At 38.9% G+C, this 72,089-nt stretch overlaps 3 pseudogenes; 1 reads left to right on the top strand and 2 right to left on the bottom strand.

The window, feature by feature from the left end:
* Positions 1-17,323: 17,323 nt before the first annotated feature.
* Positions 17,324-17,690, bottom strand: LOC130034259 (60S ribosomal protein L31-like; annotated as a pseudogene).
* Positions 17,691-27,322: 9,632 nt separating this feature from the next.
* Positions 27,323-30,243, top strand: LOC130034225 (polyadenylate-binding protein 1-like; annotated as a pseudogene).
* Positions 30,244-36,438: 6,195 nt separating this feature from the next.
* Positions 36,439-37,106, bottom strand: LOC130034246 (peroxiredoxin-1-like; annotated as a pseudogene).
* Positions 37,107-72,089: the final 34,983 nt, after the last annotated feature.

The following is a 72,089-nucleotide window of genomic DNA, read 5'->3' as shown; positions in this document are numbered from 1 at the left end:
GTTCCACATTACTCTTCTCATATAGAAAATTATGAAAGAAATGGGTTCAGGTGAATTTTGGCTCAAGCAATTTTTTTTCTCTTACATAGAGGGGTAACCCATGAAAGATGTTATTCACTCCTTTCTAGTTGGGAACTCATTTTGAAGCACAGAAAATAGTAAGATCACTTATCCCTCTCTGTGTGTTTTATTATGAAATTTTGCATGTGGGAAATAATAGCCCTAACAGAAATATCCAAGGTTGGGATATGTCCTTGAGTAAAACAGTTTAGGTCTTAGAGCACAAAGGATTTACAAACATGCACCTGGAAAAGAATGGAATAGATAATTGCAAGCAAAAGTGAGATCAGGAAAAATAGCCTGCTTTTTGGCTATTTGAAATTTCTCATCCTGTTTTTCATGTAACTATTGAATGTTGATGTGCTTATAAACTGTACTTAAGGTCTCTGTCAACTGAAACAATGGTTCATGTATTGGGAGCCTGGGGTGAAGGGAGATTGTATTGAATAAATGGCCTGCCTCTGAGATCACTGAAGGATGTCCAGGCAATCCTAAAGCTTGACCAGTCTGTGAATGCTTGTTTGTCTCCTTGTGTTTATTTGTCTCATTCTCTGAGACTTACCCCCCACTTGAAGAGGTAAAAATTGCCAATCCAATTGACATTAGACTGTTGAAGAAGTGCCATGCCTGCTGTTTTATAACCTGGGTCTCATGTTTCCATTAACATTTTAAAACTCCAGCCCCAGGTATAATTTTCAGTTGAAATGAGGAATAAAGTCAGTGAAGATTTGTTTTGGTACAAGCTATTTTAGCCTGCCTGTTTTTTCCCCCTTTGAATTCCTTTCTTTATTGTAGTAAGCTTCCTTGAAATGCCTTAAAGGTACTGTTCAGGGGATTGGACTGTTTGATCTCTTCCCTTTTAAGGTGGTAAGCACAAGATAAGAGAAAGGGTTGTGATTGAATGTCCTGCCCTAGAGCTTAATCTTAACTAGCAGTCTTTGTATAAGGGCACCTTCAAAATTGCATGGGCTACAAACTCAATCTTCCTCCTTCCCACCCCTTTTCCCTCTAGTAACAGCAATATTATCCCACAATATCACTCCAAGTCATTAACCTGAAGAACATGACTGCCAATATGCATCACCTGGCATGCAAATGTATATTTATTTTAACATACTTACAAGCAATGATTTCTCTTCCTTATCTAACAATTCACTTCTGTGTTAGCTAAGTTTATTTAAATAGCCAAAAAGGAGCAAATGTATTTTTCCTAAGTAAACAGTGTGAGTTCATCTCAAGCTAAATACACCTAAGCTTTTGGCCCCTACAAACTTATTTGCTTGAGAATTTTGATTTACATAGTTAATTTACCTCTGTATCTTTTAGATATCCAAAACCTTTGACCCTCACATTATTGCCAGTCCACATCCTTAACTGAATGCATTCTGTTTTGAATCTTCATAATATTCTTAAAACTGCAATTTTCCGTTTTGCAAAAACAAGCAAACAAAATGAACAAAATATTAAAAAAAACATCATTTTTGTATGTACAACACAGTTATCTCTTACTTTTACTTCACTTGTTAATTCATCATTTTTGGTGGCTTCTTTTTTCTCTATCCAACACTTAAATGCTGTTAATTTCCAAATCATTATTCACATTCATTTTCTATCACTCATTTTCTCTCTTGATAGCCCTATTTCTCTGTCTCCAGAGGAACCTGTATCTTGTGTAACACAACATCATTTCTTCTAAGATAAAACTGCATATATCTAAGTACCACAATAGAAGTAAAGTAAAAATAACGAAGTTAAAAAATGTGAAAAGTATTTTTCTCCCAGAAAATAGTAAAATTTAATTTAAAAAGTTAACTTTATTTTTTAATTTAAAAACTAGTATTGATTGAGACTTATTACAGATTCTTCATATTCAACATTCTTGGAAATGAAACCCCTTTCTTTCAGTCAAATCTCTGTAGTGATGATATGCTGACTTTATTTATTTATTTTTAATTTAATCACCATTCAGTTACAAAGTTACTCATGATTGAGTTTCAGGCATGCAATGTTTCAACACTGATCACTTCAAGAGTGTTCATTTCTCTCTATCAATGCCCCAACCCCATTTGCTTCCCACCCTGCTTTAATGAGAAGCACACTTTCAAAAACACATTTTGCAATGTGATTTACAGTTGTGTACCAATACATTTTCATACAAAACACTTCACCACCTTTCAGCACCACCTCCATCTTTCCTCCACCATACACAAAGTACTCTCCCTGTCCTATCCCACAGGGCTCTCAAGTGGCATGTTTCCTATTGAGTACCAGTTCTCATGTTCTTTTCTTCCATTGCCTTTGGGTATACATTACCACCATTATGTTTCTTTATATCCTACATATGATAAAGATCATTCTTTGTTGCTCTTCTTCCCTCTGAGTAACTTCACCTAGTATGATACTCTCCAGGTACCTCCAAGAAAATATAGTGACTTTAAGAAATACACGATGCTAGAGTGATGGTCCAACAAGATGGACCTTGCCCTGCCCCAGTGTTTCATCCCCTGTACTGCATATGGTCCCTTGAATCCTTCCAGGAGTGATCTTGAACAAAGAGACAGGAGTAAGTCCTGAGGACTGCCAGGTGTATCTTCCAAACAAAACAATACAAAACAATTATTGTCATGTCTCAAATTGGAGATCTTCAATGGATTAATATTGTCATCCTAAGTACTTTGTTGTCACTTTATAGTTTCAGCTTCACTGACTACCTCCTCACACCAAATCAATAGCCAAGCTCCAAACATATCTGGAATATCTGCCTATGTTTTTATCTTTATACGGAATGCCGAACTTCTATTCCCCATTCTGTCTAAAATTCATCTTTTAATACACATCAAGGTAGCAACAAAGGGCCAAAGGTTATACAACACACTAGAACTGATTCACACAATTGAGTTGGGGGTGCTGAATAGTAGGGACACTAGGTCTTGTGGGAGTGAAGTAAGTACAATTGTAGTGGTTGTAGTATTAGACTTAAATCACAGAATCTCAATAAATAATATTAAAAATTAAACCAACTTTTAAATTAACTTTTACTTGATTCTTCCAGAGAAAATAAATACTTCTCACATGTTTGTATTTTCATGGCAAGCAGTAACTTTCTTCTATTGTGAAACTTAGATATATTTAGATATACAAAAAATCATATAAATTAGTTATTGGGTATCTAAGAGAAGAATAAGTTATTGAATGCAGAAATAATTTCTTAAATGCGAAGTAGAAAAAGCATGTATTTCATTACTTAATTACCATAGACTGATACTTGATAGTTTTTTCTAGGTTATTTATATAGTTGATGAACAAGAAGATTAGCCTAATTACATGAAGTATGTTTCCATTTCCAAGTCATAGATGATCAATTTTCTATAATTAATGGCACTTACAATCTGTGATTATTTTTTTAAAAGGTTCATCATTTAGAATGTCAAATATTTTCTTTTATCCAAAGTGTAATGAGATATACTTTTCAGTCCAGTCAGAGCTTTTATTAATTTATTTTTCATAAATATTTTGCTCTTTTACTAAGTAATTAACTGACACTTGTAGAATCTTCAGGGCTTATGGTGAAGAGTAGCATTCTCACCTATTTAAAATTGTAAAGCTGATTTCCTGAAGCCCCAGCAGCTATACCCGAGTTCCACCACTGCCACCATGTAAGTTCAGTGCCCAGTTAAATATTTTGGATTTCTGAAGCAACATCTCTCAACTCTACAATACTAACAAACCTGTAGGAGCTCTTACATTCTATCTTACTTATCCAAAGCAGCACACATTTGTTTGGTTTTAACATACTTGCTTCTATTCTCTTATATACGGCCTTAAGTGTCTCCAGAATGAAATACAACAATGTTCACACACTTGCCTCTTACTGTGGTCAGAAGGTGCTGGGTGGTGGGATTGCTATTTGGCTATTATCTGTAATTAACTATTGTGAACTACTTTTATAAAAAATAAAATATATAAAAATTTAAAAAAAGGAAATGCTTCTATATTGGGTGTTCACTACTTGGAGAGATAGAATTCATTTCTCCGCTAGAAACACATACAGATTGGTATTTGAATATTATCTGTAGTGAACTATTGTGAACTACTTTTATGAAAATAAAATATATATAAAATAAAATAGGGGCTGGAGCAATAGTACAGGGGGTAGGGCATTTGCCTTGCATGTGGCTGACCTGGGTTCAATTCCCAGCATCCCATATGGTCCTCCGAGCACTGCCAGGAGTGATTCCTGAGTGCATGAGCCAGGAATGATCCCTGTGCATGGCTGGGTGTAATCCAAAAATAAAAAAAAAAGATCCCAAGACTTTATAATTTTTAATGAATAGTACTGAAAAAACTGGATAGGCTCATGCAAATGAATTGAACCAGACAACTAATAGGCTACACAAAGAATAAAGTAGATTAAAGACTTGGTTGTAATACCCAAAGCCTTAAAATTTATAGAAAACATGGTCAACATTCCTTGACATCAACTTTAGACATGTATTTGGGGAATCAACTCTAATACCAAGAGAGATTATAGCAAAAATAAATAAATGGGGCTAGAATAAAAGGTAAAGCTCTACACATAAAAAAAGAAATTTTTATTAAAGTGAAAAGAAGCATGAAAGAAGGTCACTGTCACTGTCCTCTCATTGTTCACTGATTTGCTCGAGTGGACCCAGTATGTGACAATTATGTGACAATTGTTACTGTGTTTGGCATATTGAATACATCACGGGTAGCTTGCCAGGCTTTGCTGTGAGGGCGAGATACTTTCGGTAGCTTGCCAGGCTCTCTGAGAGGGGCGGAGGAATCAAACTTGGGTTGGCCAGGTTGGCTGCATGCAAGGCAAATGCCCTACCCGCTGTGCTATCTCTCCATCCCATGAAAGAAGGTATTTATGCATTATACGTTAAACAAATAACTAGTATCCAAAATACACAAAGTGCTCAAAATTCAAACACAAAACCCTATTTAAAAATAGGTAGACCACTGACAATCAGATACTACTATAATAACAGCGGTAGGGCATTTGCCTTGCACGCAGCCAACATGGCCGACCTGAGTTCGATTCCTCCGCCCCTCTCGGAGAGCCCGGCAAGCTACTGAGAGGATCTCGCCTGCACAGCAGAGCCTGGCAAGCTCCCCATGGTGTATTCGATATGCCAAACACAGTAACAACAAAGTCTCCAATGGAGACGTTACTGGGCCCGCTCGAGCAAATCGATGATCAACGGGAGGGCCTTTACTTACTTTACTTTTACATGGGTACATTATTAATATTTCAGGAAGAATATTCTTAATGATTTAAAAAGTACTTTCTGAGTTAGAAGACTCTTCTTGAATTTGGTAGATGGCTATTGGTTCCCTCATGATGTAATTGTCACTAATAGTGAAGCAAAGAGTACTATAGGAGTCATGATTGCTGTCTTTTGAAATTCTTGTTTGTTTGCAAGGTTTATCCTTGGCTAGCATTTTGGAACAAGGTAAAGGAAAGTAAGATAAGAAATAACTACATAATGGTAAAAAATCCAGAGTTTGCCTTAAAAAATGTTCAACAGGGCTAGAGCAAGAGTACAGTTGGTAGAGATCTTATGTGACAAACTAGGGTTCAATCTCCAGCACCCCTAAGGTCCCTGAGCCCCTCAGGAGTGATCTTTTAATGCAGTGCTGGAGAAAACCCTGAACACAGGTGGGTGTGGCCCCAAAACTAAAAATGAAAAGAAAAATGTTCAAATATTTTTGTGATATAATTATACATAAAAAACATAATTGTATATTGAGTTACCTCAGTGTGTCTTAGTTCATTTTATCACTATTTTCATTGACATTTTGGGCTTATACTTTACTTTAAAATGTGTTCAATATGTTCACCCATACTGTGAATCTTCATGTGTGTGACGCTAAGGCTCAGAACTAGGTCATCACACACACAAGATGTATTCAATCACTGACCTACACCCCTGGCTCTAAATAACTAGCCTTTTGAATTTTAGGACCATCCGGCCAATTAACTAACTGTACCAAAGATTGAACCCGGGCCACAAATATGTGAGGTCTGCCATTTTTGTCAGTATATTTATATGCTTGCACTATCTGTATCACAGTTCATTGATGCTTTACATATTTCATTTTGGTTTAATTTTTGTCACAGTAGCTTATAATACTGTTACTGATAAGATTTCATGCATAAAAAAATACAGCACCACATCCTCTTCCAGAATTTCCACTTCCCTCTACTATTGTCCTTTGTCTCCCACCCCATTCATTTGACCCCTCTCCCTCACCTCTGGTAAGCTTTAAACTGAAGACTAGTTTTTCAGTTTTGTTGCTTTTGAGCATTTTTAATACTCCCTACTTGTTTCTTCATATCCCACATCTGAAAGAGATCATTTTGTGTTTGTCCCTATACTTCTGAGTAAATTCATTCAGCATGATGTTCTTCTTACTTATCAATGTAGCAGAAAATTGCATGATTTCATCCTTTTAATATCCAATTGGTATTCTGTTGTGTATTTGTACCATAGCTTATTTAACCAGTTATCTGTTCTTGGACACTTTGGTTTCCAGATATATTCTATTGTGAGTAGTGCTGCAATGAAAAAAGTAGAATAAGTATCTTTTCTTAAGAGTTTTTGGGCCCCTTCCCAGGATGGGAGAACCATGCTGAAAGTAGACTATAGACCAAACATGATTGCTACTCAATACCTCTCTTGCAAACCACAGAACCCAAAAGGAAAGAGAGAGAGAGAGAACAAAAGGGAATGCCCTGCCACAGAGGCAGGGTGGGGGGGATGGGGGGTGGGGGGAATGGGGGTTGGGAGGGATACTGGGACCTGTGGTGGTGGAAAATGGGCACTGGTGGAGGGATGGGTACTTGATTGTTGTATAACTGAAACCCAAGCACAAAAATTTGTAAGTCTATAACTGTACCTCATGGTGTTTCACTAATAAAAAAAAACATAAAAAAATTAAAGAAAATATTTGGACCGCAGCCCTAGAAGGTAAAGGAAAATGCCCTCCCGTTGATCGTCGATTTGCTCGAGCGGGCCCAGTAACGTCTCCATTGGAGACTTTGTTGTTACTGTGTCTGGCATATCGGATACGTCACGGGGAGCTTGCCAGGCTCTGCCGTGCGGGTGAGATACTTCGGTAGCTTGCCAGGCTCTCCGAGAGGGACGGAGGAATCGAACTCAGGTCAGCCATGTTGGCCGCTTGTAAGGCGAATGCCCTACCACTGTGCTATCGCAGCCCTAGAAAAGATATATTTTTAAATTAGCCATCAGAATTGTACTTTGAGAGCAAAAGTATTAGCATGCTTTCTAGAAAAAAAATCATATATGTTAAGGAGATGTTATTTTAAGCAAGAATATTTTACTATATGTTTATGCTTACTATATATTACTATATTTACTATATATTACTGTGTTTATATATTTATAATATTCTTCTGTTAATGTTGAATATTATATGATTTATTGAGAATCATCATTTTTCACAGAACTTACTTGGTAGAAAACTAGCATATAATACTTTAACAGTGTCATCCATAGACTACCTTTTCCAGTCTACATTGAATCCAAGCATGGCCCGGTGAGTAGTCTCTTTTAGTGAAATAAAAATAGCATATTCACTGAAAAAAAAGAGGTTTGGGGCCCTTGGGGTAATTTTCAAAAAGTGAAATTGATAGTTCATATGGAAACTCAATTCTTAGTTTTTTTGAGAAGTGTCCATATTGTTTTCCAAAATGGTTAAACCAGTTCACGTTACCACTAGCAGAGATTTATGTTACCTTTTCCCCTATGTCCATGCTAACACTGGTTGATTTTTTTCTTCGTGATATGTGCAAGTCTTACTGGAGTTAGATAATATTTTGCTTTGATTTGCACTTTCCTAATGATAAGTGATGTAAAGAATTTTTTTTAAATCTCTTTTCCATTCCCTTCCATTGCATTCCGTTCCCTTTGCTTCCCCTCTCCTTCTCATTCCTCCCCTCCCCTTCCTTTTTGTTCCTTGTTATTATTATTATTATTATTATTATTATTATTATTATTATTATTTGGTTTTGTGGTACACCCAGTGGTGTACCTTAGAGTTTATTCTAGGCTCTGTGCTCAGATATTGCACGTGGTAGGGCTTGAGGGATTATTTATGGTGTAGGGATCAAATGATGGTCAGCCACCCTCTGGGCAAGAACCATGTAAATCAGTGCAGCCCCAAGAGTGTTTTAAAATATATAAATTGAATTAATGAACCTGGATTTAAAAAATTATTGATAATTGAGATTTAGAAATACGATATTTCCACACAGAAATATTTCTATCACCAGAACCAACTTCTCTTTTACCAGTGTTTCCATGCTCCTTCCCACACCACCTGCCCACACCCCTCCTGCTGCCTGTCACTTTTGACAGGAACATTTCAAAGTTCCATGGTTGCAGCTTAGATCTTATGTTTTAAGTATTGCTGACTCTGTACTGTGGATATATATCTATACTAATGCCACATCACTAGTATAACCAAAGCCCCAACCCCTGTTCCTTCATTTCATTCCTTTCTTCTTCAATCTTCCCCTTGATTTCTTTCCTTCTCTGTCATTCTTTTCCCTATAGTATGGGGTCAGAGGTGATCTAGATATCCCCCCTTTACTATACTACATTTATTTTTTCAGTTATTCTATATATCACATTGGATAAAAATTTTATATCCAAGATATATATAGTAGTTACAACAAAACCACCACCAAAAACACAGGAATTTGTTTCTTATACCTTTTGCCTGTCTGTTTTTTGGGGGAAGTTTCCGTTCATAACTTCTCCACATTTTTTGATGAGGTTAGGTTTTTTCTTATAAAGTTCTACCAGTGTTTTATATCCAAGAGATCTCTTTATCAGAGGAGTTATGAAAAATTCTTCCAGTCTGCGGGCAGTCTTTGTATTCTGTTTTTTTTTTTCTTTTTGAGGTGAAGAGCTATTTAATGTAGTTCTATTTTTTACCTCTACTTCAACTTACTTGGTTAGTGGCATTTCATCCTTAAAGATTCTCTAGTTTTAATGTCATGTAGAGTTCAGCCTATGTTTTCCTCTATGTATCTTATTGATTCAGCTCTGATACTAAGTTCTTTAATTGATTTTGCTTTGATTTTTGTGCATGACATTTGAAAGAGTTATAAGTCAATATATTTTGCATGTGGCTGACCAGTTTTCCCAAATAACACTTGTTGAAGAGGATTTACTTGCTCCACTTCATATATTTTTCTCATTTATCAAAGATTAATTGGCCATATGTCTGAGGATCTGCTTCTGGATTTTCAGTTTATTTCATTGACCTAAGGGTCTTTAATCATTAAAGTACCATGCTGTTATAACTACAGTTTTGAAGGAAAACCATGGAATTTTGCATGTAAATTTCATAGCCTGGCATTCTACTATACTAATCTACTGTTTCTAAAGCTTTTGAGAGCTGGATTTTCTTTCTTTCTTCCTTTTTTTTTTTTTTTTTTTTTTTTTTTTTGCTTTTTGGGTCACACCTGGCGATGCACAGGAGTGACTCCTGGTTCATGCACTCAGGAATTACTTCTGGCGGTGCTGGGGGGGACCATATGGGTTGCTGGGAATCGAACCTAGGTTGGCTGCGTTCAAGGCAAACACCCTACCTGTTGTGCTATTGCTCCAGCCCCGAGAACTGGATTTTCAAAATAAAGTATATATTATACACAAATATAGTGAGACCTTGACTTCTTCATTTCCTATTGAGATGTCTTTAATATATTTTCTTTGCTTCACTGCTATGGCAGCTACTTACAGCACAGTATTGAATAGAAATGCTGACAGTAGGAAACTTTGTCTTGTGTTTGATCTTACAGGAGAGGCTTTTAGGTTTTCCACACCTGCTATAAAGTTTGCTGAGGGTTTGTGGTAAATGTTTTTGACTATGTTGAGGAAAGTTTCTTCAATTCCCATTTTTTAGAAGTTCTTTTGTCATGAATTAGTGCTGGATCTTTTCAAATGTTTTCTCTACATCTACTGATATGATCATATGATTTTTTGCATCTATACTGTACATTACCTTGATTGACTTATGTATGTTGAACTATATGTGCATCCCAGGATGAATCACATTTAGTCTTAGTGTATGAACTTTTGGAAGAGTTGTTGAATTCTATTTTCTAGGATTTTGTTGAGGATCTATGCATCTATGTTCATCAGGGATAACTGTCTGTAATTTTTTTGTGTGTGTAGTACCTCTATCTGACTTTAGTATCAGGACAATGTTTGATTCATATAACTGCTTGGAGTGTTTCTGTTTCTTAATTTTCCTGAAAGAGCCTGAAATAAATTGTTAGCAGGTCTTTAAAGGTTTGAAAGAACTCACTAATGAATCCTTAAAGGTCTAACTCTTATTTTGGGGGAGAATTTTATTACCATTTTGATTTTGTTGAAAGTGGTAGGTCTGTTCAGTATTCTATATCTTCTTGATTCAGCCTTGAAAGATTATAGGGGTCCAAAAATTTATCCATTAATTCTAGTTTCTTTTATTTCCTGGCACACATATTCTCAAAGTGATCTCTGATGACCTTTTATATTTCTGTGGTACCTTTTATGACGTCCAATTTCATTTTTGATTCAGTTTAATAGGGTTCATGCTCTCTTTATGAGTCTTGCTAGATGTTTATCAATATTGTTTATTTTTACAAAGAACCTGCTCTTGACAACATTGATCTTTTGCATTTTTTAAATTCCAGTTCATCGGTTTATGCTTTGAGTTTTATTATATCCTTCCTTCTGCCTGCTTTGGGCTTTTTTTGTTGTTCCTTTTCCAGTTTTTTAACCTGTCCAGTCAAGTTACCTATGTGGTCCCTTTCTTCCTTTCTGATGAACTCTTGAATAGCTATGAACTTTCCACTTAACACTGCTTTTGCTGTGTCCCACAAATTCTGGATTCTCATGTCCTCATTCTCATATGTTTCAGGAATCTTTTAATTTTATCTTTGAAGAGAAATCATCTTTCTCCAGGTCAACTCGGTACACTTTTTCTCAGTTCTAGCTGTATGCCCAATGTGTTGCTAATATCATACAAAAACATAAATGGTATTAAGGGGAAAATTTATAGCTCTGCAAGCATATCTTAGGTCTGTAGAAATGGTGCACATAAACAACTTGACCTCACAGCTCAAGTCCTTAGAAAAGGATCAACAGAAAGAGCCTAAATCAGGCAGAAGGAAAGAGATCATAAAACTTAGAGCAGAAATCAATGACATGGAAACCAAAGAAACAATCCAAGAGATCAATGAAACCAAGAGCTGGTTCTTTGAGAGAATAAACAAGATAGATAAACCACTAGCAACACTCACAAAGAAACAGAGAGAGAGAACCCTAATAAACCGAATCAGAAATGAGAAGGGGGATATCACAACAGAAACCAAAGAAATCCAAAAGATCATTAGAGACTACTTTGAAAGTCTGTATGCCACGAAACAAGAGAACCTAGAAGAAATGGACAAATTCCTGGACTCCTATAATCTCCCAAAGCTGAATCAAGAAGACCTGGAGTATCTGAATAGACCTATTAACATCAACGAAATAGAAACTGCAATCAAAAGCCTTCCCAAAAACAAAAGCCCGGGCCCAGATGGATTCACTAGCGAATTTTTCCAAACATTTAAAGAGGACCTGCTGCCAGTCCTTCTCAAGCTCTTTCAGGAAATTGAAAAAACGGAAACTCTCCCAAACAGTTTCTATGAAGCCCATATCTCTCTAATACCAAAAGGAAACAAAGATACCACGAGAAAAGAAAACTACAGGCCGATATCCCTGATGAACACGGATGCGAAGATTCTCAACAAAATACTAGCAAATAGAATTCAACTACTCATCAAAAAGATCATACACCATGACCAAGTAGGATTCATCCCGGGGATGCAAGGCTGGTTTAACACTAGGAAATCAATCAACATAATCCACCATATCAACAAAAGAAAAGATAAAAATCATATGATCATATCAATAGATGCAGAGAAAGCATTTGACAAGATCCAGCACCCATTTATGATGAAAACCCTAGCCAAAATGGGGATAGAGGGGACTTTTCTCAATATAGTTAAAGCCATCTACCACAAGCCTACAGCAAGCATCGTCCTCAATGGCGAAAAACTGAGAGCCTTCCATCTAAGATCAGGGATGAGACAAGGATGTTCACTCTCTCCACTGCTGTTCAATATAGTACTGGAAGTACTTGCTATAGCGATTAGGCAAGAAAAAGATATTAGGGGCATCCAGGTAGGAAAGGAAGAAATCAAGCTCTCACTATTCGCAGATGATATGATACAATCCTTAGAGAATCCTAAAACCTCTACCAAGAAACTTCTAGAAACAATAGGCTTGTATAGTAAAGTGGCAGGTTATAGAATCAATGCCCAAAAGTCCATGGCTTTCCTATATGCAAATAGTGAAAGAGAAGAAAAAGACATGAAGAAAACAATCCCATTCACAATTGTGCCCCAGAAAATCAAGTACCTAGGAATCACCTTAACTAAGGAAGTGAAGGACCTGTACAAAGAAAACTACAAAACTCTACTTCAGGAAATAGAAGAGGATACGAGGAAATGGAAAAATATCCCCTGTTCATGGATCGGGAGAATTAACATTGTCAAAATGGCAATACTTCCCAAAGCACTGTATAAATTCAACGCAATTCCTATTAGGATACCCATGACATTCTTCAAAGAATTGGAGCAAACACTCCTGAAATTCATATGGAACAATAAGCCCCCACGAATAGCTAAAGCAATTCTGGGAAAAAGAAAATGGGAGGAATCAACCTCCCTAACTTCAAACTCTACTACAAGGCAGTAATAATTAAAACAGCATGGTACTGGAACAAAGGCAGAGCTGTAGACCAATGGAACAGGGTTGAATATACTGACGTTCCCCCCCCCCCCCAAGCATACGAGCATCTACTCTTCGATAAGGGGGCAAGAAAAGTGAAGTGGAGCAGGGAAAGCCTCTTTCACAAATTATGCTGGCAAAACTGGACGGCTATATGCAAAAAAATGGGCTCAGATCTCTGCCTAACTCCATGTACAAAAGTAAGATCTAAGTGGATTAAAGATCTCAACATCAGACCAGAATCTATAAGATACATTGAGGAAAATGTTGGCAAAACACTTCATGACATAGAATCTAAGATGTGACATCAAAGATGTCACTCCGCTGGCCAAGCAAGTGAAAACAGAGATAGATAAATGGGACTATCTTAAACTAAGAAGCTTCTGCACCTCAAAAGAAACAGTGACCAAAATACAAAGACAGTCAACAGAATGGGAAAGGATATTCGCCAACTACACATCTGATAAGGGGTTAATTTCAAGGATATACAAAATACTGGTTCAACTCCACAAAAAGAAAACATTCAACCCCATCAAAAAATGGGGAGATGAAATGAATAGAAACTTTGACAAAGAAGAAATCCGAGTGGCTAAAAGACACATGAGAAAATGTTCCACATCATTAATCACCAGGGAGATGCAGATCAAAACCACAATGAGATATCACCTCACACCACAGAGACTGGCCCATATCCACAAGAACAAAAGCAACCGGTGCTGGCGCGGATGTGGTGAGAAAGGGACACTCCTTCACTGTTGGTGGGAATGCCGACTACTTCAGCCCTTCTGGAAAACAGTATGGATGATTCTCAAAAAACTAGAAATTGAGCTCCCATTTGACCCAGCAATACCACTCCTGGGAATATATCCCAGAGAGGCCAAAAAGTATAGCCAAAATGACATCTGCAATTGTCTGTTTATTGCAGCACTCTTTACAATAGCCAGAATCTGGAAAAAACCTGAGTGCCCGAGAACAGCTGACTGGTTGAAGAAAATCTGGCACATTTACACAATGGAGTACTATGTAGCTGTTAGAAAAGACGAAGTCATGAAGTTTACATACAAGTGGTACTACATGGAAAGTATCATGTTAAGCAAAATGACTCAGAAAGAAAGGGATAGACATAGAAACATTGCATTCATCTGGGGAACATAAAGTAACAAAATAGGAAACTAACACCCAAGTATGGCAGAGATTAATACCAGGAATTTTACTCAATGACCTGGAGGACAACCACACATGTTAGGGGAAAAGGGAGCTCAGAAAGAGAAGGGAACACCAAATAAAGGGTGTTGGGAGGATCCGCCCATGATGGGAGAGCATGCTGAGGGTAAACTGTCGACCAAGCATGATTGCTACTCAATGCCTCTTTTGCAGACCATGGCACTCAAAAGGAGAGAGAGAGAAATGCCCTGCCACAGAGGCAGGGTGTGATGGGGGATGGGGGGGATGCTGGGATCCGTGGTGGTGGGAAATGCGCACTGGTGGAGGGATGGGTGTTTGATCATTGTATAATTGAAACCCAAGCACAAAAATGTGTAAGTCTACAACTGTACCTCATGGTGTCTCACTATTAAAAAAATAAATAAATAAAAAACCCATAAATGGTTAATTCTCTGACAGATTAAAATGCCACCATAGGGAATAAACTACTATAGGAATCTATATATATATATATATAATTTAAGGAAATGTATATTATTACCTATGAAAGTTTCATGAATGACTGTAAGATAACATTCATTTATCCCTTCTCCCTTGCCACAGGGAACTTAGGTTTATTGGGTTACACCCATCACAGTGTTTCTCAGGCACTCCCATTCCTCTGTGTTTATCTTTTACTTATCCTCTCTGCTCAGCTTCCCTTATCTGTTAATTTCATATCCCCAAACCAAACCCTGTAATTTGTAAGGTAAGATCCTTATAAGGACTCTGGATTTTGTATTTGTAAGTGAAATGTTGTTTTTTTCTCTTTCCCATCTGTTCTTTGCATAGTTTACTTTAGATCAAAGTCTCTTTTGTGTAGGCACAGGAAGGCAACTAATGCTATGATTTTGTAACTTGGGAGTTGACTCTGAATAATATTTACTCTCCAGCACCTGTCATATTTATACGACTTAAGCCTCAGTTGCCCTTAGTTCCTAGCACCCCGAAAGCAGGGTCCTGACAAAGGGATTGAATGGAATCAGGACAAGCTGTGAACTACCCTGGCATTGAAATGGGCCAGGCCAAGTGTCATAATACTAACTATAAGTTAGGAGTACAGTCATGGACTAGTTCTCTTATGACCCAAAGAGAAGTGACAGGGCAAGGACTCTGCTGGTTTTAGGAAGGACTAATCTGGCCTGAAAACTGTAGTCTGGGATCTATAGCGAGATGTCCCTAGGAGATCCACCCTATAAATTTAATAATTTCTTACTGTGTCCATACAAAATGACTAGAAAGATTATTAAGAAGTAAATTTAAGATGACTGTTCAAATGGATATGAGGAAAGGAGAAATAGATAAAATTATGCCCTTGAATGGATCTCTTAGCAGAATGAGATCTTTGTCTTAGAAGAACTTCCCCTGAAGGAAGGGCTTTACATATGCTGATTGTGCTATCTGACCTAGGTGGAGGTGCTACTCTCAACATTGGAGGTTGGGGTCCTGACTAAGGCTGTGAAACTGGGTGTGGTGAGATTAGCATGGGGGAAAGTAGGAGACTGACAATCAAGACTTGTGAGACTGAAATGGGGCACACAGTGAGACTAGAATACATTTGTGGGGAGAATGGAATAAACAGTGAGATGGAGATGGGAATAAATAGTGACTGATCACCAACCAACTTGACTGCTTTTCCCTCCTTCATGCATCTGTTGGTGGCAGCAGCAGGCTGCAGTGGGGAAGAGGCTGATGGCCACCGAAATCACGTGGTGAGAGCCCACACATATTTTATGAACACACAGATGACCATATCAAGTGAGCTGGTGCAGTTAGCAAACACTTCTTAAAAGAGGTGTAAGATAGATATAGGGAATGGGAAGTGGTTTGGTGCACTGACTGCACAATGTGTGCCTGCAGCAGAAAACTTTATGAATTGGAGAACTGGAACTACTGCTAGAAGGGTCAGTGGGTGCAAATTGTAGATTAATCTAAATGATATTATAAAGATTCAGAACTTGGTTAGACACTCAATGGTAAGTCTCTGAAAGTTTCTTTGAGGTTTTACAATACCATTTTCTCAAGATTTTTGTTAAGAACTTAACTCATAGAAAGAATAAAAGAAAGAAAGAAAGAAAGAAAGAAAGAAAGAAAGAAAGAAAGAAAGAAAGAAAGAAAACAAGCAAATACAAATATTACCCTTTTTTTGTGGAATAGATGGGGCCATACCCAGCACCACTCAGGTCTTTTTCCTGGCTCTATATTTAGGGATCATTCCTGGCAGTGCTTGGGGGACCATATACTGACAATCAAGGTCAGTTATGTGTAAGACAAATGACTTACTTGATGTACTATCTCTCTGGCACTGAAATATTTAAATCTTTGCTACTTAATGGTCTCTCCTTTACTTTTTAATATGAGAACACTGACGGAGTCTTTTGTTTGTTTGGGGGCCACACTGGGCTCCATTCAGGGTTTATTCGTGGCTCTGTGCTCAGGGATCGTTCCAGGTGGTGTCCAGGGGACAATATGTGATTCTGATAGTTGGAACCCTGAAAGCTGCATGGAAGGCAAATGTCCAAGTTGCTGTACTTTTATAGGAAAAATATACTTTTATTAGAAAATTGGTCTTGGAAAAATGCTAGAATGAGGATTAGGACATTGGTAAGAGGAAGGATGACCAAAAAGTCAGGCTCTTTATGTGATAATCAGTACATATATTTAACTAAATACATGGAATGTGAATTTTTAAGGCAAAGAAACTGGGGAAAGTGAACAAAATCTAATTACAGCATTGTGAAAACTATGGTGGTTTTCAGAGAAAGAGAGGAAGGGAATAGACAATATGGACAGAAAGATCTTTTTAGTGGTAGATGCCAGGGGAACCTGGTAGAAGGACAAGTGATAATTACATAGAGATATGAAGCTAATCTCCTGCAACTACATAATACTGTAAGTCAATGATAATTAAATGAAAATATAAAAGTTAAATGGCAAAACATTAAAAAAACTTTTTATGAACCATAGAATTATAGCATTTGACCTATTGCAAAGTAAAATATCTATCGTATGGTCCTTTCCTCTTATCTTCTTTATAGATATTTTACTATATTTTATTGTGATAGAAAATATGTATAAGACCTATCGATTGAACATATTTTAATTGTATGTAATAATGTGAACTATAAGCATAATATTATAAAGTTGATTAAAATATTTTATAACTTTACTATGTCATCAGTTTAGTTCTCATCCACACTGACCGTTTGCAGATATTTGAAAATGATGACAGGCACATAGGTAATCAGTTGATAAAGTTTGTTTGGTGAGTCTTCATCCTCATTATGCTTTCTGAACAAATGTATAATTCAGTAAGGGTAATTGTTTATCCCTTTGGCCCAGAGACTTTTTTTGAGTCCATTGCTATGTGCACATCTGGGGTGACCATCTCCTTCATGGCAAACTTCTGGATCTTTTTGAGTACCTGAGGTGCACATTTCTTGAATTCTGCTCCATGGATACGCTTGTGGATATTGATGGTGTATTCTTGGGAAAACACCTAGAGATGGCAGAGCAGCCCTTCATGCCATCCTTCTTTGAGGAAGTCATTCAGACAGGCTCAGGAAAGAAATGAAAGTAAAGTAGATCTTTAGAACTTGTTTTTCTAACTAAAGTTATATACATAGCATAAAACTCTCTTTTCCTCTGCATTTTTAGACCTTAGCAACTACCATGTTGACTTCTATTAGTTTGGTTATGGAATTACTTTAGAAAAGTATAACCGTATAGTATTTTTCCTTCTGTGATTAGCTTTTTCAGTTAGCATAATGTCTTTCTAGTTTACCTATATAGTCTCATTTTACAAAATAACCTTTTTAAAAAGACAATTATATTCCATTATAAATAAATACCATAGTCTTCAGTATGGGAATATTTGCATTTGATATGGAAAAATTTGCAAACTAAAAAATTAAATCACTAAAAAAAATAGTGAGAGGAAAAATAATGTAGCAAACGTCCCAGGCATTACAATCCAGAGAAAATGTCTACAGACAGGTTTATATAAACACATAAGTCAGTAGATAAAATTCTGGTGCTGTGATGCTGCGATAAAATTTGTTTTTCACACAGGAAAATAAATGCCAATGACAGTTATATTTTCCCCAAAAGAACTTTAAAATAATTTATTCATCTGAATCAATACTCAGTGAGGGATACTTAGAAACAGAAATGGAAATGGACATAAAGATAGAAATGGAAAACAGTAAAGACATTCTCACATAAAACCTGAGTTCAGTTTTTATGCAAATTATATAAAACTAAATTAATTTGTACAGAAATTATGAAAAGTGAGCAATGTACTTCTCTAAGTTCACTGATCTGATATAGTTAGAATTCTTCAGTTTGAACATCAGTTTCTATTCCCTCTAATTGAAAAGAAGAATCTCACTCTCATATGGGTGGTGGGTGTACATAACAGCCAGATGTGTGTGAGGGTTGGTTTGGGACTTTTCTTATCCTGAAACTACAGTGCAAATCTGTCTGCCACTTCTCTATTCACAGCTTAGGATAATGACTTCTAAGCCCTCCACTGACTGACAGGGGCCCTCTGGTCTACAAATATCAATCCTAGGCTAAACTGGGTTGTTATTAGTTGGTTTAATCCTCACCCCAAGCAAAGTTCTGACCATCAAAGTTACTGTGAGCATTACTCTTCCCTTTTGAATGTGATTCTTAGCTGTGTCCTTGGTGATTTTGGTTCATTTTTCATAGCCAGGGACGGTTACTGACTCCACCAGTTTATCCTTTTAGCAGTATCCTATGCAAAAAAAACTGCTCAATTTTATTTTTTCTGTATTTGGAGACAAAGGAATTCTCTCACTTCATTCCCTTCTTCATCCTGGCTATGTCTCAATTAATTTTTATGAAACCTGTTCAGGGACCTTAGGAAATAGTGTGCTAACTTCAGTTTTTGTTTAGAGCTAAATTACTTTTTTAAAAGAGGATTCAATAGTGATGCTATTAGTTGATATAGAGAAATCAGATTTTAAATCTTGGCATTCTCAAAACTTTTCTAATCATGAAATGAATATATATGTTTGGATTAAGATGTTATGAAAGATTTCATATTATATTCACAAATATTTCAAATAATTTATTTCTGATGCTTGACTATTATTTGGTTATTTATTTATGTGTGAATCATAAATGTAGGTATTCTAAAAGGAGAAATTAATCACTACAAAGTGATAAAAACAATTTTCCTGTAGCTGATCATTTTCTTAGTGAATTTAAGATCAATTTTTTTGGGGCTAGAAAGAAAATACAATGACTAAGGTCCTTGACTTGCAGCAGCCAGCCTGAGTTAGATCCCCAGAACAACATATGGTTCATCTAGTACCAGCTGGAGTGATCCTGGAACACCGAGTCAGGAGTAAGCACAGAGAACAGCTTGACATGGCCCCCAAAACAAAACAAAGCAATAAAAAAAAAAACCATCTGAAAAAGGCACATATCAAATCCTCTGGAAATAGCTAGTATCAGCAGAGTTATGGTGAGAAAGAAATAGTCACACACACTATTGATAGGACAGTCAACTGGTTCAGCCTCTATGGAAAACAATATGAAAATCAATCAAACAAATAGGAATAAAAAACCAATATAACCAAGCAATACCACTTCTTGGCATCTATTCTCCAAACAAAACCCCACTACTTCGAAAGGATATATGCTTACCTTTGTTCATTGCCACACTTGGTACAATAGCCAAGACACAGAAACAACCCAAATGCCCAACTACAGATGAATGGATCAAGAAGTTGTGGAATATACATATGATGTAATACAATGCATCTCTATGAAAGAACAAAGTCATCCAATATTCAGTAACCTGGATGGAACTAGAGGATATCATGCTGACTGTAGTCAGTCAGAAAGAAAGGGATACAAACAGAATGATCTCACTTATACGTGGGATTGATGTAAATATATATATATATATATATATATATATATATATATATCAAGATAGTGACAAAGGATCAAAGAAAACACAGTGGGGTAACAGATACACAATTGAATTTGGGACATTTCAAAGGAAAGGGTGTTGTGGTTCTTGTGAGAAGGAAGTGGGTGTGGTGTTTGAATTGTGTGCATCAGAAAAATAGTAACATTATAATAAATCAGGGCTGGAGCATTTGCACAGGCACAGCGGGTGGGGCGTTTGTATTGCATGCGGTCAACCTGGGTTCAATTCCTCTTCCATCTCAGAGAGGCTGAAAAGCTACTGAGACTGCATGGCAGAGTCTGGCAAGCTCTCTGTGGCATATTCAAGATGCTAAGAACGGTAACAAGTCTCACAATGGAGACGTTACTGGTGCCTGTTCGAACAAATTGATGAACAATGGGAGGACAGTGATACAGTGTAAATCATAAAACCTCAATCAATAAAAAATAATTAAAAATAAATAATTAGGGGCCACATCGATAGTACAACAGGTAGGGTGCTTGATCTGCACATAGCCAGCACAGGTTCAATCACTGACATCCCAGATGATCCCTGAGCCCATCAGGAGTGATCTCTGAGCATAGGTATTAGGAAGAGCACTTGAGCATAGCTCAATATGATCCCCCGAAATAAAAAATAAAAATGTATATATTTGAAAATAATTTGACTACTAAAATTATAAAATGTTTCCAAAAATTAAAGAACAAGGCAAATGGAAAGAAATTCTGTGCTGCTTGTGTCATGAAAGTGTTGTAAATGTGAAAATACTATCCAAAGTGATCTATAAATTCAACTTTCATCTCTATTTCCACAGTTCATTTTATAGAAATTGAAAAGGTATTACTAAAATTCACATGGAATTGCAACTGACACTAGATAGTAAAATTTGAAAAGAACAAAATTGTAAGACTAAAAATTCCTTAGTTAAAATACAACAATGATACAATGATCAAAACAGTACTCAGTGAGGAGAGACATTTAGATGAATAGGCTTAGAGTGCAATAATGTAATAATAAAAAAGTAAGTAATATGACTTTACATGTAGGTAAATAAGTTTAGAGTACATCACTTGATCACTTGGCATCCCGTTACTCATTAGTTTGTTCCAGCAGGTGCCAGTAATGTCTCCATTGGTCCCTGGCACGTACTAGTGTAGCCAAATGGCATCTTCTCATTCTAGGAACACAGAAAGCCTCAAAACAATCGATCGGGGTCTTGACAAAGAAGTCTGACCATCTCATAGGTGGGTGGCCACACAATCTATTGACGTCCCATGGAATTCATTCAGTAATGGCTCTAGTCCAGCGGTCATCTTCAAATCTCATTACGTGTCCAGCCCATCTGATTTTCGACCCCTTGGCAAATGAGACAGTGTCCCTGATTCTTGACCGTCGATGGAGGTCAGAACTCCGGATTCTCTCATTTGAGAGAAGCATGATACTCCAAGCATAGCTCTTTTGATTCCTCTTTGGGAGATCCGAATAGTGTTCTCATCCTTTTTGAGTAGGGCCCAGGTATTCTAAGGCATATGTTAATGCAGGAAGAACAGTGGAATGAAGAGATGTGCCCAGAGCTGGAGGTTCTTCGTCCTCTTAGCTATTTCTTCAACACTCTTGAAGGTGTTCCAAGATGCTCTCTTCCTCCTGAGCAATTCAGGTGCCAGGTCATTCGTCAGGTTGAATTCTCGACCGAGGTACACATAACTGTTGCATTCAGAGATGTTCATCCCATTGAGAGCAAGTAGAACGTCAAGAATGAGACCGTTTCTCATAAATATTTTTTTGTGAGATTCAGCTGGAGTCCGACCTTTCCGCACTCACAGTCGAAGTTGGCCAGCATTTGTGCTGCTGGGCTGATGTTTGGTGTTATTACAATGTTGTCATCAGCAAAGCAGAGGTGAAGTAGTTGCCAACCATCAATCTTCACTCCCATTCCTTCCCATTCCAGTCATCATATGACATTCTTGAGGGTGGCACTGAAGAAGTTCAGTGAAATGGTATCACCTTGCCGAACCTCTCTCTTGACATGGATGATCACTTCCTTGTAGAATGGTGAGATCCTGGTAGTGAATCCGCAATACAGCTCACGGAGGATCCTATGTATTGAGTTTGAATGCCCTGTTTGGATAGGGCTTCGATGACTGCTTCAGTCTCAACAGAATCAAAGGCCTTCTTTACATCAATGAATGTTAGACAGAGTGGCATCTTGTACTCTCACGAAACCTCAATGAGCTTGGTTATCATGTGGATATGTTCGATTGTGCTGAATCCTTTGTGGAACCTGGCTTGCTCGCATGTTTGTCTTTCATCTAGTGTTCTGCCAATCCTATTCAGGATGACTCAAGTGAACAACTTCCTCATCGATGTTGTCAATGATGGTATCTTCCTAAGTTTCGCAATAGTGCCAAAGATTTTCCAGTTGTTGGTCGTTCTGAGAGTTCTCTTCTTAAAATTTGCAGCCATTTCTCCACGCTTTGCAGTCTTTTCTCCCCGCTCTGTGAAGTAGAATTTTGCACTAAGGAGTTGATGGTCTGATCCCATTTGGCATTTTGGGACAACAGCAATACCAGTCAGGCAAAACTGTCGATGAATTATGGTGTGACAAAGAGACGAACAACTCAGCCTCAAAGTAGGAAATATACTTGAATAGAATTGTTTTCAAGAAGATATACAAATTCATGAGAAATACAAATACTCATTTTAATGTGCTAGTCATAAAAGTAATAAAATAAAAAGATGGTGAGACTTCAAATGCATTTCAAGTTCACTATGATGGCAATAATAATTTGGTAATGAAACATAATGTTTTGGGGCAGGAGTTGGAGAAAATGGAAACCTCATACATTGTTGGGTCTGCAAAGTGGTTACAGTCACTATGAAAATTAGTATCCACAAGTTTAGTTTCTTAAAACTCTTATAGAGATTCTGTTATGGCATTTACTTCTAGGTTTTTGTAGACTCAGATATCCTTTTAGAGTGGTGTTCTTCTCATGTCCTCATGTTGTCTTCTCTTTGAAGCTATATCTTTTTTTGGTATTATTTTTTGTAATGCCTGTTATTAGGTGTTACCCTTATTCAAATATGACCTCATCATGACAAATAATGTTTTAAATAACTCTTTCCAAAAAAGTCACATTTTTGCTTAGACGTTCTGTAGTACTGTAAGGCAATAAATGTCAGTTGTTTAAGACACCCAGTTTATGGTGTTTTCTTATGTAGTTATAAAAAATTAAATGATATTTGGCTGCAAATCTCAGGAATACTTGATCCATAACTTGCCAAGTAAGATCTTTTTCTTATTGTATTCCCTATGAGGTTCCTGAAGAGCTATGTATAAATTGTACTTATGCTTCAATATTAAACTTGAGAAAGTTGCCCTGATTCTGATATTTCTATTAAATATTAAGAGAAGTGTGCAATGTTGCAGGGTCACACCTGGCGATGCTGACCGGGTATTTCCTATGGTCCTGTGAACATCATAAGGAGTAACTCCTGACTCAGCACTCAGGAATTAAGGAATTACTTCTGACGACATTCACAGGACCATAGCAAATGGCAGGTAACAAATTGGATATGCAAGGCAAATGCCCTACCCTCTGTACTATCATTCTAGTTCTACAATTTAGCAAAAGTTTAATCAGAAAATTCTCTTATATCCAAAAGCAGAATGCAAAATGATGCATCTTGTCCTTAGGCACATTTGAATGGTAAAGGTATTGAATGAATGGACAAGAACTTGTAGATATACAACACACATTTCATTTTGAGTCAGGTCCATAGAAAATGAGACAAGAAAGGTGTTATCGAAGAAGAGGGTTCTTGCTTTTCAATATATTTCAATTAGTACTAGAAAATATGAATCTCAGTCGCTTGTCACTAGTTACTTGTCATCCTGTTGCTCATCGATTTGCTTGCCCGGGCACCAGTAATGTATCCATTCATTCATTTTGCATGATAGTGTAGCTTGATGGCATATTGGGGGCTCTTTCAGGGTCAGGGGAATGAGACCCATTATTGTTACTGTTTTGGGCATATGCCATGGGTAGCTTGCCAGGCACTACCGTATGGGTGGAATATTCTCGGTAGCTTTCAGGGATGGAGGCTTTTGTGGCCTCCAGGAACTACTGTGTCGCTCTCTTCGGGGAGCTTTGTTTTATAGTCTCTGGATCTTGGCCATTGATGAGATTACATGGCATGGGGGTCAGTTTGTGGTTGAGACTGCCAAACTACTGGAAAACTGGGGTTCTGGGTGGAGGAGGCCAGCCCCGATCTGAGCAGGCTTAGAGATCTCAGCCACGGTCCCTGCATACCTGGGTTCCTCTTCCAGTTCCTTCATGTGTGTGGCTTGTCCACGCATGTGGAGAGTGGCCTTGAGCATGGCTGTGGCTGGGTTCTGGAGGTTTTGGTTACCGGGGTTCAACTTGGGGCGGGGAGGGAGACTCAACCTGCCCTCTTCTGAGGGGCCCCAGTGAAGACAGCCTGGTGTGGGGGCAGAAGATTCTGCCATGAATCTCAATAAAGGAGCAAATATTTTTTAAAATTTTTATTAGTGAAATACCATGAGGTACAGTTGTAGACTTACAAATTTTTGTGCTTTGGTTTTAATTATACAATGTTCGAGTACCCATCCCTCATCGGGGCCCATTTTTCACCACCACTGATCCCAGGATCCCTCCCTCCGCTTTCACCCTCCCCATCCTACCCTGCCTCCATGGCAGGGCATTCCCTTTTGTTCTCTCTCTCCTTTTGGGTGCTGTGGTTTGCAAAAGAGGCATTGAGTGACAATCATGTTCGGTCTATAGTCTACATTCAGCATGCATCTCCCATCCTGGGAGGATCCTCCCAATACCATTTATTTGGTGCTCCCTTCTCTATCTGAGCTGCCTTTTCCCCTAACATGTGTGGTTGGCCTCCAAGCCATGCAGTAAAATTCCCGGTACTAATCTCGGACATTCTTGGGTGTTAGTCTCCTATTTTGTTATTTTATGTTCCCCAGATGAATGCAATATTTCTGTGTCTGTCCCACTCTTTCTGACTTGTTTCTCTTAGAATGATACTTTCCATGTAGTACCACTTGTATATAAATTTCATGACTTCATCTAACAGCTACATAGTAATCCACTGTGTGGATGCACCAAAGTTTCTTTAACTAGTTATCTGTTCTTGGGCACTCAGGTTTTTTTTCAGATTCTGGCTACTGTAAACAGTGCTGCAAAGAATAAACAAGTGCAGATGTCACTTCGACTATATTTTTTTGCCTCTCTGGAATATATTCCCAGGAGTGGTATTGCTGGGTCAAATAGGAGCCCAATTTCTAATTTTTTGAGAATCATCCATACTGTTTTCTAGAAGAGCTGAACCAGTCGGCATTCCCACCAGCAGTGAAGGAGAGTGCCTTTCTCGCCACATCTGCGCCAACACCGGTTGCTTTTGTTCTTTTGGATGTGGGCCAGTCTCTGTGGTGTGAGATGATATCTCATTGTTGTTTTGATCTGCATATCCCTGATGATTATGGATGTAAAACATTTTCTCATGTGTCTTTTTACCATTTGTTTTTCTTCTTTTTAAAAATTTTTTTAAAAAATTTTTATTAGTGAGACACCATGCGTTCGTTTTTCTTCTTTGAAAAAGTTTCTGTTCATTTCGTCACCCAATTTTTTGGTGGGGTTGGATGTTTTCTTCTTTTGGAGTTCAACCAGTATTTGTATATCCTTGATATCAACCCCTTGTCAGATGGGTATTGGGCGAATATACTTTCCCATTCTATACATTGTCTTTGTATATTGGTTACTGTTTTTTTTTTTGAGGTGCAGAAGCTTCTTAGTTTAAGATAGTCCCATTTGTCTATCTCTGTTTTTACTTGCTTGGCCAGTGGCATGACATCTATGAAGATACCATTAGCTTCAATGTCATGGAGGGTTTTGACAACTTTGTCTTCAATGTACCTTATGGATTTTGGTCTGACGTTGAGATCTTTAATCCATTTTGATCTTACTTTCATTCATGGTGTTAGGCAGAGATCTGAGCCCAGTTTTTTTGCATGTAGCAGTCCAGTTTTGCCAGCACAATTTGTTAAAGAGGCTTTCCCTGCTCCACTTCACATTTTTGCTCCCTTGTCAAAGGTAAAGGTAAGGTAAAGGCCCTCCCGTTGATTGTCGATTTGCTCAAGCGGGCCCAGTAACGTTTCCACTGGAGACTGTTGTTACTGTGTTTGGCATATCGAATACTCTCGGTAGCTTGCCGGGGTCTCCGAGAGGGGCGAAGGAATCGAACTCGGGTTGGCCATCATGGCCGCTTATAAGGCGAACACCTTACCGCTGTGCTATCGCTCCAGCCCATATAGATAATAATATGTGTTTGGGGTGATGTCAGTATATTCAACCCTATTCCATTGGTCTGAAGTTCTGCCTTAGGAGCAGACAAATCTTGAAAGAAAAGATGTAGAGAGACATCTTCTTTGGAAAAATGGGTTTGCCGAGAATTCTTATTTCCTGAATTATAATAGTATATCTTTTAAAAATGTATTGAGTCCTTCTCCCCAGTGCTTAGTGCTGAGAGTGCAGTGTGTGTGCTCTGGGCTTGGAACACACATTTATTATTAAAAAAAAAATCTCAAAAAAGCTCCCTAAAAAACCTAAAAAAAAAGAATTTTTACAAAGAATCCGCATTCTCCTCCCCCGCCGGAGACTTTTTGTTTTCATTTTATTTTATTTTGTTTTATTTTATTTTTTATTTTTTTCTTCCTCTTTTTATAAAAATCAAAAAAACGGTGAAGCCGCCAAGACTGACCCACCCGCCCGCCGGCCCCGCAGCAGCAGAAGCAGCAACAGCAGCAGCAGCAGCAGCAGCAGCAGCAGCAGCAGCAGCAGCAGCAGCAGCAGCTCCATGCAGGAAAAGCCAGAGCTGGAGGCCTTGCCCCGCTTGTGGCCTGGCCCCGACACCGCCACCTCGCCTGCCCCAGCCACCCCGCAGCCCCGCCGCTGTTGAGTAGTTTTCGATTCCAGGTGAATTTTGTCCTTCTGCGCCCGCCCCTGCTCCACCTCCCCCCCCCCCCCCCCCCGCCACCCCGCTCTGGCCCCAGGCCCTGGACCCACTCTCTCCTTGTCCTTCTCCTTCCTCCTCCTCCTCCTCCGCCTCCTCCTCCTCCTCCTCCTCCTCCTCCTCCTCCTCCTCACCACCACTTCATTGTCCCTGAGAGGTCGCGGCCTGTGGCCCTGCAGGCAGCCATGCCAAGATGAACCCCAGCACCCCTAGGTACCCCATGGCCTCGCTCTACGTGGAGGACCTGCACCCTGATGTGACCGAGGCAATGCTCCAGGAGAAGTTTGGCCTGGCTGGGCCCATCCTCTCCATCCGGGTCTGGAGGGACATGATCACCTGCCACTCCCTGGGCTACGGGTATGTGAACTTCCAGCAGCCAGGGGATGCAGAGCGTGCTTTGGACACCATGAATTTTCATGTTATAAAGGGCAAGCCAGTACGCATCATGTGGTCTTAACATGATCCATCTCTTCTTAAAAGTGGAGTGGGCAACATATTCATTAAAAATTTGGACAAGTCCATCGATAATAAAGCAGTGTATGATACATTTTCTGGTTTTGGTAACATCCTTTCATGTAAGGTGGTTTGTGATGAAAATGGCAAAAGAGTTCAACAATGTTTACATCAAGAATTTTGGAGAAGACGTGGATGATGAGCACCTTAAGGATCTCTTTGGCAAGTTTGGACCTGCCTTAAGTGTGAAAGTAATGATGGATGAAAGTGGAAAATATAAAGGTTTTGGATTTGTAAGCTTCGGAAGGCATGAAGATACTCAGAAGGCTGTGGATGAGATGAATGGAAAGGAGCTCAATGGAAAATAAATTTATGTTGGTTGAGCTCAGAAAAGAAGTAGAACGGCACATTGCAGCACTCTTTAAAATAGCCATAATCTGTAAAAAACCTGAGTGCCCGAGAACAGATGACTGGCTAAAGAAACTTTGGTACATTTACACAATGGAGTACTATGTAGCTGTTAGAAAAGATGAAGTCATAAAATTTACATGCAAGTGGTACTACATGGAAAGTATCATGCTAAGCGAAATGAGTCAGAAAGAGAGAGATAGACATAGAAAATTTGCATTCATCTGGGGAACATAAAGTAACAAAATAGGAAACTAACACTCAAGAATGGCCAAGATTAGTACCAGTAATTTTGCTCCATGGCTTGGAGGTCAGCTACACATGCTAGAGAAAAGGGAGCTCAGATAGAGAAGGGAGCAGCAAATAAAGGGTGTTGGGAGGATCCTCCCAGGATGGGAGAAGCATGCTGAAAGTAGACTATAGACCAAACATGATTGCCACTCAATGCCTCTTTTGCAAACCACAACACCCAAAAGGAGAGAGAGAACAAAAGGGTATGCCCTGCCACAGAGGTAGGGTGGGATGGGGGGGGATGGGGGGTGGGAGGGATACTGGGATCTGTGGTGGTGGGAAATGGGCACTGGTGGAGGTATGGGTATTTGATCATTTTATAATTGAAACCCAAGCACAAAAATATTGTAAGTCTACAACTGTACCTCATGGTGTCTCACTAATAAAAATTAAAAACAAAAAAAGTGGAACGCCAGACAGAGCTTAAGCGCAAATTTGAACAGTTGAAGCAGGATAGGATCACCAGACACCAGCGTGTTAATCTTTATGTGAAAAATCTTGATGATGGCATTGATGATGAATGTCTTCAAAAAGAGTTTTCTTCGTTTGGTAAAATCACTAGTGCAAAGGTTATGATGGAGGGCGGTCGCAGCAAAGGGTTTGGTTTTGTATGTTTTTCCTCCCCAGAAGAAGCCACTTACAGAAATGAACGGTAGAATTGTGGCCACCAAGCCATTGTATGTAGCTTTAGCTCAGCGTGAAGAAGAGTGCCAGGCTCACGTGACCAGCCAATCTCACGTAACCAACCAGTACATGTAGAGAATGGCGAGTGTGTGAGCCTTGCCCAACCCCGTTATCAACCCCTACCAGCCAGCACCTCCTATAGGGTACTTCACGGCAGCTATCCCACAGACTCAGAACCGTGCTGTGTACTATCCTCCTAGCCAAATTGCTCAACTAAGACCAAGTCCGCGCTGGACTGCTCAGGGTGCCAGACCTCATCCATTCCAATATATGCCCGGTGCTATCCGCCCAGATGCTCCTAGACCGCCATTTAGTACGATGAGACTAGTTTCTTCCCAGGTTCCACCAGTCATGTCCACGCAACGTGTTGCTAACACATCAACACAAACAATGGGTCCACGTCCTGCCGCAACTCCACAAACAATGGGTCCGCTGCCGCAACTCCTGCTGTCCGCACCGTTCTACAGTATAAGTACGCCGCAGGCGTGCGCAACCCTCAGCAGCATCTGAACGCACAGCCACAGGTGACCATGCAGCAGCCTGCTGTTCATGTACAAGGTCAGGAGCCTTTGACTGCTTCCATGTTGGCATCTGTCCCTCCTCAGGAGCAAAAGCAAATGTTGGGTGAACGGCTCTTTCCTCTTATTCAGGCCATGCACCCCACCCTTGCTGGTAAAATCACTGGCATTTTGTTGGAGACTGATAATTCAGAACTTCTTCATATGCTTGAGTCTCTGGAATCTCTTCGTTCTAAAGTTAATGAAGCTGTAGCTGTACTACAAGCCCACCAAGCTAAAGAGGCTGCCCAGAAAGCCGTAAACCGGTGCTCCAACTGTTTAAAATTGATCAGGGACCACGAAAAGAAACTCGTGCTTCACAGAAGAAAAATATCTAAACATCAAAAAACTTAAATATTATGAAAAAAACATTACAAAATATAAAATAAATTAAAAAGGGAAAGGAAACTTTGAACCTGATGGACTGAACAAATGCCAGGTCTAGCAAACCGCTAGGCCTAGATTACTTCTGATTTAAAAACAACAACAACAAACAAAAAACCAAAATAGTAAAATATAAAAACAAATCAATGTTTTATAGACCCTGGGAAAAATAATTTTCAGGAACGTACAAAAATTTAAAGCATTCCTTTCTTTAATTCTGTAATTCTTTACTGTGGAATAGCTCAGAATGTCAAATAGTTCTGTTTTAAATAACAGAATTGATTACTGAGCAAGGAAACGTAATTTGGATTATAAAATTCTTGCTTTAATAAAAATTACTTAAGCAGTGGGGCTGGAGCGATAGCACAGCGGTAGGGCGTTCGCCTTACTAGCAGCCAACATGGCCAACCCGAGTTCGATTCCTCCGCCCCTCTCGGAGAGCCCGGCAAGCTACCGAGAGTATTCGATATGCCAAACACAGTAACAACAAAGTCTCCAATGGAGACGTTACTGGGCCCGCTCGAGCAAACAGTGTAAAAATAAAAATGTATTGATAAAGATAATCAAGCCTCTGGGATGGGGGTAAGATTTGGACTGTTCCTATCAAAGAATGAAGGCAGCATAAAACCATCACATTCTTTCGTCTCCTAGAGGACTCTAAGATGTAGCAAAATATAAGTTAACTTCAAGGAAAAGTCTTTAAAAATATTTTTATTGAATCACTATGAGATAGACCCTTACAAAGCTGATCATGATTAGATTTCAGTCACACAATATTCCAACATCGGTCCCTCCACCAGTGTACATTTCCCAGCACCAGTGTCTCCATGTTCCTTTGCATCACCCTAAAGCTCCCACCACGCAGCCTGTCTCAATGAGAGGAGCTTTTCTTCTGTCTCTGTCTCTGTCTGTCTCTCACTTCAAAAGGAAGTCTTAAAACCAGCAAACTCATCACTATATCCCTACTCAAATATTTTTCTTAATATATTTTTGACCTTAATCAGAATAGACTTTACATTGAGAATGATAGGATAGCATAGCTAAAATATTTGCTTAAATTTATATAGAGTCCCATTTTTCAGCAGTTGCACAAAACTTGTGGCATATTTCATTTCAATGAGTAGTTCAATTGGTGTCTACAAAGATGACATAATTTAACTTAAAATTTCCCACGTATTATGTTCCTGCACAATTCAAAAGGGTACAAGGATACTATAGTACCATCATAGCAAATGTCTCATATTTTACCCTACATGTAGCACTGTAGCACTGTCCTCTCGTTGTTCATCAATTTGCTTGAGCGGGCCAAGTAATGTATCCATTGTGAGACTTGCTGTTACTGTGTTTGGCATATTGAATACATCACGGGTAGCTTGCCATGCTTTGCCATGCGGGCGAGATACTCTAGGTAGCTTGCCGGGCTCTCCGAGAGGGGTGGAGGAATCGAACTCGGCATGGTTGGGTCGGTCGCAAGGCAAATACCCTACCTGCTGTGCTATTGCTGCAAATGACTTAATTACCCATTCTATTATCATATAAATTTAGAGTTTATGCTATAACACTGACGAAATCTATTAACCATAGCTTTTCCATCTAAGAATTTTGCCTTTGTATTATACATGCTAAACAGTTTCTTAGCCGAAGGACAAAGGTGCCTTTGTTTTTCCTATGCTAGAATAAAGTTTTCTTTTAAGGTACTATTAGTTTTCTTTGGCAGCATTGAGAAGGATGAGGAAGGAAAGGCTGATGAAATCTCAAGGCCAAACTAGGCTGCCCAAACGAAGGACGACAAAAATGATTGTCTATACTTTCAATGCACTCATGCTAGCATTGGAAGCATCCATCAAGGACCTGATGGTACAACCGCGAAAGATCAAATATGACATCATTGGTCTGACCGAGACCAGAAGACATCAATCACATCATGCTGTTTTCGACACTGGGGAAGAACTGTTCCTCGGAACATGTGACAAAAGAGGCGTCGGTGGTGACGGTGTCCTTGTCAACACGAACTTGGCCATGAGCATTGATTCATTCGAATGCCTAACAACCCGAAGCGGACATTTACACTTGAATAGATGTGGGTCACTGCCGCCAGTTTCTATCATCGTTGTCTACGTCCCAACATCCAATTATGATGAAGGAGAAATTGAGAGGTTCTACATGGAGCTGGAGAAGTTCTATAAAGAAGCCCACACCTTCTACTAGATCATTGTCAGTGATTTTAATGCCAAGATAGGACCGAGAAGATCAGCCAAAGAATTCCACATTGGGACCCATGGCCTAGAATGGAACGAACAGGGTGAGAGACTGTCTGAGTTCATCATGGTGACCAAGACCATCCATGGTAACTCACAGTTCCAGAAGGCAAAATCTAAACGTTGGACAAGGGAGTCTCCCAGTGGATGGTTCCACAACAAAATAGACCACATCATATTAAATCAACAGTTTTGCCTGACCGATGTCGCTGTTGTCCCAAAATTCCAAACAGGATTGGACCACCGTATCCTTCATGCAAAATTCTACTTCACAGAGCGGGGAGAAAGGGCTGCAAAATTTAAGAAGAGAACTCCCAGAAAGACCACCAACTGGGAGCTCTTTGGCAGTATTTCTGCAACATGGGAAGATGCCATTGTTGACAACATTAACAAGGAATATGATCGACCGGTTCAGCACCTCCATGATTGTGCAAGGAACACAAAGAGAGAGATATCCACAAAAAAAAACCACTTATCTTCTAAAACTCTTGAGCTTATTGGCCAATGTGGCTTGATGCATGCCTCAGGCAATCGCAAGCAAACATCCGAGCTTGAAAAGCAGTGGAGAGATGTGATAAACGAAGACCTCAAAGAGAGAATCGCAGAAGTGCTGGTAGATGCAGCAGAAGCTGGGAAAAGCATTCGTAACGCCCGCCTGTCCTTTGCCAACTAGAATACCAAGAAGACTCCAATATACTGATGGATCTATCACATCTTCCATAAGGGCAATGGAGAAGATTATCCATGACTTCTACTCAGATCTCTTTGATAGCCATGTCCTCCTGTCCACATACCAAATTCCGCAGGATGTACATGATGTTCCCAATGTTCTCCCTTCTGAAATCCAAACACCATTTCGTCGGTAAAGAAACAAACAGCACCTGGCCCAGACAATGTCAGACCTGAACACCTGAAGAACCTGCTGTCAGTACTCATCAATACGCTGGCTCAGCAATTCACATGCTACCTGTCTGAATGCAAGGTTCCGTCCTAATGCAAAATCAGCAGAACTGTACTACTGTACAAGAAGGGAGACATCCACAACATTGGCAACTACCGAAAAATCTGCCTATTGTCTGTCATCTACAAGCTGTTCACTCGAGTCATCCTTAATAGGATTTGCAGAACACTAGATGAAGGACAACATCCGAGTAATCTGGGTTCCAAAAAGGATTCAGCACCATCAACTATATCTACACGATAACCAAGCTCATTGAGGTTTCTCGGGAGTTCAAGATGCAATTCTGTCTAATGTTCATTGATTTAAAGAAGGCCTTTGATTCTGTTGACATGGATGTGGCCATTGAAGCCCTAGCCAATCAGGGCATTCAAGCCCAATACATCAGGATCCTCCGTGAACTGTATTACGGATTCACTAGCAAGATCTCACCATTCTACATAGAAGTGATCATCGATGTCAAGAGAGGGGTTCGGCAGGGTGATACCATTTCACAGAAACTCTTCAGTGCCACCCTCTAGAACATCAGGCGACGACTGGAATGGGAAGGAATGGGAGTGAAGATTGATGGTCAGCAACTACACCACCTCCCCTTTGCTGATGACATCATTCTAATAACACCAAACATTAACCAAGCAGCACAAATGCTGGCCGACTTTGACCATGAGTGTGGAAAGGTCGTACTACAGCTGAATATCATGAAGACAATGCTTATGAGAAACAGCCCATTCCTGATGCTCCATTTGCTCTCAATGGAATGACCATCTCCGAATGCAACAGAAATGTGTACCTAGGTCAAGAAGTCAACATGATGAATGACCTGGCACCTGAGTTGCACAGGAGGAAGAGACCGTCTTGGAACGCCTTCAAGAGCGTCGAAGAAATAGATAAGAGGTCGAAGAACCTCCAGCTCTGGGCACATCTCTTTGATTCCACTGTTCTTCCTGCATTAACATATGCTTCAGATACCTGGGCCCTATGCAAACAGGATGAGATCGCTATTTGGGTATCCCAAAGAGGAATGGAAAAAGCTATGCTAGGAGTATCACATTTCACTCAAATGAGAGAAAGAATCTGGAGTTCTGACCTCCGTCGACAATCAAGAATCAGGGCCGCTGTCTCATTTGCCAAGGCATCAAAAATCAGATGGGCTGGACATATATTGGGTTTTGGAGACAACCGCTGGACTAGAGCTGTTTCCGACTGGATACCATGGGATATCAAAAGACCGTGTGGCCACCCACCTACCAGATGGTTAGACTTCATCAAAATCCTGAACGATTGGTTTGAGGCTGTTCGTGTTCCTAGAAGGAACAGATGCCATTGGGCTACACTAGCATGCAACAGGGATAAATGGAGATGTTACTGGTGCCCACTCGAGCAAATCGATAATTAACAGGAATTCAAGTGATCAAGTGATTAGTTTTCTTTATGTTCCATTTTGGTTTTTAAATAATTTTCTTTTCAATTATTATCTGAGGTTTACATATATTAGAATTTCAATATTTTACACTTAACTTTAAATCTTCATATGTGTGTAAAGATTCGCCACACTCACCATCTACATTCCAGTGCCTTCCCAGCACTAAAACGACTGCTATACATTCCTTTTACTCTCCCTTTATTTTCTTTTTACCTATTTTCTTTCTTTCTTTCTTTCTTTCTTTCTTTCTTTCTTTCTTTCTCTTTTTTATTGAATCACTATGAGCTACAGTTACTAAACTTTCATGTTTGAGTTTCAATCATACAATGATCAAACACCCATCCCTCCACCAGTGTACATTTTCTACCACCAATGTCCCCAGTATTCCCCACCTCCACTGTCCACCCCTCCTCCTACCTCTATGGCAGACAATTTCCTTCTTACTGTCTCTCTCTACTTATAGGGAATACTGTTTGTAATACAGGCAATGAGAGACCATCATGTTTGGTCCATTATCTACTTTTAGCACACATCTTCCATCCCGAGTGATACCTCCAACCATCATTGACTTAGTGATACCTTCTCTATTACAGCTGCCTTCTCCCACAGTTCTTAAGGCATGCTCCCAGTCATGGAGTAATATTCCTGGCACTTGTCTATACTGTACTTGGGTATTAGTCTCATGTTATGAAATTTTATATTTCACAAATGAGTGCAGTTATTCTATGTCTGTCCCCCTCTTTCTGACTCATTTCACTTAGCATGATACTCTCCATGACACTTATAAGCAAATTTCATGACTTTATCTTTCCTGACAACTGCATAGTATTCTGTTGTGCAGATATACCATAATTTCTTCAACCTGTCATCTGTTCTTGGGCTTTTGGGTTGTTTTCAGATTCTGGCTATTGTGAACAGTGCTTCAATGAATGTAGAGGTGCAGATGTCATTTCTACTGCGCTTTTTTTCACCCTCGGAATATATTCCCAGAAGTGGTATTGTTGGGTCATATGAAAGTTCTAGCTTTTTTTGTTCTCAGTACAAGTTTAATAACAATGTATCAATGTCGTCCCATTGTTCATCCATTTCATCAAGCAGGCACCAGTAACATCTTCATTTATCCTAGCCCTGAGATTTTAGCAGTGCCACATTATAGGCTCTTTCAGGCTCAGGAGAATGAGACCCATCATTGTTACTGGATTTTGGCATATCTAATATGCCACGGGGAGCTTGCCAGACACTGTTGTTGCAGCAGGATACTCTCAGTAGCTTGCCAGCTTCTCCAAGAGTGAGAAGTAGACAATAAGAGGTGTCATAGCTTCAAATGCAGCCGCGTGCTTCTGGGAGCTTGGTTTTCTAGTCTCTGGATCTTGGCTGTTAATGGGATTACACGGCGCTTGGGGGAGTTGGTGGGTGTAATGCCTATCTACTGGAATTTGGGGGATCTGGGTGGAGGAGGCTCAGTTCCGATCCGAGTAGTCTTGGATATCTCAGCCCTGGGTCCCGCACACCTGGGTTCCCCTGCCAGTTCCTTCATGTGTGAGGCTTGTCCAAGTGTGTGGAGAGTGGTCTTAAGCATGGCTGTGGCTGGGTTTCAGAAATCTTCAGCTGTTGGAGCTCTGCTTGGGGCAGGGAGGGAAACTCAACCCGCCCCCTTTCAAGGGGCCTCGGTGGGGACAGCCAGGCATGGGGGCAGGAGACTCTGTTTTGTTCTCTTCCGAGATCTTCAAGTTTAATAGGAACTACAAAAGGTCAAAGGTATTATCTACTATATACAACTGCAGGCCTGCCCCCGGTGTACAACTCTTGCCAAGGAAGTTGACCCCTCCCAATCCCGACAGGAAAGACTGTTCCAGTCCCAAACCACATCTGATCAAGTCTAAGGTTTCATGTTTAAAGCATGACAATAGCAACAAAAGATTTGCTCTTATGGCTGCTTATTGCAGCCTGGCTCTTAAAAGACCCAGGGCTCATTTCTGCTTAGTGAAATATTCTTTGCTCTTCTGGACATTAGGCTTGATGGTATCACTACCAGGCTTCCAGCCAGCAGGGCATACTTCACCATGTTTATCAGTGAATTGGAAGGCCTGAACCAATCTCAGAGTCTCATCCACAGAGCGCCCAACAGGGAGGTCATTTATAGTGATCTGCCAAAGTGATCAATGATAAAAAGACCTCTGAAAGAGATGCCTTCATCAGCCTTTAAGACACCATCATCCTGAGCAGTGGTTCGCTTAGGATCCAACACCAAGCGAATGTTCATGGGTACCAGTCCTCCTTGTTTCTTGGGTGTTTTGATCCATGACAGATGACAAAAGTTGAGAATCTACAGAAGCACCAATCACTTGGCAGTTGAGTTTCTTAAATTCTTCTACCCGATCACTGAAAGCAATGATCTCTGTAGGGCACAAAAAGGTGAAGTCAAGAGGGTAGAAGAAGAAAAAAACTTATTTTCCTTAGCAGTCATACAGGCAAACATCTTTAAATTGACCATCTGGTATAACAGCTGTAGCTTTGAAGTTGGGGTCAGGGTGCTCAATTTTGGCATTTCCTGAAGACATCTTGCTATCTGGTAGATACAAATCAAGAGCAAGCGAGACGAGCCAAAAAAACAAAGCTGAAAGTTTTAGTTTTGTAAGGTATGCCCATATAGTTTCCCAAAAAGGCTGGACCATTAGGCTTTCCCACCACAAATGAAAGAGAGTCTCTTTCTCTTTACATTCGCATCAGCATTGTTACCAAGCACCTTAGTTTTCACTACTTATTTGTATATCACATATTTGTGAATTTATGCAGTAATTATCTTTCATTTTCTATACTTACTCAAATTAATCTTGAAGAATTACGTTTACATATATAATCCAAACAAGAATAATTACTTTTAGATATATGATCAGTTTATAGTAAATGTTTAATTTGATTCAAAGTATAATTCAAGATTCACTTTTGGAATTTGGATTTCAAATGTTCCAGATCATTTGTTGAATTCTCCCTAATTTTGATAATCTCTGCTTTAGTCACTGTCACTGTCGTACCGTTGTTCATCAATTTGCTTGAGCGGGCCCAGTAACGTCTCCATTATGACAATTGTTACTGTATTTGGCATATGGAATACATCACGGGTGTCTTGCCAGCTTTGCCGTGTGGGCGAGATTCTCTTGGTAGCTTGCCGCGCTCTCTGAGAGGGATGGAGGAATCGAACTCGGGTCGGCCATGTTGGCTGCTTGCAAGGCAAATGCCCTACCCGCTGTGCTATTGCTCCAGCCCTCAATCTCTGCTTTAATTATCTTAAATTTTTTAGAATTTGTTTTACTATGTCAGTGGTGCTCAGGGTAAATTCCTGACCCTGTGTTCAGGACTGAAACTTGGTGGTGCATGGTGAACCATATGTGTCTTCGGTGCTTCAAACAGAGGTCAGTATTATGTAAAGGAAGTGCCTTATCTACTGTACTGTCTCTATGGTCCATAATTTTCAATCACTTTTAATTTAAAACATATTTTATACTTTCTTATCAGTTCTCTTTTTATTTTACCTTTCCATTTTATTAAGTTAAGGAAACAAAACCAGTAAGAAGTAGGGAAAATGGTTAACAAAATATGGGAAAACCAGGCATCAGAATAAGAATGTTTGATACCAAGTCAGTGTAGGAAAGAGTTTTCTACAGGACAGGGAAAATAGCTATTTACATGCGTGAGGTTCAAACTGGAGGCTCAGAACTTCAATGGCTTCCAAGCAGCACGGGGTAGAGTCCTTGTGGTTCCCAAAACTAGTAGACTAAGCAGCCCCAAATCACCTGGCATAATCACAACACTATGAAGCCCACAATGTAGGATAACATTGGTTTGTCCTTTCTCCCTTGCAACAGGGAGCTTAGGCTTATTGAGTTACATCCATCACAATGCTCCTGAGACACTCCCATTTCTCTGTTTATCTTTAACTTCTTCTTGGTGCTCTGTTTCTCCTATCAGTTAATCATCTTTATCTCAAAATCAGACCCTATTATGCATAGTTTACTTGAGAGCAATGTCCTTTTTGTTTAGACACAGGAAGACAGTTGAAGTTACTTTTGTAACTTGGGAGTTAATTGACTCTGGATAATATTTACTTCTCAGCATCTGTCATATTTACTCAACTTAAGCCTCAGTTGCCCTTAATTCCTAGTACCCTAAAAGCAAGGTCCAGACAAAAGGACTGAACGGACCCAGGGCAAGCTGTAACCTACCCTGGCATCAAAATGGGACAGGCTAAGGGTCATAAAACTTATAATAAGCTAAGAGCACGATTGTGGATGAATTCTGTCATGACCCAAAGAGGAGTTATTAGACCTAAGCCTGCTTGAGTTAGGAAGGACTAATCTGGCCTGAGGAGCTTAGTCTGGGATCTATAGTGAGATTTTCCCAGGAGAGCTACTTTATAAACTTAATATATTCCTTACTGTGTCCATAAAATATTATATTACTAATATTATTAAGAAGTAGAATTATGATGAATATTTAAATGGTTAGTGGATTAAGGAAAGGAGAAATGACCCCTAGATGATATTCCACACTTAGGCGAATCATCTTACTGGATGAGAATTTGTCCTAGAAGAGCTTCCCCAGAGGGAAGGACTTTATATTTGTTGATTGTTTAACCACAACTATGTGTGACTGTTACTCCAATCTCTCATGATTTTGGATTATAAAGAAGGTGGTATGAGTGGGCATGGATAGAAGAGAAATATGGGAGTGGGGTAGAATGGAACGAATAGAGGAGGAATATGGGAGTGCGGGAGACTGGAAGGAGGCAGAGGGGGACGAGATTGGAATAAACTGCAACTGATCACCAACCAGCCTGGCCCTCATTCCCTCCTTCATACATCTGTTTGCAGTGGCAACAAGCTGGGGTGGGTAAGTGACTCATGGCCACTGAACAAACGTCATGGGAGAAAGAGCCCACGTCACCTTTTTATTTTGTTATTACACACAACACCTCTGAAATAAGAATCTCCAAGAGTGGTCCTGGGTCTCCATAAAATATTTTTCAGGACCCTACAAAAATTCAGACTCTATCTATCTATCTATCTATCTATCTATCTATCTATCTATCTATCTATCTATCTATTTGAATCACTGTGAGATACAGTTATAAAGCTTTCATGTTTGAGTTTCAGTCATACATTGACTGAACACCCATCCCTCCACCAGCACACATTTTCCACAACCTATGTCCCCAGTATTCCTCTCCCACATATCCCATTCCCCACCCCCTGCCTTTATGGGTGACAATTTTCCCCATACACTCTCGACTTTTGCGATAGCACAGCGGGTAGGGCGTTCGCCTTACAAGCGGCCAACATGGCCGACCCGAGTTCGATTCCTCCACCCCTCTCGGAGAGCCCGGCAAGCTACCGAGAGTATTCGGTATGCCAGACACAGTAACAACAAAGTCTCCAATGGAGACGTTACTGGGCCCGCTCGAGCAAATCGACGATCAACGGGAGGGCCTTTACCTTTACCTTTTACTCTCGACTTTTATGCATTATAATTTGCAATACAAAATACTGAGAGGCCATCACGTTTGGTCCTTTATTTTCTTCCAGCACACAAAGAATTCACACTTAAAGTGAAGAATTTAGTAGCTTATTCATGAAGATGAGCAGTCATCAGACAGTCTAACTTCAGTGCATTTCAAAATACCCAAGAGAAACTCCTTACTCACTGTCATTCATTGTTTATTCCTTAGTCTTATTATGAACCAAAAAATATTTATGTCTCTAAGAATTTTCTTATTCTAAACATTTAATATTAAGAGATTCACACAATCTTGGCCCTTCTGCAACTGGTTTCTTTTCCTTAATTTATCAATGCATTTTATAACATGTATAAGCATTTAGTTTCTTTTTGTGGCTAATAATTTAATTATTAATATACCATGTTTTATTGATAAAATTATGAATTTATAGACATTTGAGCTCTTTCCACTATTTAGCTATTAATAAAATTCTAAGACTGTATATTTTAATTTTTTATTCTTTCAAACTAAGTGGAGTTTTTCCATCACACAACATTTCATGCTTATTTTTTTCTAAGAATTGACATCATTATATGTATATAATTATACTAGTTTGGGGCCACACCTGGATGTACTAAGGAATTACTACTGACTCTGCACTCAAAGATTACTTCCGATGGGCTGGGAAATAATATAGGGTGCTGGGAATCAAATCTGGGTTGGCTGTGTGAAAGCAAACTCCATACTGTCTGTACTATTGCTCCAGCCCTGTCACCATATTTTAAAAGTACATATATTTTGCACTTACACTACGAGAATATTAAAGTTTAATTACTCATATTTCTCACGTTTCATTACCACTGATTACCTTTTTTTATTGAATCACCATGAGACGCAGTTAAAACATTGTTTATGATTGCGGTTCTGTCATTCCAACATTCATCCCTTCAACATTGTATGTTTCCTGCCATCAATATCACCAGTTTCCCTCCACCACAGCCTGTCTTTATGACAGATACTTTTCTTCCGACTGTCTCTCTACATCTCCCTCTGTTGCTCTCTTTTTTTTCGTATATGAAGTTTTATGTATTTTGCATTTTCATATTTACCAAGAATGAATATCTTTAATATGATACTGGTATTTATTTTGTGAGACTTATCCAAATATTTGAATCATTAAAAATTTATAGCTTTTATCTTTAATTATTTGCTGATGACATCGTTCTAATAACACCAAACATCAGCCAAGTGGCACAAATGCTGACCAACTTCGACCATGAGTGTGGAACGGTCGGATTACAACTAAATCTCAAAAAGACAATGTTCATGAGAAACAGTCTTGTTCCTGATGTTCCATTCACTCTCAACGGAACCACCATCTCCGAATGCAACAGTTATATATACCTAGGTCAAGAAGTCAACATGACAAATGACTTGGCACCTGAGTTATGCAGGAAGAAGAGAACAGCTTGGAATGCCTTCAAGAGCATTGAAGAAATAACTAAGAGGACAAAGAACCTCCAGCTCCGAGCACATCTCTTCAATTCCACTGTTCTTCCTGCATTGACATATGCCTCAGAGACCCGGGCCCTACGAAAACAGGATGGAAACACTATTCGGGTTTCTCAAAAAGGAATCGAAAGAGCTATGCTTGGAGTATCACTTTTCACTCAAATGAAAGATGGAATCCAGAGTTCTGCTCTCCATCAACGCTCAAGAATCAGGGACACTGTCTCATTTGCCAAGGCATCAAAAATCAGATGGGTTGTACACGTAATGATATTTAGAGATGACCGCTGGACTAGAGCCATTACTGATTGGATTCCAGGGGACGTCAAAAGATTGCATGGACGCCCACCTACGAGATGGTCAGACTTCTTCAAGACCCTGAATGATCTGTTTGAGGCTCTTCATGTTCCTAAAATGAGAAGATGCCATTGGGCTACACTAGCACACAACAGGGATGAATGGAGACGTTACTGGCGCCCGCTTGAGCAAATTGATGAGTAACGGGGTATCAAGTGATCAAGTGATCTTTAACTATTAAATTATAACACTTGTTACAAAACCATAATCATATACATGTTTTCCCAAAATCTCAGTTCTGTGGGTGACCCTTACTTTTAATGCATATATTTTAAATTTTGAAGAAAATAACTTACCTATATTTTTTTTCTTTTTGTGTTTTAGGTGTGACATTTAAATAATTATTTACTCACCCAGGATCACAACTATTTATGTCTATATTGACTTATAATTATGTGGATTTAGGTATAATATTTTAGCTTTATAATAAAATTGAATTAATATTTGTAAACACTGAGAAAGAGGTTAAATAAATAATTTTTTTCTGAGAACGTCACTTGCTTTAGTAGCATTTGTTGAAAAGACTATTATTTTAAGTTTTAAAAATTACTTGATCACTTGATCACTTGACATCCTGTTACTTATCGATTTGCTTGAGTGGGTGCCAGTAACACCTCCATTCATCCCTGTAATGTGCTAGAGTAGCCCAATGGTATCTGCTCACTCTACGAATACCCAAAGCCACAAACAGATTGTTCAGGGTCTTGACAAAGAAGTCTGACCATCCCATAGGTGGGCCGCCAAACGATCTTCTGACATCCCATGGAATCCAGTTGGTAATGGCTCTAGTCCAGTGGTCGTCTCCACATCTCATTACGTGTCCAGTCCATCTGATTTTCAACACCTTGGCAAATGAGACACCATCCCTGATTCTTGACAGTCAATGGAGGTTGGAATTCCGGATTCTTTCTCTCATTTGAATAAAGCGTGATACTCCAAGCAAAGCTCTTTCGATTTATCTTTGGGAGACCCACTTAGTGTTCTCATTCTGTTTTCGTAGGGCCCCAGGTCTCTGAGGCGTATGTTAATGCAGGAAGAACAGTGGAATCAAAGAGATGTGCCCAGAGACGGAGGTTCTTCGTCCTCTTAGCTATTTCTTTGACGCTCTTGAAGGCATTCCAAGCCGCTCTCTTCCTCCTGCGCAACTCAGGTGCCAGGTCATTCATCATGTTGACTTCTCAACTTAGATACACATAACTAATTGCATTCAGAGATATTTGTCCCATTGAGAGTGAATGGAACATCAGGAACAGTACCGTTTCTCATAAACATTGTCTTCATGAGATTTAGCTGTAGTTAGACCTTTCCACATGCAGAGTCAAAGTCGGCCAGCATCTGTGTCGCTTGGCTGATGTTTGGTGTTATTAGAATGATGTCATCAGTGAAATGGAGGTGGTATAGTTGCCGACCAACTATCTTCACACCCATTCCTTCCCATTACAGTCATTGCATGATGTTTTCGATGGTGGCACAGAAGAGTTTCGGTGAAATGGTATCACCCTGTCGAACCCCTCTCTTGATGTCAATGATCACCTCCATATAGAATGGTGAGATCCTGGTAGTAAATCCTCAATACAGCTCACGGATGATTTTGATGTACTGAGTTTGAATGCCCTGTTTGGCTAGGGCTTTGATGACCGCTTCCATCTCAACAAAATCAAAGGCCTTATTTAAATCAGTGAACGTTAGACAGAGCAGCATCTTGAACTCCCGAGAAACCTCAATGAGCTTGGTTGTTGTGTGGAAATGGTCGATTGTGCTGAATCCTTTTTGGAACCCAGCTTGCTCGCATGGTTGTCCTTCATCTAGTGTTCTGCCAAACCTATTCAGGATAGCTGCATCGTATTTCATTGTGTAGATATATCATAATTTCAAAAAATCAGAAATGCCATCTGCATTTCTGTGTTCTTTGCAGCACTATTCACAATAGTCATAATATGAATACAACATGAATGTCCAAGAACTGATGACTGGTTATTTCCATAATAATTATTATAAGTAATATTTCGATAATCAGAAATTTGAAGTAGCTATTTGCTCTTTTGATAAATATTTACGAGTAAAACTACTAGATCATGTGGTTGATCCACATTGAGTATTTTGAGAAATCTCCATATTATATTTCATAGAAATTGAATAAATTTCACTCCTGTCAAATTTATGAGGGTCTCTCTTTTTCTACATCTTACCAAAACTTGCTTCTGGACTTTATAAAAATATATGAAATAGTTCAATTTTTAAATTTTAGGTACGTGTTGTCATTTACAATACTGGTAATGGTGGATATTTATGCATAAAACATTTCATCACCACACCCTTCATCAGAATGCCCTAGTTCCTCCTCAATTGGCCTAGTGTCCCTCCAATCTTACTTCACTTTATTCCCCCTGCTGTGGTAAGCTTGATTTTAATGACAGTTTTCAGACTATGTTGCCTTTGTTTACTTACTTACTCACTGTATTTTTTATATACCACACCTGAGAGATAGATCTGTATTTGTTTCCTCCCCTACTAACTTCCCTCAGCATAATACTCTCCAGATCCACCCACATAGAAGTAAGTTGAATTATTTCATCTTTTCATATAACCAGCTAGTATTTCATTACTTATATATATATGATAGTTTCTATATGCAGTCATCTGTTCCTAGACTCCCAGGTTGTTTCCATATTTTGGTCATTTTTAACAGTATTGAAAAAAAATAGCAGTGAAGTTAGCACCGTAGCACTGTCCTCACATTGTTCATAGATTTGCTCTAGCGGGTCCAGTAACGTCTCCATTGTGAGACTTGTTGTTACTGTGTTTGACATATTGAATATGTCATAGGTAAGTGAAGGTGTGAGGAAATATTTCACTTCCATTTTTGACCTGCATTGTACTGATAGTAAGTGGTAATAAAATTTGTTACCATGCCTGTTGGCCATCTATATGTTTCCTTTGGTGAAAAGTCTTCTGTTTAGGTCTTGCCATTTTTATGTGAATATTTGTTATTGAGTTTTCTGAATTTCCTTCATTTCTGGAATTTTAAGTCTTTTGTCAGACATATGGTACATGAATATTTTCTTCCATTAATTAATATATTTTTAGTTACAGTTGCAGGTTTTGTCACTATTCAAATACACTTAATTTTAGGTAATTTTATTTGTATTTGTCTCACCATGTTCATCTTTCCATTGAAATAGAATCCCCAATAAATCATTAAAGCTGATATCCTGAAGGACTTTGCCTGTTATCATCAATATATTTTGTGGTTTGGGTTCTAATATCTAATGTTATCACTGCATCACTGTCATCACGTTGTTCATCGATTTGCTCAAGTGGGCACCAGTAACGTCTCCATTTGTCCCTGTAATGTGCTAGTATAGTCCGATGGCATATTGGGGGCTCTTTCAGTGTCATGGGAATGAGGCCCATCATTGTTACTGTTTTTGGCATATTGAGTACGCCAGGGGTAGCTTGCTAGGCTGTGCCATGTGGGCGGGATACTCTCAGTAGCTTGCCGGGCTCACCAAGAGGGATAGAGCCTTTTGGGGCAGTCTCTAATCACCTTTTCCTTTAATCTAAGGTTATAATCTTTTAAAACTAACTTTAATGCATAGCATAAGATAGTCATCCATTATCCATTAGTTCTATTTCATATTACTATAAAAGTTTACTAAAACTGTTTATTAAGGAGACATTTCTTTATTCATTTTCTGCCCTTGGATCATTTAATGTAAATTGATTGTCCACATCTGTTACGGTTGTTTTTTCTGGTCTCTGAGTTTTATTTCATTGATCTGTGTCTATCTTGTTATAGTATCAAAGTGATTTTATTATTATGGCTTTAATTACAGTTTAAAGTCAGGTACTGTAATATTTGTATTCTACTTTTATACAAGAATTTCTTTTTATTTCCTACTTTTTATGGCATGAAATTCAATGACATTTGTTATATTTGTTTTAACGATGTTATTTTGATTGTGATAGAAATTGCACTGACTCTAATTCTTTGGGATGGATGATAATTTTTTCAATGACCTCACTAGCAAGAAATATGTTTCCAGTCCTTCTATGTCTGTCCCTCTCTTTCTAACTCATTTCACTCATCATGATACTCTCCATGTCTACCCATTTATAAGCAAATTTCATGACTTCATCTCTCCTAACAGCTGCATAGTATTTCATTGTGTAGATGTACTAAAGTTTCTTTAATCAGTCATCTGTTCTAGGGCACTTGGGTTGTTTCCAGATTGAGTGATTGTAACCCAAACATGAAAGCTTGTAACTATATCACGGTGATTCAATAAAATTTAAAAAAATAATAAGAAATATGTTTCCATTTCTCTGTCTTCTAATTTATAAGCATAAATTATGTCTTTGGTTTACAGATTTTCTTTCTTTATTTCTTTAATTTTACAGGTTATTAATTCTTTGCAATACAGTTGTAAATGGGATTAAAATATTTGTGCTCTTTTCTTTCATTGACTGATTATAAAAATGCATCATATCCATATATATATATGATAGCCTTCCACTTTATTGCATTGGTTTATCATTTCTAAAATTTTAATTTAAGTATTTAATATTTTCTTTTTTGGCACCAAGGTTTTAGTATTTAATATTTTCTCTGTATAATATCATGACATCTCTAAACAGGAACATTTTCACCTGTTTTATAACTTCCATTAAATATATTTCCTATCATTCCATTCTTGCTATGGCTATGACTTTCAATACTGTGTTGGATAATAGTGGGAAGCGTAGATATCTTGTTTTGTTCCTAGTCTTAGAGAAAAAGGATTCAGGTTTTCATCAATAAGTATGATGGTATCAGTGGATCTGTGTTGCATAATCTATATATGTTATGACATGTGTGTTTTATCCCTATTTAACTGAGCGCTATTAATATACAGTATGTATCAGAATATAAGAGCTATTTTTCTAACTATAGAGAGTATCATTAATCTCTGAGGTTAACAAGATTTATTGTAAAATATCAGAAAAATAATCATATAGGCAGGTGGTGTTTGCCTCAAAGGTGGGGATAGTCATGTTTATATTATATAAAATGCACCCTAAGATATAACAGTGACAATACACAGGGGTGGATGATATTATGTTAACAATTTAAGTTTCCACTCATCCAGAAAAGCTTTTATTAAGACACCAAAATATACAGAACAGTATTAACATAACTGGAGAGAGATATCAATAACAACACAATAATAATAGCAGGCTTTAACATCCCACTCTTACTAGTGGATGGATCAACCAGATGTCAAATCGATAGAAAAGCAACATCCTTAAATGAATTTTACCAGCTTAGTTTAATAAATATGTACAGGGCTTTCCATCACCACACACCACAAACACACACACACACACACACACACACACACACACACACACCTACCCACCCATTCCCCCTACAAACAACTCCCCCAATCTTCTCTGTGCATGTAGAATATATTCTAGTTGCCTGATCCAGAGTACAGCAGGTAGGTTATTTGCCTACCATGCGACCAAACCAGGTTCAACCAAACCACATAATCCCATAAAGTCCCCTAATCACATCCAGGAGTGAACCCTGAACACAGAGCCAGGAGTAAGTGCTGAGCACCTGTGAGTGTGGTTACCCTCCCAAAAAGAAACCTATTCTGAAAGACACACCAGATGTTGTTGCACAAAACAAATGTCAATAAAATAATTAAAATTGAAACAATATATATTTTTTTGGATTGTGATGCTGTTAACTTAGTAACCAGACATATAAAGCTCAAAGAGAGAGAGAGAGGAATAAAAGTGCCTGCCATAGAGGTAGGTTGGGACTTGGGTGGTGGGAACAGAAGGATCACTTGATCACTTGATATCCCGTTTCTCATTGATTTGCTCAAGCAGGTGGCAGTAAGATCTCCATTCATCCCTGTCGGGTGCTAGTGTAGCCCAATGGCATCTACTCGTTACAGGAACAAGAGCCTCAAACCGTTTGTTCAGGGTCTTGACAAAGAAGTCTGACCATCTCGTAGATGGGTGGTTACTGGGAATATTGATGTTGGAAAATGTATACTGGTGAAGGGATGGGTGTTCGAACACTGTATTATTGAAAGAAAATCACAAACAACTTTGTAACTATGTATCTCAAGGTAATTCAATTCAAAAATAAAGAAAGCTCTAAATGCCTTAAATATATGGAGATTAAACAATGTTGTCGAGTAACTATTAGGTAAATGAGAAAATAATGTAATAAAAATTAATATAAAATATCAGAAAAAATCATATATACAGTTAGTGGTTGCCCCAAAGGTGGTAAAAGTCATATTTATTTCATATAAAATGCACCCTAAGATATAACAGTGACTATACACAAATTTCAATAAAATTATTAAAATTAAAACAATGTGTATCTTTTTGGATTGTGATGCTGTAAACTTAAAAACTAGACATACAAAGAAAGCTCAAAGAGAAATGGAAGAAAATATGTGAATGAATACATATGCTTTAATGGTGATTGGAATACTATAGAAATAGACTATATTAATAGAATTTTTTATGGAAAAACAGGTTGCACAAAAAATCAAGAACAATTTTAAACATTCTAGCTAGAGAAGCTAGAAGGTAATCAATGAAGACTAAAATCACAGAATGAAGGAAATAATGAAACAGAATGGGAATAAATAATATAATTAAAAAGACAATACTAAAATTAAACCAAGAACTGGTTATTAAAATAATAAACAAAATTGGCAAATCATTAGTTAGGCTTTCTAAAAAAAAAACCCAGTAAACTGAATCAGAAATGAACAGGGTATATTATAATGTATTAAGCATGAATTCAGAGGATTTCAGGAAACAATAATGAACAAATTTATTCCATGAAGTCAGAGAAACAGGAATAGGCAGATGTTGAGAATCTTACAGCTATCCAAGGCTGATTCAGGAGGAAAGAGCAAAATTAAGTTAAGTAATTACAAACATGGAAATTAAAACAGTAGTCAGAATCTCCCCCAAAACAAAAGTTTAGTACAAAATGTTACACTATTTTGTCCTACCAAATCTTCAAATAAAGCTTGTTACCTATCACTCCTTAAACTATTTCAAAATAATTGAAGGAAATGGAATTGTCTCAAACACAATTTATGAGGCCAGCATTATCCTGATATCAAAACTATACAGGATTATTACTCAAAAATTTACACACCAACATTACACACCAATGTAGCTAATAAAGATAGACATTAAGATCCTAAACAAAATCTACTAAACCAAATTTGAAAAAGTCTTTTCCATTCAACCTTCTTCATATTTTTTGCCCTTCCGTTTTGGCCTGTAGAATTTCTGTGAAGTGATCTGATTACAGTTATATGAGGGTTTCCTAATATGACACACTTTGCTTTACCCTTTCTGTTTTAAGTATTGTATTTATTTTTGATTGTTACCATTTAAATTATAATGTATCTTTTACATATCATTGGATTCATTTCTTTGGAAGTTTTGTCATTACTGTGTCTAGATGTCTAATTTTCTTCTATGACTGGGATGTTCTTCTTATTGTTTTTTTTAATTTTTATTAGTGAAACACCATGAGGTACAGTTGTCACATTGTCACTGTCACTGTTCTCCCGTTGTTCATTGATTTTCTCGAGCGGGCCCAGTAACGTCTCCATCATGAGACTTTGTTGTTACTGTGTTTGGCATATCGAATACGTCACGGGTAGCTTGCCAGGCTCTGCCGTGTGGGCGAGATACTCTTGGTAGCTTGCCGGGCTCTCCGAGAGGGGCGGAGGAATCGAACTCGGGTCGACCATGTTGGCTGTGTGCAAGGTAAATGCCCTACCCGCTGTGCTTGATTTACAAATTTTTGTGCTTGGGTTTCAATTATACAAAGGGACCCTCTTTCACTGCTGGTGGGAACGCCGATTAGTTCAGCCCTTCTGGAAAACAGTATGGACGATTCTCAAAAAATTAGAACTTGAGCTCCCATTTGACCCAGCAATATCACTCCTGGGAATATAACCCAGAGAGGAAAAATGTATAGTCTTCTTATTCTTTTAATTTTTTTTCTCTTTTTTATTTTCAGTACCAAGAAGAAAACAATGGGCTTCACAAATGTGCAACTTTTGATCTGTTATTGAACCAAATTCAAAATTGACTATTCTCTGTCACTCTATCACTGTCATCCAGTTGTTCATCGATTTGCTCGAGCGGGCACTAGTAACGTCTGCATTCGTCCTAGCGCTGAGATTTTACTGTTTTTGGCATATCGAATACACCAGGGGAGTTTGCCAGGCTCTGCCATGTGGGCAGAATACTCTCGGTAGCTTGTCAGATTCTCCGGGAGCTTTATTTTATAATCTCCTGATCTTGGCCTTTGATGGGATTTCATGGCACCGGGGGCAGTTTGTGGGTATGACTGCCAAGCTACTGGAAAATGGGGGATCTGGGTGGAGGAGGCCCAGTCCCTATCCGAGCAGGCTTGGAGATCTCAGCCCTGGGACCCACCACCTGAGTTCCTCTACTGGTTCCTTCATGTGTGAGGCTCATCCAAGCATGTGAAGAGTGGCCTTGAGCATGGCTGTGACTAGTTATTTAAAAAAATAAATAATAAAAGGCAAAATAACAAAAAATTATATGGGATAACATCAAAAGAAACAATATTCACATAATAGGGGTTATAAAATGAGAATAAAGTGAAAGAAAAGGTAGAGTAATAAATATTTCTTTAAATAACTTTTATGTTATTTCACCTTTAATTATTTCATTTTAAAAATTCTTTCTTCTTTTTGATTTTTTGGATGGTTTTCACTAGTGTATCTTAAATCTTGATAATTCACTTTTCAGTTTCTTCCGTTCTGTTGTTGAGCCTCTTGTACTCTTTTAGTACAGCTACTTTTTGCTCACTTATAGTTTACTTATTTCTGTGTTCTGTTAGGATTTTAATAAGTCATTTGCTCATATTTTCCCTTTTATTAATTCTTCTTTATTTATTTGATTTCAGTGAGCATCATTAGGACCTTGGCTTGAATCTTGTATAGCTTACCTGCATAGCTCTATTGTATGAGGATTTCTTTCTAGGATACTGTCTTTATACATTAGTATCAGTGAGATTTTCCACCTTTATACTGTGCCTAGCCCTTCTTGGAGGCCAACAAAAGGAGGATCTCTGTTTGAGTATATCTGGGTGGTATCAGGGAAATTTACAGTAATAGATGTCTGGTCCCAATTTTTGTTCTAAGTTCAAATGGGCCTAGACAGCAAATGGTGAATTTATAGTCACTAGTATTCATCTCTGGTTGTGGTACCTAGTCATTCGTACCAGTTGTCTGTTCAAAACTGTCAGTGTTTGGCACCTACTACACTACTGTGGTTGCAAAGATCTGGCTGGGGAATAAATCTTTCATATTTAAGAGAACAATGAAACCTCTAATGCTAAAATGGGGCCTTTGGTCAACTGGTGGCTATAAACATATACTTTAGGAAACAGTCTATTCCGACTATGGACATATCAAGTGAGAATATCAGGTAGTTGATAGTTCTTGGTTAACTGGTTATGCTTAGTGATATTTGTAGGTGCTTTCGTTATGTAATCATTTCTGGATGTGGCTTTCTTGCTAGAATTTATATTTGGTCTTGTAGAGGCTCGGTATGGTCACTATATCACTGTCATACCGATTTTCACTGATTTACTCAAACAGGCGCCAGTAACGTCTCTTTTCGTACCAGTCCTGAGATTTTTTTTAATTTTTATTAGTTAAATTCCATGGGGTACAGTTGTAGACTTACAAATTTTTGTGCTTGGGTTTCACTGATGCATTTGGGGGGGAGATTTTGTCATTTTTTTAAAAACAATTTATTAGTGAAACACCATGATGTACAGTTGTAGACTTACAAATTTTTGTGCTTGAGTTTCAATTATACAATGATCGAGTACCCATAAAGGTGTTGGGAGGATTCAGCCCTGAGATTTTAGCAGCCTCTCCCCACTCGTCTTTCCCAATGCTGCCATATTGGAGGCTCTTTCAGGGTCAGGGGAAGGAGACCCATTGTTATTACTGTTTTTGGCACATCGAATATGCCACGGGTAGCTTACCAGGCTCTGATGTGAGGGCAAAAAACTCTTGGTAGCTTGCCGGGCTCTCTGAGAGGGACAGAGGTGCTCCAGGAAAAACTGTGTCTCTCTCTCTTCCGGGAGCTTTGTTTTATAGTCTCTAGATTTTGGCCGTTGTTGAGATTACATGGAGCCGGGGACAGTTTGTGGGTGTGACTGCCAAGCTACTGGAAAATGGGGGATCTCTGTGGAGGAGGCCCAGTCCTGATCCAAGCAGGTTTGGAGATCTCAGCCACGGATCCCGCATACCTGGGTTCCTCTGTCAGTTACTTCATGCGTGAGGTTATGGATGGTTTTGGCTGCCGGGGTTCTGCTTCAGGCAGGGAGGGAAACTCAACTGCTCCCCTCCAAATGGCCCTGGTGAAGAAAGTGTGGCGCAGGGACAGGAGGTTCTGCCCTCAGTATGTTATCTGTTATAATTATCTCTTCCTCTATCTCTCTCAGTTGTTTGGTAGGGGTAGATGAAATTATCCTTTTTTAAATTGAATCAGCATGAGCTACTGTTACAAAACTTTCATGTTTGAGTTTCAGTTATAAAATGATCAAACACCCATCCCTCCACTAATGTACATTTTCTATCACCAATGTCCACAATATCCCCCCGTACTGTCCACCCATCCTCTTACCTCTATGGCAGACAATTTCCCTCTCTCTCTCTCTCTCTCTCTCTCTCTCTCTCTCTACTTATGGGTAATATGGTTTGCAACTCAGAAAATGAAAGGCCATCATGTTTGGTCCTTTATCTACTTTCAGCACACATCTCCCATATTGAGCGATCCCTCCAACCATTATTGACTTAGTGATCCTTTCTCTGTTGGAGTACACGGAGCTTAGGTTTATCAGATTGTACCCATCACAGTGCTCCCGAGTCACTCCCATTACTTTGTCTGTAACCACTTCTATGCTCTCTTCCCCAACCAATTTGTAAGGTCTCATCCTTCTTAGACACTGAAGCTGTACTGTAAGTTAATATTGCCTTTCTCCTCTCCTTATGTCTTTTGAGCAATTTACCTTAATGCAATGTCCTTTTGTATAGATACAGGAAGACAATTAATTAATATGCTCGGTAACTTAGGAATTGATTGGCTTAGAATATTATTCACTCCTGGGCATCTGCCTTCTCAACTTAAGCCTCAGTTGCCCTCACTTCCTAGCACTCCAAGGGCAGGGTCCCGACGTGGGACTGGATGGAACCAGGGCAAGCCGGTAAGTTATGTGCTACCCTGGCATCGTGATGGGCCAGGCCAAGGTGCCATGATTCTTAACTATAAGTTAAGAGTTTGCTCATAGGCAAATGCTGTCATGATCCAAAAGTAACAACGAGACTAGGGCCCTGCTGCTAGGAATAGGAAAGATATCTGGCCTGAGCACTGCAGTCTGAGATCGAGATGGCCCTAGGAGAGCAATTCTATAAGCTCGAAGTATTTCTTACTGTGTCCATACGAAATGATTAATATTATGTATGCTTATATGTTGGTTGGACAAGGAGAGGAGAAACACGTCCTAGAAGCAGTTTCCTGTGTGTCCTGACTAGCTTGGATGAGACTGCTTTTTTGGAGATGTAGATTCCAAGCTCTGGCAGACTGTTCTTTGTTGTGCTAATCTAAGTGCTTGTAGCTTGTGAAAAGGTGAGGCCAGGATTACTGGCCTGCGGATGTAAGGAAACAATGTATGTTTGCCACCTCAATGTTCTTTCTGTAACTCCTTTTGATGACATCATTATATTGCGCCCTTTAGAGGTACTATGATCTATATAAGGGAGATTTCAGGGCTCTCTGGGGGGACACGTGCACCAGAGAACCTGGGAAGATGGGGCTGAGGACAGAAGCTGAGAGAACAAAGGCGCACGTGCTTGAGGATTCCTGAGGCGTCCATGACATACATCTCTTCTATGTAATAAATCGCTGTTAAGACCAACCAGCCTGGCCCTCATTTCCTTCCTTCGCCTGACCATCGCCATCGACCTCCTTGGAGTGGGGAAGCGGCCTGACCACCGGCCTTTTTATTTTTTGTGTGTTTACACAACAACCTAAGCTCCGTGTACTCCAACACTTCTCTATCCCAGATCCCTTCTCCCCTATCTCATAAGGCAGGTTTCCATTCCTGAAGCGATCTTCTTGGCCCATGTCTCTACCATCTTTGGGTGTTAGTCTCATATTATGGTATTTTATATTCCACAAATGCGTGCAGTCATTCTATTTTTGTCCCTCTCTTTTGACTCATTTCATTTAGCATGATACTATCCATAATCATCCACTTATAAGCTAATTTTATGACTTCATCTTTCCTAACACAAGAAGAAAACATCCAATCCCATAAGAAAATGCGGTGATGAAATGAACAGAAATTTCTCAAAGAAGAAATTTGAATGGTCAAAAAGCACAAGAAAAAAATGTTCTTCGTCAGTAATCATCAGGGAGGTGCAGATAAAAACAACAAGACATCATCTCACAATACAGAGACTGGCACACATTCAAAAGAACAAAAGCATCTGATGTTGGCATGGATGTGGGGAGAAAGGGACTCTCCTTCATTGTTGGTGGGAATGCTGACCAATTCAGCCTTTTTGGAAAACAATATGGATGTTTTTCAAAAAACTAGAAATTGAGCCCTCAATTGACCCAGCATTACCACTTCTGGGAATATATAATATCCGAGGGTGCAAAAAAAAAGCACAGTAGAAATAACTCTGCACCTGTACGTTCATTACAGCACTCTTCACAATAGCCAGAGTCTGGAAACAACTCAAGTGCCTGTGAACCGATGACTGGTAAAGCAACTTTGGTACATCTATACAATGGAATACTATGAAGCTGTTAGGAAAGATGAAATTATACTTAGAAAATTTTCCCAGGATGTTATTATGGATGGTATCTATGTGATTTCTGTTAGAACTACCCTCAGAAAAGTTTCATGAGATTATTAAGGTGGTAACTACCTATAGCTTTAAGTTCTGTTTATGTATAGTCTATTGTTAAAAGTATAGAAACATATAACTTGTGTGCTCGGTGTTCATCTCTACACAATAGAAATCTCTTCTAGATTGCAGCTCGTGATTATGTAGGAATTAATTTTTGGTTTTGGTTTTGGGTGAGACTGGTGTTGCTTCTGACTCTGTGCTCAGGAATATCTGTTGGTAGAGCTTGGGGAAACATATGGGGTGCAGGGGATCAAACCTGAGTGAGAAATATTCAAGACTAGTGCATACCAACTCTACTATCTCTCTGATCCCAAAGGAAAGGAGTTCCTTTCTAAGAAAGTCTGTGAATTTAATTTAGTATTTTTGGCAAATTTCTATGTATATTGATCTATGTTTTGTGTATATTTCATGTGACTATGGGATGAGATAAACCCAATTATAACTATTAATCCATCTGGATCCCCAGTTCATCACTTTTCTTAAAAAATATATAGTCACCACGATTTATAATTTTGTAACACTATAAATGATAATATTTCAAGAATAAAACAATTCAACACAACCACCCCAGAAGAGCATTCATTTACTCTCATCATTTTCTATGGGTTCTCCTTCATTTCCCCCTAACTTTCCCTTCCTTTGCACCCTCCCATATCTCAGTGCCATTGTAAGTCCAGTTCTTCGATTCTGTTGCTTTTGACATTTTGTTATTCTCATTATGCATTATACATCCCAAATATGAAAGATATCATTTTATATTCATCTCTCATTTTCGGGCTGACTTAACTCAGTATGAAATGCCCCCAGTTCCACTTCTGTCCACATAGAGGCAAATCTCATGATTTAATTTTTCTTAATAGCCAAGTAGTATTCCATCATGTATATATACCATGCATCAGTGTCTTTTAAAGAAAGGTTTCAGGAGCTGAAGATATAGTTAGAGTATATGCTTGACATTAAGGAAAAATGACTTTGATCCCTGGTATTACATAGTCCACAAGGATTGCTGGAAGTAACTCCCAAGAACTGAATGGGAAGTATTCCTTGACTGCTGCTTCATGCAGCCCCCAAACAAAAAATAAACAAAGCAAAACCATTGGGTGCTTCTATTTGTAGTCTGATATTATGTGCTTTCTCTTACCTGCTAACAATAAAGGTAGATATGGATTTCTTTTATTATTGAAAGTATTTCTAATTATCTGGAGATTATTGAATTTAGTTCCGCTGGTTTTTAATAACTTTCAAAACATTAATTTAAAAATTGTGCTTTACAAAGTTGTTGATAGTTTGGTTTTAGGCATATATCAACACCAATCTCACCATTAGTGTCAACTTCCCTTCACCAGTGTTCCCATATTTCGTCTCCATCCCAAGCCCTCCGTCCCACTCACCCAACTGTCAACTTGACGAGCAAGTTACAAAGTTCCATTGGTTGCAGCTTAGATCTCAAATTTTCAGAGTCACTGAGTCTATTTTTTAGATATATGGTTATACTACTCACCCCTATCACCAGTATAACTGAAGCTCTGATGCTGGTTCACCTATTACTTCCCATTCTATTCTTATCCCCTTGATTTCTTTCAGTCCTTCTCCCCCTAAACTCTGAAATCAATGGTGATCTAGGTTTTCCCCCTTCATTTCAATACATTTTGTCATCCGGTATTCTATATACCACAGATAAATGAGATCATCCTGTGTTTGTATATTTTAGTCTGGCTTACTTCACTCAACATGATAACTTCCAGTTCCAACCAGGTTGCAGCAAACTGCATGGTTTTATCATTCCTTGCACCTGCATAGTATTCCACTGTGTACATATACCTCATCATCATAATCCATCCACACGTCATTGGATACCTCAGTTGATTCCATATCTTACCTCAGTTAATTCCATATCTTAGCTATTGTGCTCAGCACAACAATGAATAATGGTGTGTATAACTCTCTTTGTGATAGTCTTTTTTATGTCCTGGAAATAGATGCCCCAAAGTGTAATTTCTAGGTCAGATTGCAGCTCAATTCTAAGTTTACTGTGAACTATCCAGGAGTTGTATAAAAAAAAAACATTTCCATCAGCAGTGGATGAAAGTTTCTCTTTTCACCACATCCTTGCCAGCACAGACTGTTCTGCTTTTCTTGATATTGCCCTTTTCATAGGTTTGACATAATATCTCACTGTCATCTTGATTTGAATTTCTGAATTTAACTTAATTTTCATTCATAGCTCTCTGACGAATTTCAAAAGGTATGATTTCACCAAATACTTAAATTGTTCATAGTGTTAGTGTAAAATGAATAAAATTTTACATAGTTTTAAGTATAAATAAAATATATAGCATTTTAAATTAAAAGACTAGTATTTTTCAGTTTAAATTTAATAGCTTTTCATGTTTTGTCTCTAAAGTATGAACATTACTACATATATAAAATCACGTGTGGTGCAATATCAGGAAATATAGTAGGTAGACCTGTTCTCAAGCCTATGTATATGTATATATATTCTAACCATTTTCTAGATTGTAAATAAAAAGAGTGCTAAGTTAAATATTCATAATTTTCACAAAGCTCCAAACATATTACTAAGTGCATTGTAAAATGTTTTACCTAAATGTAGGAAAAGGTTTGTACAGTAACTAAAGACTGACATAAATATTTTGAGAACTTCTTTTGATTAAAAAGTTGATTTGTTATATTAACTTTGATTCAGACATTTTATTTTGATCCCCTATTGAGTTCTTGTCCTAGAGTATTATAAAAGATTATAAACCAATTTTGCATTTTTTAATAAAAACAATGAGGGATTACATTCTGTGCCTATGAATTTATTATTTTTGCACTTTTTTTTGGTAGATAATCACATGAGTGAAAATTTGACTGGATCTTAAGCTATCACTACTAAAACTGTAACTTTCAGAATATATGTTTATTTTTGCTTACAGGATCAGTCGATCCTAAAATTAAGCACCTTCCTTGATCTTATTAATATAAAACTAAAAAGTGAACTTATAAGTTACTGATATGACCAAAAGACTGTTTCAGGTGTATATATTCTAGTTCTCTGAAACTGGATGCCTTAGGAAAGGGAAACATTTCAAATGGTTGTGAAGAACTCAGTTAAACAAACAAACAAAAAAGAGTTACCTAGGCACCACTGTGTATTCAATAATTAAGTGTGCTCTCATAGATTCATTAGGTGGCCATGATTCACTTCCCCACTTCTGCCTGCAGCTGCTACCAACAGACACATAAAAGAGGGAACAGGGCCGCAAGACTGGTATCAGTTGCCGTTTTTTCCAATCTCGGTCCCGCTGTTTATTCCATTCTCCCTGTGCGCCGGTTCCAGTCTCACTAAGCGCCTCATTCCAGTCTCACATCGCCCCTCATTCCTGTCTCCTCCTGTCTCTTATGCTACTCTCCTCGTGCCCAGTTTTGAAGCCTTAGTCTAGAGCTCAACCACCAAGCTTTAGGGGTAGCCACTGTACCTAGATCAGATAGCACAATCAACACGTGTAAAGCCCTTTTTTTCCTTCCTGGGGAGCACTTCTAAAATAAAGATCTCCTCCTGCTAGGAGATTGGCTTCAGAGCAGAATTTCATCTAAGGACATACTTCTCCTTACCTTGGTCCATAAACAATCATCTTATATTTACTCACTTCATAATAGTCTTTCTAGTCATTTTGTATGGACACAGTAAGAGATATATTAATCTTATATGATGGCTCTCCTGGGGATACCTCACTATAGATGCCAGACTACAGTTCTCAGGCCGAATTAGTACTTTCTAACCCTGATAGGGTCCTTATCCCATCACTTCTCTTCGTGTCATGACAGAATTTGTTCACGACTATGCGCTTATTAGTTTTATAGCACTTGGCCTATCCTGTTTAGATGCTAAGGTAGTTTACAGCTTGCCTTGGATCAATCCAGTCCCTCCATTGGGACCCTGTCTTTGGGGTGCAAGGAACTAAGGGAAACTTAGGCTTAATTAGGTAAATAAAAATGACAGATGCCCAGGAGTCAAGTTTATTTAGAGTCAATTAACTCCCAAGTTACAAAAGCATAGCATTAATGACTTCCTGTGTCTATACTAAACATTGCTCTAATGTAAACTATGCAAGGGACATAAGGAAAGAGAAAAGCAGTATTTCACTTACAAATATAAAATCCAGTCCTTAGAAAGATCTGACATTACGAGTTACAGGGTCTGATTAGAGGATATAGATGATTAACTAATAGGGGAAACAGAGCACAGAGAAGAGGTTAAGATAAACAGAGAGGAATGTGAGTGCCTCAGGAACACTGTGATGGGTGTAACTCCATAAGCCTAAGCTCCCTATGGCAAAGGAGAAAGGACAAACCAATGTTATCCAACAAATATGACAAGATGGAAACCATCACTCTAAGAACTGCATGCTAAATTTGTAAAGGAACATGATAACTTATTGGTATCTGTATTGCAAACCATAGTGCCCAAATGGGGGAGAGAGAGAGGAAGAGAGAGAGAGAGAGAGAGAGAGAGAGAAAGAGAGAGAGAGAGAGAAGGAAAGTACCTGACAGAGGCAGGCTGAGGGGAGGACATAGGAGGGAAACTGGGGACATTTGTGCTAGAAAATGTACACTGGTGGAAGAATGGATGTTGGAACATTGTATGAATGATATCTCATCTTGAACAGCTCTACTACTGTGTATCTGTCTGTGATTCAATTAAAAAAAACAAATTGCTGGGGAAAAGATATTCCTTTTACAGTTACAAAGACTATTAAAACAGCAATTAGGCCAAATTAAACAAACAAACAAACAAAAGACTCAAGTTCACAATCACTTAATCACTTAACTTCCCGTTAGTCGTCGATTTGCTCGAGCGGGTGCCAGTAACGTCTCCATTTGTCCCTGTCGCGTGCTAGTGTAGCCCAATGGCATCTGTTCGCTCCGGGAACATGAAGGGCCTCAAACCGATCGTTCATGATCTTGACGAAGAAGTCTGACCATCTGGTAGGTGGGCAGCCACGCGGTCTTTTGACATCCCGTGGAATCCAATCAGTAACAGCTCTAGTCCAACGGTCAACTTTAAATCTCATTACGTGACCAGCCCATCTGATTTTCGACACCTTGGCAAATGAGACAGCGTCCCTGATCCTTGATCGTCGACGGATGTCAGAACTCCGGATTCGTTCTCTCATTTGAGTGAAACGTGATATTCCAAGCATAGCTCTTTCTATTCTTCTTTGGGAGACCTGAATGGCGTTCTCATCTTGTTTGCGTAGGGCCCAGGTCTCTGAGGCATATGTTAATGCAGGAAGAACAGTGGAATCAAAGAGATGTGCCCGGAGCCGGAGGTTCTTCGTCCTCTTAGCTATTTCTTCGACGTTCTTGAAGGCATTCCAAGCCGCTCTCTTCCTCCTGCACAGCTCGGGTGCCAGGTCATTTGTCATGTTGACCTCTCGACCTAGGTACACATAGCTGTTGCATTCAGAGATGGTCCTTCCATTGAGAGCGAATGGGGCGTCAGGAACAAGGCTGTTTCTCATAAACATTGTCTTCGTAAGATTCAGCTGTAGTCCTACCTTTCCACACTCACGGTCAAAGTCGGCCAGCATTTGTGCCGCTTGGCTGATGTTTGGTGTTATTAAAACAATGTCATCAGCAAAGCGGAGGTGGTGTAGTTGCCGACCATCTATCTTCACTCCCATTCCTTCCCATTCCAGTCGTCGCATGATGTTCTCGAGGGTGGCACTGAAGAGTTTCGGTGAAATGGTATCACCCTGCCGCACCCCTCTCTTGACATCAACGATCACTTCTTTGTAGAATGGTGAGATCCTGGTAGTGAATCCGCAATACAGCTCACGGAGGATCCTGATGTATTGGGCTTGAATGCCCTGATTGGCTAGGGCTTCAATGACCGCTTCCGTCTCAACAGAATCAAAGGCCTTCTTTAAATCAATGAACGTTAAACAGAGCGGCATCTTGAACTCCCGAGAAACCTCAATGAGCTTGGTTATCGTGTGGATATGGTCGATGGTGCTGAATCCTTTGCGGAACCCGGCTTGCTCGCATGGTTGTCCTTCATCTAGTGTTCTGCCAATCCTATGTAGGATGACTCGAGTGAACAACTTGTAGATGACAGACAATAGGCAGATCGGGCGATAGTTGCCAATGTCATGGATGTCTCCCTTCTTGAACAGTAGTACGGTCCTGCTGGTTTTCCATTGGGACGGAACCTTGCATTCAGACAGGTAGTGAGTGAAGAGCCGAGCCAGTGTATTGATGAGTACTGACGGCAGGTTCTTCAGGTGTTCAGGTCTGACCTTGTCTGGGCTGGGTGCCGTTTGTTTCTTTACCGACGAAATGGCATGTCGGATTTCGGAAGGGAGAACGTTGGGAACGACATATCCATCCTGTGGAATTTGGTATGTCGGCAAGTGGACATGGCTATCGAAGAGATTTGAGTAGAAGTCATGGATAATCTTCTCCATTGCCGTTCTGGAGGATGTGATGGATCCATCAGGACAAGTTCACATAAGGATTATAAATCAGCCAGAAATGAGAAGAAATTTGGCTATTAAGACAAACTGAAACTTAGACTTGAGAAACAATAAAATGGATAATGAATTGCCTGGCAATCAGTAGGCCCCAATTAGATATGCAGAACCATATATAGTTCCACAAATACTGCAAGGTGTGATCTTTGTGCACAGAGCCAGGAGTAAACCTTGAGCATAACCAGTTATAACCCAAATTCCACATACCTCCCCACTTTCCACTGAAATAAGTAATAGAAACTGCTTCAAATTATTCTGAAGCATTAAAAATATTTTATGTGCATATATTGTTATTATTTAACAAAGATAAAATGTTATAGTAAGTAAACTGCATTATAATAAAATTAAAAGTTACCCTTAAGAAAAATATAATTGCCTGTAGCAGCTGAAAATGATCAAGATTAGCTAACACACCAACTATATGAAATACATTTACCATGGGAATGAAAAGAACTCCTTTATTTTATGAAAATAAGAGTTGATTTGGCCTTCTACGAAATTAAGACTATAGAACATTTCTTACATTTTCATGCTCCCTTGAGTAATTTTGCCCAGACAAGTCTGCACCTATACTATGATGATATGGTTTCTCTAGGGCTATCATAAAAATAAGCAGTATAAAGGCCAGGGAAAGAAAGTAAAAAAATTTCCTTGAGAAACAGTGTCAAATGGACCTGTGTGGGTACAGTAATCATTTGAAATTGCAAGAAATAAATTTTATTAGAATGTCATATTTTTCTTGAAAAAATCTTATATTTTACTGGAATTAAAATAAAATGAGAATATTGCATCATTTATTTTTTAGAGGAGCAGAACAGCTAAAATAATCTGTGCAAAAAAAAAACAAACAAATAAATAAAATGATCTGTGCAGAAAAACTTTCATTCCCACTTAATGTGCTAACAATTATAAAAATTTTTTCTGTTCTAAAAACTCAAATGAAAGTTCAGAGATACAAAATAAATTAAAAAAATAAGATTTTAATGGTTTAGATAGACATATGGATGCTTTAGCAAAGGTTTTCTAGGAAAAATTAAAACAATTAAGAGCTTCTTAACCAAATATAAAAATATTATGATGTAGCCAAGGAAAAGGCTTTGAAAGGTTTGGTTCAAGGTCCTCCAGAGATAGTATCACAGATATACATATGGTGAAATGTTACTTTTTTAAAATCTAAGAACTTGGCGACATATTTTCAGTAAAAGTTCATCTAGAAAATGTTTTAGATTTTGTGGAACACATTCTACATGACAGCTTCTCAACTACTCATGTGTGCATAAAGAATTAAACGCATCCATGTTTCAATTGAAATAAAATAATAGACTCCATTCGACTTTGACACTGCCTGTACATAGGTAACTAGTGCTTTAATCAAAAGATATGGGGAAAATTTTCAGAAAATGAGCAAGGAAATGTTAACATATAACTCAATTATGCCTCATTACAGGTACAGACAAATCTAAAACTCATTTGCAAATCACACACACACACACACACACACACACACACACACACACACACACACTTTTAGTGCCTAACGGTTCCTTTAGAAAACCACACAGAGAATACGTAGAATGCTGGACTGTAGTGAAAATTTTGCATCTTTGTTTTATTGTATTTTATTTTAATGACCGTGATTTGCAATTTCACACTCCATCATAATTTGTTTTCTGCTTAAAGATTAAAGTGCTCAAATTCCCAGAGCTCTGCAATGCAGCCATTCAGGTTCAAGAAGCCCGAAGGGTGCCAGCTAAAAGAGACCCCAACAAAAACACTCCAAGGCATATCATAGTTAGAATGATTGATGCTGCCGATAGAGACACAATACTGCAAGCAGCAAGGGCAAAGAAGGAAATCACATACAAAGGAGCACCCCTTAGATTCACAGCAGACCTATCATAGGAAACTCTGCAAGCCCGAAGGCAGTGGCAAGATATAGTCAAAAAACTCACTGAAATGAATGCTTCCCCAAGAATACTCTATCCAGCTAAACTCTCCCTCAAAATCGAAGGAACAGTACACTATTTTCTAGATAAACAGCAGCTCAGGAACTTCATAGACTCAAAACCAAACCTAAAGCAAGGCCTAAAGGGGCTACTATAAGAAAAGACAAACCCTACAACCACAACACACCCTACAGAAAATGACTCAAAACCCCATAACCATACTCTCTCTCAATGTCAATGGTCTAAATTCACCATTGAAGAGACACAGAGTGGCAAAATGGATACAGAGACAGAACCCAACATTCTGCTGCCTACAAGAAACTCATCTCAACAGCCAGAACAAACACAGACTCAAAGTCAAAGGATGGAAAAAAATCCTGCAAGCAAACAGCCCCTTCAAAAAAGCTGGGGTGGCCATACTAGTATCCGACAACATTAACTTCACATTGAAAAAGATTAGAAGGGACAGGGAAGGCTATTTTCTCTTCATCAAGGGATACATACAGCAGGAAGAAATCACACTCTTAAATGTATACGCACCTAATGAGGGAACAGCTAAATATCTAAAACAACTGCTAACAGATTTTAAGGAGGACATCGCTACCAACACAATAGTACTTGGAGACTTCAACATCGCCTTATCAACTCTGGATAGATCAACAAGAACAAAACCCAGCAAGGAATTATTGGCTTTGAAAGAAGTAATAGAAGAGAAAGGGCTTATGGACTTATACAGGGCTTTACACCCCGAAAAGAAAGAATACACATTCTTCTCCAGTGCGCACGGAACATTTTCCAAAATAGACCATGTCTTAGGACACAAAACATACCTCAACAGAATCAGGAAGATAGAAATAGTATCAGCCATCTTTTCAGACCATAACGCACTGAGGATAGAAGTGAATCACACACTGACACGGAGAACAAAATCAAACACCTGGAAATTAAACAACTCGATGCTGAACAATGAGTGGGTCAAGAACGAAGTCAAGGACGAAATCAAAAGATACCTGGAAACAAATGAGAATGAAGACACAAACTACCAGAACTTATGGGATGCAGCGAAAGCTGTATTAAGGGGAAAATTTATAGCTCTGCAAGCATATCTTAGGACTGTAGAAACGATGCACATAAACAACTTGACCTCACAGCTCAAGACCTTAGAAAAGGATCAACAGAAAGAGCCTAAATCAGGCAGAAGGAAAGAGATCGTAAAACTTAGAGCAGAAATCAACGACATGGAAAACAAAGAAACAATCCGAAAGATCAATAAAACCAAGAGCTGGTTCTTCGAGAAAATAAATAAGATAGATAAACCACTAGCAACACTCGCAAAGAAACAGAGAGAGAGAGCCTTAATAAATCGAATCAGAAATAAGAATGGGGATATCACAACAGAAACTAAAGAAATTCAAGAGAACATCAGAGACTACTTTGAAAGTCTGTATGCCACGAAACAAGAGAACCTAGAAGAAATGGATAAATTCCTGGATTCCTATCATCTCCCAAAGCTGAAGCAAGAAGATATAGAGTACCTGAATAGACCTATTCACATCAAGGAAATTGAAACTGTAATCAAAAGTCTTCCCAAAAACAAAAGCCCAGGTCCAGATGGATTTACTAGCGAATTTTTCCAAACATTTAAAGAGGACCTATTACCAGTTCTTCTCAAGCTTTTCCAGGAAATTGAAAAAACGGAAACTCTCCCAAACAGTTTCTATGAAGCCCATATCTCTCTAATACCAAAAGGAAACAAAGACACCACAAGAAAAGAAAACTACAGGCCAATATCCCTGATGAACACGGATGCGAAGATTCTCAACAAAATACTAGCCAATAGAATTCAACAACTCATCAAAAAGATCATACATCATGACCAAGTAGGATTCATCCCAGGGATGCAAGGATGGTTCAACATTCGGAAATCAATCAACATAATCCATCATATCAACAAAAGAAAAGATAAAAATCATATGATCATATCAATAGATGCAGAAAAAGCATTTGACAAGATCCAGCACCCATTCATGATGAAAACCCTTGCCAAAATGGGGATAGAGGGGACTTTCCTCAATATAGTTAAAGCCATCTACCACAAACCTACAGCAAACATCATCCTCAATGGGGAAAAACTGAGAGCCTTCCCCCTAAGGTCAGGGACGAGACAAGGATGCCCACTCTCTCCACTGCTGTTCAATATAGTACTGGAAGTACTTGCAATAGCGATTAGGCAAGAAAAAGATATTAAGGGCACCCAGATAGGGAAAGAAGAAATTAAGCTCTCACTATTCGCAGATGACATGATACTATACTTAGAGAACCCTAAAACCTCTACCAAGAAACTCCTAGAAACAATAGGCTTGTATAGTAAAGTGGCAGGCTATAAAATCAATACCCAAAAATCCATGGCATTCCTATATGCAAATAATGAAAGAGAAGAAAGTGACATGAAGAAAACAATTCCATTCACAATTGTGCCCCAGAAAATCAAGTACCTAGGAATCGCGTTAACTAACGAAGTAAAGGATCTGTACAAAGAAAATACAAAACGCTACTTCGGGAAATAAAAGAGGACACGAGGAAATGTTAAAATATCCCCTGTTCATGGATGGGGAGAATCAACATTGTCAAAATGGCAATACTTCCCAAGGCACTGTACAAATTCAATGCAATCCCTATAAGGATACCCACGACATTCTTCAAAGAAATGGAGCAAACACTCCTGAAATTTATATGGAACAATAAGCACCCACGAATAGCTAAAGCAATTCTTGGGAAAAAGAAAATGAGAGGAATCAACCTGCCTAACTTCAAGCTCTACTACAAAGCAGTAATAATCAAAACAGCATGGTACTGGAACAAAAGCAGAGCTGCAGACCAATGGAATAGAGTTGAATATACTGACATCTCCTCCCAAACATATAATCATCTAATCTTCGATAAGGGGGCAAGAAAAGTGAAATGGAGCAGGGAAAGCCTCTTTAATAAATTGTGCTGGCAAAACTGGACGGCTACATGCAAAAAAAGTGGGCTCAGATCTCTGCCTAACGCCATGCACAAAAGTAAGATCGAAATGGATTTATGACCTCAACATCAGACCGGAATCCATAATGTTTATTGAAGACAAAGTTGGCAAAACTCTCCACGATATTGAAGTTAGTGGTATCTTCAAAGACGTCACGCCACTGGCCGAGCAAGTGAAAACAGAGCTAGACAAATGGGACTATCTTAAACTGAGAAGCTTCTGCACCTCAAAAGAAACAGTGACCAAAATACAAAGACAGCCTACAGAATGGGAAAGAATATTCACCAAATACACATCCGACAAGGGGTTGATTTCAAGGATATACAAGGTACTGGTTAAACTACACAAGAAGAAATCACCCAACCCCATCAAAAATGGGGCGAGGAAATGAACAGAAACTTTCGCAATGAAGAAATCCGAATGGCAAAAAGGCACATGAGAAAATGCTCTACATCACTAATCATCAGAGAGATGCAGATCAAAACAACAATGAGATATCATTTCACACCACAGAGACTGGCCCACATCCACAAGAACAAAAGCAACAGGTGCTGGCGCGGATGTGGCGAGAAAGGGACCCTCCTTCACTGCTGGTGGGAATGCAGGCTGGTCCAACCCTTTTGGAAAACAGTATGGACGATTCTCAAAAAATCAGAATTCGATCTCCCATTTGACCCAGCTATAGCACTCCTGGGAATATATCCCAGAGAGGCAAAAATGTATAGTCGAAGTGACATCTGCAATTGTTTGTTCATTGCAGCACTCTTTATAATAGCCAGAATCTGGAAAAAACCTGAGTGCCCGAGAACAGATGACTGGTTAAAGAATCTTTGGTACATTTACACAATGGAGTACTATGTAGCTGTTAGAAAAGATGAAGTTATGAAATTTACATACAAGTGGTACTACATGGAAAGTATCATGTTAAGCGAAATGAGTCAGAAAAAGCGGGATAGACACAGAAAGATTGCATTCATCTGGGGAACATAAAGCAACAAAACGGGAGACTAACACCCAGGAAGGGCTCAGATTAGTACCAGGAATTTTGCTCCATGACTTGAAGGCCAGCCACATGTGCTAGGTGAGAAGGAAGCTCAGATAGAGAAGAGAGCACCAAATAAAGGGTGTTGTGAAGACCCTCCCAGGGTGGGAGAGACATGCTAAAAGTGGTCTATAGACCAAACATGACTGCCACTCAATGCCTCTCTGGCAAAACACAGTACCCAAAAGAAGAGAGAGAGAACAGGGAGGAATGCCCTGCCACAGCGGCAGGGTGGGACGGGGGGGGGAGGATGGGGGGTGGGAGGGATGCTAGGACCCGTGGTGGGGGAGGATGGGCACTGGTGGAGGGATGGGTACTTGATCATTGTATAACTGAAACCCAAGCACAAAAATTTATAAGTCTATAAGTGTACTTCATGGTGTTTCACTAATAAAAAAAGATAAAAAATAAATAAATAAATAAATAAATTAAAAAAAAAGATTAAAGTGCTCTTTCAAAATATCATAGCTCCAATATCTTCCTAAAGCAGTGCAATAGAATTTATATTCCATGATCTTCATGAATCACTATCACGATCACTATCCTCCTGTTGTTCATTGATTTGCTCGAGAGGGCCCAGAAACATTGTGAAACTTGTTACTGTGTTTGGCATATCGAATACGTCTCAGAGAGCTTGCCAGGCTTTGCGTTGAGGGTGAGATACTCTCTGTAGCTTGCCAGGCTCTCTGAGAGAGGCGGAAGAATCGAACTCGGGTCAGCCATGTTGACTGCGTGCAAGGCAAAAGCCCTACCCGCTGTGCTATTTTTATCAAGAACACACTCATTTTCTATTTTAGTGTAAATATCCACACTCCTGCTTAAATAAGAAGGAAAATCTCAACAATGACATTGCAATTGGTTTTTCTTTTCATATAATCATAATGTCTATTCCTTCAAATGTCAGAATAAAGTTGAGATGTTAGTTATGTGTTTATCCCCTTGATAAAGAAGTTCTATAAAAGGGATAAATATCATGAAGTAATATTTGAAATGTTAGAAGGTACATGGTTAAATTTGGTCATACAAAGAATATCCAAAGTGGTGGACTTAATAGCTGAATTGAAATATATATTCAGAATTTTTTCTGATTCAAGCGATTTTTACATCAAAAGTTTCTTGTGTATCAGCTTTTCATATATCTTTGTGCAATGGCAATATCATAGTTCATGAAGTTTATCTGCAGTTAAATTATGGGTGATGAAACTTTTAATGATTTTCCCACATAAAGTTAATTATTTCTATAATATAATTATGCATTTTGATTTAAGAATTTTAATGAGTATTTGAAGGAGAGGTGTGACTTGTATGTTAATTAGCTGTTCAGCTTTTGTAAAATCAGTGCAAAGGAGGCTGACTGAACATATAAAATGCAACAACTGTGATTTAGATGAGCATTTCTCAATTAGGGGTCATATGGCCCCCTGTGGGACCCCAGCAAATTCCAGGATTCCAAAGGTGGAAATTGCATAAATGGGGGAAACCAATCAAATGAGGGTTCAAAGAAAGGAATAAATTTGAGGAATACTGGTTTAGAAAATAAAATATATGGGTTCTACAACCTATGGTCTGTTTTTCCTAGGTTTCTTTCAGTAAATATTCCTAATCTTCCAGTTTATCATGTGGCAGACAATACTATATTCCTCGTGGAGTTAGATTTACATATCTTTGTTATAATTTCAAATACTCTAACTCTTATACGGGATATTTTTTGCATAATTTCTGCTTCACTAAAGCCCTTACCTTAAAGTGTGTGTTGCATAACCAAGGTCATTGCGAATTAGAAGCTGCAATTCGGTCTGGTTTTTATGCCTCTTATTTTATGTGCAGTATCATTCCTTTTTTCTTTCTGGATTTTAGTTAGCATCAATAAAAAATCTCCAAAGCATGATACATGAAAACTTGGTTTTCATTTCTACCAGTAACCTTTATTTTGCCATTTCTTTTGTGTTTTTTTTTTCTGAGAAATGTGATAGTTTTCAAGTCACAAACAAACCAAAATGATGGTTGAGGGAATAAAAGATTTATAGATAACTGTAAGAAAAGTTTACTGTTTTTAGATAAGTCAAAAGAAATCTTGACAAATTTATTAATAACTGGTCATCCCATTTCTTCTGTGAAGGAGAAAGAATCTGTAAAGAAAAATGTAGTAGAAGATTCTTGGTGGATGTTACCAAAGAATAGAATTTTTGACCAGCTGATGAATGTTTGTTTGTGTTTTGCTTTGTTTTTTGCTTTTTGGGTCATACCCGGCGATACACAGGGGTTACTCCTGGCTCTGCACTCAGGATTCACTCCTGGAGGTGCAGGGGAGGGGGAACCATATGAGATGCTAGGAATGGAACTCGGGTGGGCCGTTTGCAAGGCAACTGCCCTACCCGCTGTACTATCACTCCAGTCCCCCAATGTTAGGATTATATTTCATGTGTGTAGCTAGAAACTGGATGTAATTACCAAGCAAAAATACTGGATAAAAGCCTGCTGGGAAAATTATTTAACTACTCTCTAATAATCTAAGTGGAGAAATCTCTTTAAAATATCATGTAACAGGGGGCAGATTGATAGAACAGCAGGTAGGGTGTTTACCTTGCATGGGGTCAACCTGGGTTCAATCCTCTGCATCCCATATGGTCCCCCAAGCACTGTTAGGAGTAATTCATGAGTGCAGAGCCAGGACTTAACCCCTGAGAATTGCTGGGTGTGACCCAAAAAGCAAAAAAAATATATGCAACAGAACACATTCTCATACATGTTCTCTAAGAATACATTTCTGGAACATAGCCTGACATCAAGATAATGCATAATGTATAAAACAGTAAAACTTCAGTCATTTTTTGTAATTGCACAACTTCTTAGTTTTTGCTTGTTGTAAGATAACAATGGCGGAGCTAGGACAATACGAAGTAGGTGGAACTAGAGGGTATCATGCGGAGTGAAGTAAGTCAGAAGAAGGAAGAGATACAGAATGATTTTTCTATGTGTGGGTTATAGAGAAACATAGCAAGGGAGCAACAAACAACCAAAGGAAAAAGAACTGGTAACAGAATTTAGCTTACATGGAGAGAGCAAGCAGATGGGAGGGGTACTTAGTACATTCATGGAGGGAGACAGGCATTTTGCTTCTGGGTGTGGTGCTGGGATCATGTATTTATGAAATTATCATTAACAGTATTATAGTATTACTTCAATAAAAATGGGAAAAAGTAGAATATTGGTGGACTTAAGTGGAGACCTGAGTGAAGACCAATTAAAAAATAACAACTAAGCATAGAGAGGAACTATGCTAATAACATAAAGAAGCAGAGGTTTCTCATTTGAACAAAGATATTTTTCTGACTTGGAAATGTTTTTTTTCCTTTTTTTCATTTTTTATTAGTTTTATTTATTGAATCACCATGAGAACAGTTACAAAACTTTCAGGTTTAAGTCTCGGTCATACAATGAAACACCCATCCCTTCACCAGTGCCCATTTTCCACCACCAAAAACTCCAGTATACTCCCCATTCCACACCCTCCCCCTGCCTGTGGGGCAGATGATTTCCACATTATTCTCTCTCTACCTTGATTACATTCAATATTTTGACACCAGACCCACCATCCATAATTATTTAGGATTTTCCCCAACACTCAGATCTCCCGAAAAGGCAATAGCAGACAATTTGTTTTCTATTGCTGATTATAAATAACATGATTTTGGATTTTTGAAATTTTTTTCTTCTTATAGTTATTTATTGAATCACTGTGCAGAAAGTTACTAAGCTTTCAGGTTTAAGTCTTGGTCATACAATGATCAAACACCTTTCCCTTCACCAGTACTCGTTTTTCACCACCAAGAAACCCAATATACCCCCCCTCCAACCCATCCCAATGCCTGTGAGGCAGATGATTTCCACTTAACTCTTCTCTACATTGATTACATTCATTGTTTTGACAAAAGATGCACCATTATTGTTTAGAATCCCCCCCCAACAATCATAATTACTGAAAAGGCATTGTGAAATACTTTGTTTTCTATAGCTGGCTATGAGAATCATATAATCTCACGTGGCCACAATAGCTGCCTCATGATTTTGGATTTTTGCAAAGAGCCATATAATTACAAGATCGGTTTCTGTGCATCTGGTGTTATGGCTGTGCCAGAGAGCTGCTCATGGGGGGCAACTCATGACCTCGGTAGGGCATGAAGGACGAGCCGGTACCACCCCTCTTCCCATGAGACTGCAGTTGCCCCTTCACCGCTGGCTCACACCTGGCTTTCCTATAAGCTCTGAGGAGGTGGCCACCTTGCTGCTGGGGGTGAGGGAGAGGCAGAAGGGAGCAACACCCTTTCCCGTCCAGGGAGGCATGGCGCCATAGCTGAACGCATGGTCCATTCACTTTTCTGCCACAAGCTGCTGGGCTCTGGATTAAGTTCTTTTACCTCTGGAGCCATGGCCATGCCACAGAGCCACTCATGGTGGGGTGGGGGCAACTCGTGACCTCGGTAGGGCGTGAAGGATGAGCCAGTACCATCCCCCTTCTCATGAGACTGCAGTTGCCCCGTCACCGCTGGCTCATACCTGTCTTTCCAATAAGGTCTCAGGCGGTGGCTACCTTGTATGTGGTCCAGATTCATTTCTGCCAAAAG

Source organism: Sorex fumeus, unplaced genomic scaffold (assembly GCF_029834395.1).
Source record: "Sorex fumeus unplaced genomic scaffold, SorFum_2.1 ptg000058l, whole genome shotgun sequence".
Taxonomy (NCBI): Eukaryota; Metazoa; Chordata; class Mammalia; order Eulipotyphla; family Soricidae; genus Sorex; species Sorex fumeus.
The sequence above is the reverse complement of the archived record's forward strand: the minus strand, read 5'-3'. Positions and strand labels throughout refer to the sequence as shown.